The sequence below is a fragment of the Medicago sativa genome, chromosome 8 (genome assembly GCF_051527215.1).
Source record: "Medicago sativa cultivar Bolivia chromosome 8, Bolivia_mono, whole genome shotgun sequence".
NCBI classification, from domain to species: Eukaryota; Viridiplantae; Streptophyta; class Magnoliopsida; order Fabales; family Fabaceae; genus Medicago; species Medicago sativa.
In genome coordinates, this window is record NC_140756.1 from 63236745 (window position 1) to 63308286 (window position 71542).

General features: G+C 32.6%; 9 protein-coding genes across 9 annotated transcripts; 6 read left to right on the forward strand and 3 right to left on the reverse strand.

Annotated features, from left to right (window-relative positions):
* Positions 1-1289: 1289 nt before the first annotated feature.
* Positions 1290-1814, forward strand: LOC146900381 (uncharacterized). The gene has a single exon (XM_085736941.1). It carries the CDS (start codon positions 1290-1292, stop codon positions 1812-1814), a length of 525 nt encoding a protein of 174 aa, XP_085593067.1.
* Positions 1815-7204: 5390 nt separating this feature from the next.
* Positions 7205-8785, forward strand: LOC146900382 (uncharacterized). The gene has a single exon (XM_085736942.1). The coding sequence runs from the start codon at positions 7205-7207 to the stop codon at positions 8783-8785; it is 1581 nt and encodes a 526-aa protein (XP_085593068.1).
* A 37-nt stretch (positions 8786-8822) lies between these two features.
* On the forward strand, positions 8823-9605 carry LOC146900383 (uncharacterized). The gene has a single exon (XM_085736943.1). The coding sequence runs from the start codon at positions 8823-8825 to the stop codon at positions 9603-9605; it is 783 nt and encodes a 260-aa protein (XP_085593069.1).
* Positions 9606-14917: 5312 nt separating this feature from the next.
* LOC146900384 (galactan beta-1,4-galactosyltransferase GALS3-like) lies at positions 14918-18328 on the forward strand. Its single transcript, XM_085733502.1, has 2 exons — positions 14918-16289; positions 17690-18328. Exons 1-2 carry the CDS (start codon positions 15127-15129, stop codon positions 18033-18035), a joined length of 1509 nt encoding a protein of 502 aa, XP_085589628.1. The 5' UTR covers positions 14918-15126; the 3' UTR covers positions 18036-18328.
* A 3304-nt stretch (positions 18329-21632) lies between these two features.
* Positions 21633-22850, reverse strand: LOC146900385 (uncharacterized). Its single transcript, XM_085732604.1, has one exon. It carries the CDS (start codon positions 22716-22718, stop codon positions 21762-21764), a length of 957 nt encoding a protein of 318 aa, XP_085588730.1. The 5' UTR covers positions 22719-22850; the 3' UTR covers positions 21633-21761.
* A 1015-nt stretch (positions 22851-23865) lies between these two features.
* CEST (death domain associated protein) lies at positions 23866-30197 on the reverse strand. The gene is made up of 6 exons (XM_085732605.1): positions 29819-30197; positions 29700-29744; positions 27781-27894; positions 27112-27192; positions 25379-25546; positions 23866-24096 (listed from the first exon to the last, which is right to left on the reverse strand). Exons 1-6 carry the CDS (start codon positions 30131-30133, stop codon positions 24007-24009), a joined length of 813 nt encoding a protein of 270 aa, XP_085588731.1. The 5' UTR covers positions 30134-30197; the 3' UTR covers positions 23866-24006.
* Positions 30198-32934: 2737 nt separating this feature from the next.
* On the forward strand, positions 32935-41803 carry LOC146900387 (transcription factor GTE1-like). Its single transcript, XM_085739008.1, has 8 exons — positions 32935-33122; positions 34467-34682; positions 35673-35750; positions 36842-37066; positions 38942-39040; positions 39150-39208; positions 40897-41047; positions 41346-41803. The coding sequence occupies exons 1-8, from the start codon at positions 33030-33032 to the stop codon at positions 41511-41513; spliced, it is 1089 nt and encodes a 362-aa protein (XP_085595134.1). The 5' UTR covers positions 32935-33029; the 3' UTR covers positions 41514-41803.
* A 1636-nt stretch (positions 41804-43439) lies between these two features.
* LOC146900388 (Serine/Threonine-kinase, putative (DUF1639)) lies at positions 43440-45730 on the forward strand. The gene is made up of 4 exons (XM_085739009.1): positions 43440-43990; positions 44526-44880; positions 45031-45108; positions 45338-45730. The coding sequence occupies exons 1-4, from the start codon at positions 43722-43724 to the stop codon at positions 45392-45394; spliced, it is 759 nt and encodes a 252-aa protein (XP_085595135.1). The 5' UTR covers positions 43440-43721; the 3' UTR covers positions 45395-45730.
* A 2280-nt stretch (positions 45731-48010) lies between these two features.
* DIS2 (Arp2/3 complex, 34 kD subunit p34-Arc) lies at positions 48011-57013 on the reverse strand. The gene is made up of 10 exons (XM_085739010.1): positions 56812-57013; positions 56618-56684; positions 55758-55965; positions 54251-54420; positions 52607-52684; positions 52306-52438; positions 52127-52218; positions 50903-50959; positions 48638-48709; positions 48011-48525 (listed from the first exon to the last, which is right to left on the reverse strand). Exons 1-10 carry the CDS (start codon positions 56871-56873, stop codon positions 48490-48492), a joined length of 975 nt encoding a protein of 324 aa, XP_085595136.1. The 5' UTR covers positions 56874-57013; the 3' UTR covers positions 48011-48489.
* Positions 57014-71542: the final 14529 nt, after the last annotated feature.

Sequence of the window (71542 nt, forward strand, 5' to 3'; positions counted from 1 at the left end):
TTGCCTTTTGATCTTACTATAACTACTACGTGTTTTAGAAAAAAAAGAGAAATGTGTTTTATCATTTACAAGTAAGGGTGGCAAAACGGACCCAACCCGCCGGGCCGGCCTGTTTAGCTCATATTGTTTTTGGCGGACTGAGTCGAAGTTCTGAACTTGCTTCCTATAGTTGGCTCGCCCCGCTTAACACGTTGAAAAACAGGGCGGACACGGGGTCAGGGGCGGATCCAGTGTATACTGAGGGTGTGCACCTGCACACCCTGAACTTTTAAAATTTGCACCAGTACCCCTAGTATTTTTGCACTTTGCATACCCTGAAATATTTTACTTGCACCTTAGACCCAACAGAGCCCAAGTCTGAAAACTACTCTCATAATGGATTTTCACACTTCTCTCTCTAACTTCTCACTCTCTTAATTTCTCTCCTCTCCACTTTAACAAAGACAAGCTAAATCTCCACCACCACCACCGCTCCGCCGGCGGTTGAGATGCGCCACCACCACACATACTCCGACGGTCTCTCTCTCTCTTTCTCACACTCACTACAACTCGCGAACTCTTCTCTCACTGGATCTTCTTTGCAAATCGCGACCAATCTCTCTTCTCTGCAACTCACGAAATCCTTCTCTCACTGGATCTTCTTTGCGAAATTGCGACCTAAGGTAATGGATCTTGATGTTTTCAACAATTTTCAATTGGGATTTTAACTTTAAGTTAGGGTTCAATTAAATTCGAATTTGGGATTTTATTATTAGGGTTCAATAAAATTCGAATTTGTAGTATGATGGTAGTGAATTTGTGAATGTTTTTTTGTGTTTGAAATTGATATATGAAATTGATTCGTCAATGTTTTTTTTGTGTAGTTTCTGTTTGGTCCAGTTTGCTTGCTTCAAAGTTGTTTGGCTTAAATTTCTTAAATTTTGTGAGATGATATGCTATCAAATATCAATTATCTTAGTTGTTGAATAGAAAATTACTTAGATTGGATTGTGTATTAATATCTTGCAGTAACAAACCACTAAATGATCATAAAAATAAGTGTAATACGGTGGATTGTTTGGTTAAAGCTTTTAGACCACTTTGCCATAAATTGTTGGCTCCTTGTATCTCGTCATAGAAGAAGATTTTTGGTTTCTGATTATTGCTGTTTTTCGTAATTTGTTTATAACTTGGCACCTAGATCAATTAAAGTTATCACTCACCTAGATCAATCAAAACGTGGAAGTAGTGTTGAGTCTTTCACAATAGAGAACCATTATCGCATTGAATTATTTTATACTGTTTTAGACATGCAACTTCAGGAGTTAAACAACCGTTTTACTGTGACGAATACTCAGTTGCTCATTTGTATGACTTGTTTGAGTCCAAGAAACTTGTTCTCTTCTTTTGACAAGGAAAAATTGATTGAATTAGCAAAGTTTTATCCACTAGAATTTTCTCACACTAGTTTGCCGTGGCTTGATAATCAACTTGAGACTTATATCATTGATATGCGCAGCAATATTGAATTTGCATCTTTGAAAGGAATTAGTGATCTTTCAGAAAAGTTGGTTGAAACTGGAAGACATGTTGTTTTTCCACTAGTTTATCGGCTTTTGAAGTTAGCGATGATTTTGCCTGTTGCCACCGCAACCGTCGAGCGATCCTTTTCGGCTATGAAGATTGTGAAAAGTAGATTATGTAATCCAATGGGGGATGAATGGATGAATGATTGTTTAGTGACTTATATTGAAAGGGATATCATGAAGGACATTGATGATGAACTGATTATTCAAAGATTTCATAAGATGGCAAGGCGTAAAGGACACTTGTAGAGCCTATATATAAATCTTTTTTTTTGAAGGTTACATGTAAATCTTTTTGATATATTATACATTGAGTACAATGTAGTATATATTTTGAGTATGTTACTTTTATATGCATTATTATAATAATTATTATTATTATTATTAAAGTTCTATATTTTGCACCCCCTGGCCTAGGGTCCTGGATACGCCACTGCACGGGGTGGGGCAGGATGGCCTGCTTAACTCGTTGGAACGAGGTGGGCACGGGGCGGGGCGGCCCGCTTAACTCGTTTTTCAATTATTATTATTTTTGCTTAGTGGAACTAAAAGAAATGGAGAGGCCCAATATGACCCAACCCAATACAAAACAAATACACTGTTATTCTATAAGGGTTTTGTGCCTGAAAAAGAATATATTATACAACTTTGTGCGTGTTGCAGTGTTGTGCATCCTACTAAGGTTATTCTCTGTTATCGCTCCAACTCCAATCAAACTTGCTTCTTCCTGCGACGTGATGACATGTCATCTTACGTTATTCTTAGCATGATTTTCAGATAATTTCAGTAGCTAAAAGGAGGAGTATTAGAACGGTTGTCTATGATTTTGGGAATTTTGTAATGTTTTCTATATTTGAGTCTGTAATTCTAGTTTTCCCAAAACATAGCAATATTAGGGGGTTTTTGAAGTAATTCATGAAGAAATCATGCAAATCAGCAAATCAAGAACATTTGAAGAATTGTCAAGACTTTGGGAAGACTAAGAATGAAGATTCAAGAGGCCTCAGGAGACTTTACATAGGGAGGAATTATGTTCCCAAGTTCCGAGGCAAGTTATTTGAAGACGAAGACCTAAAAACGATGAAAATCAGAAAAACTGGACCAAAGCAGCACATGCAAGCGCCTTGGGCGCATGCCATGCGCCTTGGGAATGGAAAACCCTAGGCATGCGCCTTAGGCATGTTCAAAATTGCATTACCATGCGCCTTGGGCATTTTAAATGTCGAGGGCGCATGTGCGTTTTTGTGGGTTTAGCCCGCGTTTTTAGCCCAAACCTAGTTAGAAACTCTCACTATAAATACCAGCTTTCTTCATTCAGAATTTCTCATTCAGAACTGTGGCAATTCAAGAGGAAGACAACTTTGGAGCTTAATGAGAGTTTCTATCTTCTCCTTGATTTTCTAGGGTATGTTTTTATCTTTAGTAATTTGTTTTTAGTTACCATGTGTAACTAAATCTTTGTAGGTTAGAGTTCTAAGATGAACCTCTGTTTATTTTTGTTGGATATTTACTTAATTTAATGTCGTTTATATTTTATTTATTTTTTGTTCGCTATTAAGTTTTATTTGGAAATTCCTTAGTTTATTTCTGTGATAGATGCAACCCTAGATTAGGTACTTAGGTTGTGATAGGGCATAATATTGCTATCACTAACTGGATGCTTATATCTTGATATTTATATCATTTTACTGATAACTATCTGTCTAGGAAGTAAGTGATTGTTAACTAGCGAAAGATACCGAAAGAAAGTTGACCCTAGTAGTAAGTACTTAGGAGGTGACATTACTTAGACTGCGTAGTAACTCTGCTAAACCTAGGATGTAACTGGTTAGAAATTAGGGAAACAAGTGTCTAGCTAAAGAAAATAAGTCGTAACCTAATAGAACCATTCTCTTGAAATCCTTAGTAAGGTAGACGTAGATTATGGTTGCCTATTTGTATAACTACTAAGAGCGTAGAGAGGGTGTCCTGTGATTGTCCTAAGATTCATATATGGATAGACTTAAGGGAACTTTGACCTTCATTGCCTTGGGAAACACTGGAAAGCTAATTTAAGTTTATGTTTCAATTACCTTTGAATTAGCAAGACCCCGCACGTAAGGATCACCGTGCGATCAGCAGGTGCAGTTAGCCATCGAAGGGATAGACCAAATAAGGTTAGTAATGTCCCAACGGCCTTATCAATTGTATAGTCTACCTAAGATAAATAAACGCGACATTACTATTACTTATTATCCAACAATATAAACAAGGGGGATTCGAAGAATCCTAACTGCTGCTTACTTTTCTGCAATCAAAAACAGGTAAACTTGCTCTGTTGCAAACAGGTAAAAATTGCAACTTTTCTAACCTTTTTCTTTTATATTGTCAAACTTACAAAAATAAGTAACGCGAATTGTTTGGACGAAACGACAATCCATGTGGATACGATACTCTACTTATCAATTTATTACTTGGTAAACGATTTGGAACACTTGCCTAATTCGCACATCACGACGAACGAGGGTAAACTTCTAATTATTTTTTCATGTTTCTAATCTGATCGTATTTGTGTTATTTTTCTACTTATTCAAAGCTTGTCCATGTTATGGTTCTCTTTTGCATGTTATGCTTTCTATTTCCCACTTACTCGTCTTCTTTGCTTGACTTTTGTTGGTATTTTCCATGATCTTTGCACGATTTTTGTTCTTTTTTATTTGGTATTTGGTTTTGTTCATGTGATTTACGGTTCTGATTCATGTTTGGTCACAACTTTTACGGTTCTTAATCACTGATTAATGTGGCATCCAAATCCCTATTGTGTTTCGCTTTCTATTAGTATTTATATATGTTGAATTTTCAACATGCAAAATCCAAATCTCTACTTCTGTTATTTCTCAACCATCATTGATGAAAAACTAATTGTTCCATTGTGGAATTGTATTATTTCTAAATTTAACGTACGCTTAACAAGATCAGTTTGAATATATTTTCATTTGATGTGGAACCTATTTCATTTTTTGTTATATTTGTTATAGTTGCATTGATTCTTTTACTTTTTTTATGCATTGTTGAAAGACAAATGAATTCACAAACATTTGATAATGAAGTTGATGCTGAAGTTAATGCACACAATTTGGAGGCTGGGAATGAAATTGTTCAAGGTGGTGAACCACAACCACCTAAGGCAAAGAGGGCTAGAGTGACTAATGCTAATTGCTGGAAATATTTTACTAAATTAAAGACTGGTACTGATGGAATTGGAAGGGAAAAGTGTAACACATGTGTAAGGGTGTTTAAGGCGGATGGTAAGGCTTATGGGACCAAGACATTGAATCGTCATAGGATACAGTGCTCAAAAACTAAACAAACTGGTGTTGTTCAAGTAATGATGGACTTGCAAGGTAAACTTGAGACTCGTGCTATAGATAAAAAAAGTGTCTAGATAAATGTGTGTTGCTGCGATTATTGCACATGATTTGGCTTATAAGTTTGTTTAATTTCAAAATATTAGGGATTAGCTAAAGTATTTGAACCCTGATTTTGTTGTCGTTACTCGAAATACTGCTAAGGCAGATGTAATGGATATGTTTAAGAGAGAAAAGGAAAATCTTAAGCAAGAATTAACTAATATTTTTACTAGGGTTTCATTAACTTCTGGTTTGTGGACAGCTTGTACTGCTAAGGGTTATATTTTCTTAACAACTCATTATGTTGATTCTGACTCGAATTTAAAGAGCAGGATTCTCCACTTTTGTCGCATGCCTCCCCCTCATTTTGGATCAAAGTTATGAAAAAAGGATTCTGGAATTTGTAACTGATCTAGGAATAGAAAAGAATATTTTTTTCCCTCACATTGGATAATGCTTCTGCTAATGATACCTTGCAAGCTCAATTGAAAAGATAGCTTGTCTTACAAAATTGGTTGTTGTGTAATGGAGAGTTCTTTCACGTGTGTTGTTCGACGCACGTTTTAAATCTCACTGTTCAGGAGGGGCTAAAAGTTGTTGGTGATGCCTTGGAAAAGATTAGAGACAGTGTAAAATATGTGAGGGGTTTGGAGTGCAGAATGAAAAAAATCCAAGAAAAGCATTGAACTCATTGGTGGTGTTGAAACTTCAACTGGTTTGTGTTGGGATGTTTCTACAAGATGGAACTCAGCTTTAAAGATTTAAAGATTTATCTTTAAAATATGCTCTGAAGTATCGACGTGCAGGTTTAAAGATTTATCTTTAATGGCTCATGACCTGCTGGGGATTCCCATTACTACTGATGCATCTGAATCAGCTTTTAGCATTGGTTCGGTGATTCTTAACAAATATAGAAGTCGTTTATTGTAGAAAAATGTGGAGGCTTTGATTGCACTTGCAATTGGCTTCATGGTTTTACTAGTTCAGGTATGTAATCATCAATTGTTATTTGAGATACATAAGTGTGTAGGACAAAGACATAGTAACATTTTCTTTGATACTTATTTTAGTTGTTGGATTTATTTTGAGACTTATTTTATATTTTCGGATTTAACTTGGTTGTTAAGTTTATTTATTTTGAGACTTATTGGTTGTTGGATTTATTTTATGATTTGTTTTATGTTGTGCATTTACCTTATTTTGCTATTAATTATGATTTTGTATCCGACAATTTATTAATTATCTTGTTTTTCACAAATTTATTTGCTACTTATTCTTTTATGTTTTTTTTATGATAAAAACAACATAGTTTTTTTTTTGTAAAATTTAAGTTGTAAAAAAAATCAAAAAAAGATTTTTGTTTGGCGAGCCGGCCGCCAACTCGCAAGTCCGCCACTAAATGGGGCGGAGTGAGATTTTGGACTCGGTCACTAAATTTGATTCTGCTCGTCTTGTCTCGTTTTTAGCGGCCTTAGATAGGGCGGGCTTAAACGGCACGGGTCAGCCCGCTTTGCCATCCCTACTTACAAGAGTGGAATGACATGTTCTCAAATAGATTTATTTCTCGTTAGGAAATCACAAGCATAGATTTTTTGGGATTGTACATACTTGAGGAGATTTTGATTGCCCAACATATAGTTTTGGTTATGAGTATAAGGGTTAAGAGGAGAGAGAATAGAATAAATTGCAGTAAGGTGCCACAGTCAAGCGATGACATTTGAATGGAAAAAACAAAGGATCTTTCAACACATACAATCTACATTTTCCATTGCCATATTTATTGTTGTGGAATGTTCTAATATCTTAAAGATGTTGAGATTGCATGTATATATTTCAAGGTGTGAGTGAGTATAATAAGCTTTAGGTTCGATCGGTTTATTTATGCAAACTTTTTGCAATAGAGAAAACAACGAACCTCCTTCATCATATGTTGCAATCCTTGCAAGGAATTACATATTCACTTTACTTCAAGTGTGTTGATTAGTGATATTTTACAAAATTTATTTGTTTCAATTTCTTTACTTTCAATTACTAAAAAGAATAATTAACCAAACAATTGGATTCTGGGTTAATGAGTCCACTATGGACAAATAGTTCAAGAAAATTTTAATTTTCTAATGAAACAATTCTTGATCATATTTTATTATATACGATTGAAATTAGGTGTGGCGAACATCAACAATAAAAGATCTACAACTTTGAATGTATTCGAATCGGAGTGTTAATAAACAAATCGCTTACAAAAGAAACATGAGCACCAACTTCGTGTTCTCTGCCCATGGTGATACCAACATGAAACAACCAAACAAGCCACCCGATCCAAACACGCCCCCACCCCAAAAGCCATCCTTTAGAGACAAATTGCTAGAATCTACCCAAGAAACCCTGATCCGTGAAAAAGAAGATATGATTGAGAAGAAACTTGTTCGAATCGAATTGGAGGATGGAAACCGCCTTCTCCCAAAAATCCATCTTGACCCCAAAGTTTTCCAAGAATTGTTCACACCTTGGAAAGATGCTATAGTCGTGATACTGCTGGGGAAAACCCTAGGTTACAACACTATGAAGGAGCGTCTCCAAAAAATCTGGAAGCTACAAGGAGGTTTCGACATAATGGACAATGACAACGGTTTTTATATGGTGAAATTCGACCAAGCGGCGGACAAAGAGAAAGTCATCACCGGAGGACCATGGTTAATATTTGATCACTGTTTGGCTGTCACTCATTGGACACCGGAGTTCGCCTCACCAAATGCCAAGGTTGATCGCACGGTAGTCTGGGTACGTTTCCCTGGTCTGAATCTCGTTTATTATGACGAGAGTTTCTTGCTTGCAATGGCGTCAGCTCTAGGCAGGCCTATCAAGGTGGATACAAACACCCTGCGAGTTGAAAGAGGAAAATTTGCCAGGGTCTGTGTTGAAATCGATCTTACTGTTCCGGTGGTGGGAAAGATATGGGTAAATGGCCATTGGTACAAGGTTCAATACGAAAGGTTGCATATAATCTGCACATACTGTGGATGCTACGGCCACCTCGGGAGAAATTGCGGTGTTAAACCTCCTACTGTTGATCCGCCACAACCCAACCACCACACCACAGCCGCCAGCAGCCACTCAAACAATCCCAAGCCGACCCAGCCGCCCCCAAACCCGACCCAAGCTGACCTGAATGCTAATCATTCGCAATTAATTCCTGAGACCCATAACGGAAACTCATTGAATGCTGACTTTAATGGGAAAACTGCTGAAACAGGAAAAGTTGTACCCAACATAGAAGAGAATCAAACTTTGCACGGTGATTGGCTAGTAGTTACTAGGAGAAAGAAAGCTCCCAATCAACTTTCCTTAAATCCCTCAAAAACCGTTACTTCCAAAAATAACAGAGTCAACATCCCAAACACTTTGACCCAGCAAGTCAAACACGCCCCAACCAATAAAAAGTTCCCTACATGGCCGAAATCCCAAGAAACATCACGTGGAGTCAATAGAACCTCGGACTCCAAAAGGCGCAGGCAGGAGGACATTTATGTTCCAATCATATCTAACCCACCTTCCAAAGATACCATCCCCAAGCCTATTCTTGAACCTGTCCCCAACCATTCCTTGAAGGACATGTCAGCTTCTCTTGTCGCCAATACTAACACACAAAACCCTAATCACGTGGCCAATCTTTCTCATTCTTTCCCAGACCAAAATGTCCTTATCTCCAAAACCAATCCCAACTCTGTTAGCATTCAGTCCACTATGCAAGATGACTCAGAAGGCAGCTTAGCGTGCAGTGATAATGAGCATGATCTCTCTAACACAAGGGAAGTGGACATGGTTGCCTAGCCTCTCCCTTCTGTCCTCCCACCGCCCCATTTTCTTAATGGAAGCTCTCTTTGACACTACTATCCTCTCTTGGAATATAAGAGGGGCCCAAAATAGTAAAGCTAGAAGACAACTGAAAGAGATGATAAGAAAATACAGACCATCTTTTCTTGCCATTCTTGAAACCCATGTACCTTTTGCTAGACTTTCCACCTTCTGGAGCAACGATGGCTACATCCCTGAGCACATCATCGAAGCAAATGGCCACTCAGGAGGCCTATGGCTTCTTAAGCACGCATCAGACAACACTACTTCCCACATCACTGATTCCAACCAATATTCCATAACCTTCACTATCAGCCTTGGAAACGCAACAACTACTTGTACCTGTGTGTATGCTAGCCCAAATGCCACCATGAGAACTCCCTTTTGGAACTACCTCACTAATCTTAACCGCACTATAACCAGCCCCTGGATTTTGATTGGTGATTTTAATGAAACTATTCTCCCTAGTGATCAAAGAGGCGGGATTTTCAATCATACCAGAGCAGCCCTCTTCTCCAACTTCATGAACGAATGCAACCTTTTGGACCTTACAACAATTGGTGGTCATTTCACCTGGCACCGCAATCACAATGGCCTCCGCATTCTCTCAAAAAAGCTTGATAGAGGTACTGGAGGCTTTCTTTCCCGGAAGCTTTTGTGGAAGTTCTCTACAGACTTCACTCTGATCATCACCCCCTCCTCCTCCTTTTTGGTGGCCTTCCCCTTGCTAGGGGTCCAAGACCTTTCCGATTTGAGGCAGCCTGGATTGATCATGAAGATTATGCAGATTTGGTAACTAGAGCTTGGAATTCTTCTAATCACAACACTATTGTTGCCCTTAACAAGGTTAGAGAAAACTTCATATCTTTTAACCATGATGTTTTCGGCAATATTTTTCAAAAGAAGAAGCACATTGAAAACCGTCTTCGAGGCATTCATCGATACTTGGAAAGGGTTGACTCTCTCAGACACTCTATTCTTGAAAAACAACTCCAACAAGAATTGAACCATATTCTCTTTCAAGAAGAAATGCTATGGTATCAAAAATCAAGGGAGAAATGGGTTAAATTTGGCGACAAAAATAGCTCCTTTTTTCATGCTCAAACCATCATTAGGAGGAAAAGAAATAGAATTCACAGACTCAAGCTTCCAAATGGCATCTGGTCCTCCGACATTTCCATCCTCCAAGACGAAGCCCAAAGATTCTTCAAAAATCTCTTTTGCAACAATAATCATCACCAAAACCGCCACTTCACTCATGGCCCCCACCCCACCATTGACGATGACGCCAAGAATTCCCTCACTAGACCAATCACCAAAGATGAAGTAACAACAGCCCTCAATTCCATGAAACCATATAAATCTCCTGGCCCAGATGGTTTCCATTGCATTTTCTTCAAACAATATTGGCATATTGTTGGCGATGATATTTTCCAGCTTGTCTCCTCATCTTTTCGAACAAGTTTCTTTGACCCAAGCATATCTGATACTCTCATTGCTCTTATACCTAAAATAGACACTACCAAACCTACAAAGATTTCCGTCCCATAAGCCTTTGCTTTTGCAATATCACTTACAAAATTATCACCAAAGTCCTTGTCAACCGCCTTAGGCCGATCCTTGATAATATTATTGGTCCCTACCAAAGCAGTTTTCTGCAAGGTAGGGGCACTTCTGACAACTCTATTGTTTTGCAGGAAATCGTCCACTTCATGCAGAAATCCAAAAGGAAAAATGGATATGTTGCTTTCAAACTCGACCTTGAGAAAGCATTTCATAATGTCAACTGGGAGTTTCTTAGATCTTGTCTCATTGATTTTGGCTTCCCAGACGATACAATCAACCTCATTATGCATTGTGTCACCTCTTCAACTTTCTCCGTGCTTTGGAATGGAAATAAACTGCCCCCTTTCAAGCCCACTCATGGCCTCAGACAAGGTGATCCATTGTCTCCATACCTCTTCATCCTTTGTATGGAAAAACTCTCTCTTGCCATCAATAATGCCGTCCTCCAAGGGCATTGGGAGCCTATCCGACTGTCCGCCAACAGCCCCCACATTTCCCACCTTCTTTTCGCGGATGATGTGCTCATTTTCACTAAAGCGAGGAAATCTCAATTCAGATTTATCAAGGATCTTTTTGATAGATTCAGTCAAGCTTCGGGCCTCAAAATAAATCTCTCCAAGTCAAGAGCCTTCTACTATTCAGGAGTTCCACATCACAAGATCAACAACTTAACTTCCATATCAGGTATTCGTAACACTACTTCCCTTGATAAATATTTGGGCTTCCCAATCCTTAAGAGAAGACCGAAGAGGAGCGATTTCCATTTTATTATTGAGAAGATGCAAACTAGGCTCGCCTCTTGGAAGAATAAGCTGCTTAATAAACCCGGAAGGTTGGCTCTTGCATCATCGGTCCTTGCTTCAATTCTAACTTATTATATGCAAATAAATTGGCTTCCTCAAAGCATTTGTGCTGATATAGACCAAACAACTCGTAACTTCATTTGGAAATGCGCCAATGGTAAAGGAGTACATCTAGTGGGATGGAACAAAATTGCCAAGCCTAAACATCTTGGGGGCCTTGGTATAAGAAAAGCTAGAGAGGCTAATACTTGTCTATTGGGAAAGTTGGTTTGGGATTTATTACACAACAACAACAAACTTTGGGTGTCTATCGTTTCCGCCATTTATTTATCAGGGACAAACATCCTCAATGCCGCCTCCAAAAGCAGCAGCTCCCCCACTTGGTTTTCCATCATCCGAGCCAAAAATGTTCTTTCATCAGGCTATTCGTGGCGCCCTGGATCCGGTTCTTCTTCCATCTGGTTCAGCTCTTGGAGTGAATTTGGTCCACTTGGATCCCTTGTCCCCATCATTGACATCCATGACCTCCATCTTACGGTTAAGGATGTCACCACTAATGCTCATCGGTCTCAAATGTTGTATACTTCCCTCCCTCAAGTTGTGTTGGATTTTATCAACAGTACCAATTATAGGTTCAATGATGCCATCGATGATAACTTCATTTGGCCTCACAACAAAAACGGTGTATATTCTACCAAAAGTGGTTATAAATGGCTTCTCTCCCTCAATGAAACTAACACTGGTACTACTCTTTCTTGGTCTTGGATTTGGAGGCAAAAAATCCCGGAAAAATATAAATTCTTTATATGGCTGATGTGTCACAACTCAATTCCCACTTTGTCTCTCCTCCATCACAGAAAGATCACTCCTTCAGCAACTTGTCCTCGTTGTGGAATTTTTGATGAAACCATATTTCATTGTATCCGTGATTGTAGTCTCTCCAGGAATATATGGCAGCACATTGGGTTCACTGAACATTCCTTTTATTCCTCTATCAGTATTGAAGATTGGATAAAGAATGGGCTGAAAGGCAATCTCGCAAGCCTGTTCGCAGCAGGTTTATGGTGGATTTGGCGGAGCCGCAATGCTCTGTGCTTGAGCAATGAAACTATCACGCTTCCAAGGCTGGCCTTTCAAATCAACGCTTCAGTAGACGACATCAATCTTTGCTTCAATAGCACAGCGACTGGTCCGGCTTCAGACAGATATGTTAGATGGAATAGTAACAACTTCAGTTGCGCTATCATCAACATAGATGGAAGTTGCATTGGTTCTCCGGCTCGAGCAGGTTTTGGAGGCTTAATTCGTAACAGTGGGGGTTTATATCTGACAGGTTTTTCTGGTTTCATCCCGCATACCACTGATATTTTACTTGCTGAACTGACTGCCATTCTCCATGGAATCTCCATTGCTAAGGACATGGGCATCACAGATATGGCTCTATACTCGAATTCTCTTCTTTCTATCAGTCTTATATCAGGCAACTGCTCCAAGTTCCATGTTCATGCTGTTCTCATTCAAGATATCAAAGATTTGCTTTCAACGGTGAATTATTCGCTCAACCATACTCTCCGAGAGGCTAACCAGTGCGCTGACTATTTTGCTAAACAAGGAGCCAGCATAGACGACGGTCTTTTGATCTACACTCAGCCTCCTGATGATCTCCGCACTTGCTTGAAGAATGATGCTTCCGGGACTCTGTACCTGAGAGCCTAGCTCCTATTTTTTCTTTTCTCTATTTCGTTTCCTTTTCTTCTGCTGTTTCTTAACATTTGTAACCAAAAAAAAATATACAATTGAAATTATCAAATTTATTTATGTGAGAGTTTATTATATATGATTGAAATTATCAAAAGGTTATTTATGTGAGAGCCGAAGAAGTTAACACAAAAAAAAAAAAAAAAACTAAAAACCACATACTAATAGTTACTCTAAATTTTGACCATTAATTGTTACAACAAGTGAAAATCTGTTCGATCTCAAAGAACATCAAACACACCTACGAACCTGTATGTGTCTTCAACATCAAATATTTTCTTAGAATAATTCAGCACACCTAATTCCGTGATGCCTAATACACATTTCTTTTGCAAAATTACATGTTACCTAGTGATTGAATCAATGCCTCTTATTACATATTACCTAATGATTGATTCAATGCCTTTTTAGCATTTTAAAATTATTGTTGGATTTTCGTTGGATAGAAAAATTGAAGGATTGGAACTTTGGAATTACTACGAGCAAGCAAGTGCCCATCACCAATCAATTTAAAATGTATGAATGTATCAATACAAAACCTAACAAAGAAAAGAAGACAATGCTATTGAAAGAGATGAATGAACCGTAAATGCTTGTATTGGAGCAATAGATTGTCTACAAACCTGCAAATGCCTTCAAATAATTTGAAGGTTAACAAGGGCTGTCTTCAATTGCAATGGATTGTTTACCTAAAAAACTAGTACATGTTAATCTAATGTTAATTTTATGAGATTGAGGGCTTTGAAAGGTTTGTAGGTACCAATTGATAATTATTTTTTTATGAAAGATATGTGATTGATATTTTTAAAATTTAGTCTTGCTAACAAGTACCCTCGATACACCCTTTAAAGATCATAAATTTAAAAATTATTTTTTTCATAAACTATTATAATTTCCAATACATTGAATATACGAATTTTCGTACTCTCTCTGTTTTAAAATAAATATCGTTTAAAGTTTGTACAAACATATAAAAAAAATCCAATTATTAGAAGAAATAGAATAGTAATTTTACCAAATTATCCCTATTAACTGTTTTGGAGTAGTGTATATAAGGGTACAATACAATTGAAAAGGTGATTAATATTTAATTGGAAATCAAAAGTGACATTCATTTTAAAACGAAGTTAGCATGACCCTATAATATAAACTAAATTCTTACTACATTGATCAAGCTATGGCACAATTTTTTTTAATGTTATGTGATATTTCGAAACACAACATAACAACAAAATTTGATAACAGTTTGGATGATTAAAGAAGCTCAAATACATAGTTAATGTGTTTTTTTAGTTAATGTGTTATAACACAATGTCACAATTCACATTAATCAATCATGACCAAATAATTAAGTTCATATGGTTAAAGAACTTCATCAAACACGAATTCGATTCTTAACTATATTATATTTACCTCACAATCAAACTCTGAATTACCAGAGCCCCTTTTCTCTGATAGCCGATGGGTTAACGCAAAAAAAAAAAAAAATTAATGAGTAGCATTAACTACTCCCTCCGGTCTCAAATGTAAGAAACAAAAAAATAAAATTGGTGGTCTCAAATATAAGAAAAAATATAGTAAAATGAACCTATTACATGTCACAATTCCAAGTTTACCCTCATTAAACCAACCTCATTAATTGTTTTTACTACTCCAAGACAAGGGTAAAATTAGAAAAAATATCACTTTTTATAATGATTTAAATGTAGTCAATCCACTTTTTAATATATGTGATTTTTTTTTTTGTTTCTTACATTTGAGACCGGAGGGAGTACAATTTTTAGTTCTTTCAAAAAAAAACTACATTTTTTAGTGTCGCACGATGTTTTAACTTTGTTACCATTAAAAATGTTATTTGATATGTCAAGTTTTTTTTTTTTGAGTAATTGTGTGCTTTTATTACATGAGTAATTGTGTATTTGTCAAGTTATATTTTTGGTTTTTAGTAGCTATAAATACAGATTCTACTTATCCATTTACTATCTTTCCTTCATTGCTTTATTACCTCCCTCTTTTTTCTCTCTTTCACATCTCCCAATAATCAATGACATAATAATTATCCTAATTTATCCAAAAACGAATCTCATTTGTCCCTAAACCTTAACAATCTAAAAGTGTCCTAATATATCACAACACAACACAACACAACTCATCACACTCACTCCAAAGCATTTGCTTCCACACATTTCAATGGCCATCAAAGACAAAGAGAAGAAGCTCTTTCTTTGGTCATCAAGAAACTATGCTGCAGAACACAAACTTTTCTGCACAACTCTCCTACTTCTATGCACCATTGCCACTCTCTTTTGCTTCATACCTTCCTCTTTCACTATCTCAGCTTCTGATCTCAGACTTTGCATCTCAAGACTCTCTCAAACTCCGCCGACACCGACGGCGACACCACCATCACCATCACCACCACCACCACCAGCACTCTCTTCCATTGTCCATGAAAAACTCATTACCAATTCCAACACCACTATCATCAAGCGTTTGTTCAACCCTTATGGCTCAGCAGCATACAACTTCATCACAATGAGTGCTTATAGAGGAGGACTCAACACTTTTGCTATCAATGGTCTTTCTTCAAAGCCTCTTCATGTTTATGGAAATCCTAGTTATGAATGTGAGTGGATCCCTAACACAAAAACAAACTCTTCAGAAAACATCACCACCATTGGTTACAAGATGCTCCCTGATTGGGGCTATGGCCGTGTTTATACAGTTGTGATTGTTAACTGCACTTTCAATGAACCAATCAATGTTGATAACAATGGTGGAAAGTTGATGCTATATGCTTCTACATCAGGTGGTGGTGACACAAAGTTTAATGTTACTGATAGAATGGAAGTTCTTGTTGAACAACCTAAGGTTTTGGACATTACCCTCTTTGATTCAAAGCCAAAGTTGGACTATTTCTATTGTGGATCATCTTTGTTTGGTAATTTGAATCCTCAAAGAGTGAGGGAATGGATAGCTTATCATGTGAAGCTATTTGGACCAAACTCACATTTTGTGCTACATGATGCTGGTGGTGTTCATGAGGAAGTGTTTGAGGTTTTGAAGCCTTGGATTGAACTTGGTTATGTTACATTGAATGATATTAGGGATCAAGAGAGATTTGATGGATATTATCATAATCAAGTTATGGTTTTGAATGATTGTTTGCATAAATATAAGTTTATGGCTAAGTGGATGTTCTTTTTTGATGTTGATGAGTATATTTATGTGCCTCCAAAGAGTACTATTAAAACTGTGCTTGATTCTCTTTCTGAGTACTCTCAGTTTACAATTGAGCAGATGGCTATGAGTGTCAAGGTTTGTCTCTCTCATGATTATGGCAAAACTTACAGGTACATTTTTCAATTCCTTCATTTAGTATACTCTCCTTTTGTTTTGCTCATATTAGACTAGCCTAATAGCTTCAATCAGCATAATGTTACTCACTTATTACCTATGTAGCATCGACACTTTAGTGCATGTTTAAATGAATTGAGTTTGAAAAATTTACCGCGATGTTTCGGTCAACCACTGAAAATCTAAGCATGCACTAAATGTTTGTTCGGTGTTCGACACATGTTAGTGATCTGTGTGATTACATTATATTATTCTATATTTTGAAATAGGGAAATGTTAACCGGTGCCCCCGGGGCACTGGTTAAGGAATCAAATGTAGAAAGTATTACATTGGAACTTGTGCTGTCAACTCCTCAAAAACATAAAAAGTGTTATTTTTACTTTAAAATTTCCCTTTTTAGGTTCCTTAACCAGTGCCCCGGGGGCACTGGTTAACAAGACCCTTTGAAATATTAACGGTGTGAATTTGTTAGTGTTTGGGGTATGTGTCGGTGTGTTTCAGTGGTATATAGAGAGGGGACAAAACTATTAAAATGTTGTGGTGTACATTCATTTGGATTATTAGCCCATTCATATGATATTAATTTTGTCTTTCGTAGTATACAATGACAGGTGGAAATGGGACATGTTTGACCTTTGTTCTACTGTAATTTGTTTCTAAATTAAACCTTATAAGTAAATAACTATAGTATAAAATAGTAATTTGGTCCAACTTGTTCAAGATTCTTCCAACAATTCTTTATTCATCCATCAATGTCTCCAACAATAAGATAGCTGCACAATGTTCAAAATCATGTGAATTTCAGTAATTGAAAAATAATAATGAGCATGCTTAGAATTGATGATGATTCTTCTAATGTTTATTTTTAGTAATTTTTTCATGTTATCTTTTGAGTAAAACCCATAATGGTTTTGTCTGCAAGTGAACTTTGATTATGACAGCTTTGTATTTGTAAGTAGGTATGCACTGAATTTGAGTATTTTAATATTAATAGCAACAAACAATAACAACTAATTTGGTCACAGTCCCACACAACAGTTATTAGATCTAGCTGTCCAAGTGTTCGTTGCTTGAGTTTATTGCACAAATTTGTTTTATGATTTTGAAAAAGAAAGTATCAAGGTATAATGGTTTGATTGAACTGTTTAATATAGTTTTGAATATGTTTTTAATCTCAACAAATATATTCCTTTTTGTTTTTAGTCGTGTCATTTTTTGTTTTGTTTTTAATCCTTACAAAAAATAATTTATGTTAGTCCTCGTTGTTTTGTTTCGGTCTCTGTAAAATTTGCTCATGTGAGAATCAGTACGTGTAATATGTACAATATTTGATTTTAGTCTCTCCAACACGAAATAACCTAGCTATATGTGATTTGTGTCATTTGAATTATGCAGAAAATGGGGATTTGAAAAGCTTGTGTATAGAGATGCAATTACAGGCATAAGAAGAGATAGAAAATATGCAGTTCAACCTAGAAGCTTGTTTTCAAATGGGATCCACATGTCAGAGAATTTAGATGGAAAAACAACTCATAACACTGAAGGTAGGATCAAATATTTTCACTACCATGGAGCCATATCACAAAGAAGAGAAACATGCAAATTGCTAGTGAATTCAACAAAAATTACCTATGAAAAAACTCCTTATGTGATGGATACTACATTGAGGGACATTGCTGGATCAATCAAGAAATTTGAGCTTAAGATGATTGGAACAAGGTTACAGAATACAAGACAATGATATCTCTTTAATTAATTATTTAAGGGTCTTGAATTTAAAGTTATTTAATTTATCTTTCCATAGCATAGAAAATCAAATCATTTAAAGGTTCTTTTTTTATTTTATTTTTTGTATTATGTATTATAATATTTTTTTTTTTACTTTGAAATTTAGTACAGAAACAGATACATACATATCTTGTTTCATTTTTAATAATTCTTTTGGGTTTCTTTGTTATGTTATTTTATTTTATTTTTAACTTTTTATATGCTGTATTTTGTAAAAATAATGAATAAAGATGAATTGCTGAATAATCTGTCAGTTTTGTCCCCACCTTCTATGTCATCATATGGAGGGTTGCCAATGTGTTGCTTTGTTTGTGTGCATCTTTCCCTTTTTAAATAGCATTATTAAAAATATATTGGACCATATTGCTTTTAATTTTGGGATCCTTATTCCTCAATAAATTTTGATGAAAGCATCCTCTTTTCTTTTGTTTCTTTTCTTGTGGGCCCATGTTTTTTTATCTAAGTGAAAAAACAGAATGGGAAAATATTGTGTTGTTGGTATAAAAGAACAGGTAATTGATGAAAGGGATAGCTTTAGGAAAAGTCAAAAGAGGGAACATGTGGGTGAAGTGAGTGCTCTTTATGAAAGCATGAAAGAAAAATTAGGTTGCAGGACATATTGAATAGTAGTTTGGTAAATTTATTTTTGATTAACTTTTCAATTTAAGAATCCAGAATTTATGTATATTAATAGCAAGAGTGTTGGCTTTTATATGGATTGTCCAACAACCATAATTCGGAGTATGTATGGACACTTTCGATTGAAGATGTTTTTATGTTACATTACTGATTGATATAGTTTATGGTAGATCAATGTTTGAAAATTATTTGAAACTCTAAACGATTGATGTCGCTTTTGTAAGTAGCAGCTGATGTTACTCGTCCACACAATTCAGGGGCTAAGCCATTCGATGTCAGTTTATAGAAATAAGAAAAATGAATATTAGTGTCTCAAAACTCAATGTATACTCGTTTTCTTTTATTTTTGTCGAATCAACAACGATCATGTCACAATTTCAACTATAACGACGTAGATTACTATAAACTTATAATTTCACCTATAACAACTTAAATTACTATAAACTCACAATTTTGTAAAACAACTCACAATTTCTCTTTCTTATATAAAATTAATTATATTTCTTAATATGTGTTAAATGACCAAAACGTCATATAATCTAGGACAGAGGAAGTATATGGAGGATGACAAAGTAATATAGCTGGCAATATATTTTTTTTGGTTGATGAAGTATCTGGCAATATTGTTGAAGTGGAAAACCCAAACTACCAAATGATTATCGTATATCAATAACTTCCAAAGTTTCTGTCGGTGTTCTTGCGTTTCCTAATATGTAATGTGTTATTTCTCTTTTGTTCTTTTTCTCTGACTCTGTCAAGGCTTAACAAATTCCCTATATTCATCCCTTATGGAAAGGGACATGGAACAATTAATCATTGATGAGAAAATTCCATTATATATTAGATGCTGCTCATTTTTAACTCATGTACAGCGGAATAAAATGTAGTTAACCTGTCTCAAATTTTAACTCAATTGATAAAATGAAAGAAATTGTTATATACAGAACGTCGTGATCGAAATTCAGACCTGGACTCCTCAACTTATGTGCGTCAGTTTTCAATAGCTATTGTCATTTCATCTATCTAATGAAGAAAATGTAGCTTAATCCTATAAAGAACCACTACATACAAAGAAGAACACTTAAGTTTTACTTTATGGTTTAAAATTAATTTTAAATTAACTTATTTTGTAACATCCATGTTGGTTAAAAGTATGTTAAACATAAAATGATTTATGTTTTGATAGATCCATGAAATAAGTAATTGAAAAATGCATTTAGAGTTGGCTGTTTAAAATTGAAACTTCAATTTAGAAAAACTAATTCTATTTAAAAACATTCAAAAGTGATAAAATCAATTTTATGTATATAATAGGTTCTCTTTTTTAATAATATAAGTGGTTGTATGTCATAGAGAGAATGCAAACTCTCTTATATACTCCCTCCGTTTCAAAATATAAGCAAAATTTACTTTTTAGGTTCATTCATTTAATGATGTATGTGGTTCATATTATGGACCACATACATCATTAAATAAATGAACATAAAAAGTGAATTTTGCTTGTATTTTAAAACGGATGGAGTAATAAGACAGTCAACCTAATTTGTCACGGACAGACAATCAATTAATCTCCCTCATTATAAGGATCCATTTGTTCCATATTATAAGCAAATGATTTTGATAATCAAATTTAGGTTAACTTCCAAAATACGACACTGATAAGAAACATAACTGAACTCAATGTAAGGGCCTGTTTTTCTACCTCCTTTTACTTGTACTATACCCAACTTTGATTAGTGGGGTATGTTATTTCTGTATTTTGCATATATTTTTTATCTATCTACCTAACAGTTAGGAACCTTCTAAGCTCCAAGTTGTAATGAAAAAAATATTGTTGAGTCAAATAAAATAGTTTCATGATCATAGGGAAATTATCAATGTTACAGAGCCAGTAATAAAAAAATCCAGATACTCCCTCTGAATTAAAGTAGTATATAAGTAGAAACATGTGAACAAATTATCATTTAAAATGCTCGTGCACATTCCTCAAGCATTAAATATTGAGTAATGATATTTTGACATCCATTTGATGACAACTTTGTTAACAACCTTGTTTTTCTCACTTCTTATTGGTCAAAAACAATGGAGAGAGAAAAAGGAAGAGAGAGGATAACAACATCATGTGAGTATGAGAGAGAAAGTTGTCAAAAAGTGGTTGTCAAAATATCATTTCTCTTAAATATTACACGGTTCACCATGGATGATGTTGCCACATATCAGTGGTGTGTATTGTCCCGTTTATATATGTTTTTGTTTGTTGTATAGTTTATATATGCAATTTTGCTATGTCTCTCTTAGTGTATTTACGTGTATTGTTTTGATAAAAATGTTCTATTGACTTTGGCTTATGTATTTGCAGAATGATATTTAGAAATACTTTGGTTTTGTACCATGGTTTGTCTATACATATTTTGCATCATATGATTTTGGCTAATCCATTTTTTCCACTTTGAACTTAATTAAGCATAATATATCAGAATTTATTTGGACCATAATTGGTATCAATATTATTATACTTTTATTTAAAGCTTTACTTCCGAACTTAATATCACATCTTAAATGTCTATAATATTAATATTTTTTTTTTGGTGGAATAATATTAATTTTTATCATACTATATATCATATCCCAAACTCATAATAAATTCTCAAATATTTAGATAAAATGTATAAATTTAACAGTTTACAGTTACACAGGAAAAATTAATAAAAAAGGACTACATTTATTATTTGCAAATATACTTTTTGCATAATGAGAAGATTGTGTGCAATCATTTTAATCACTAGACAAAAATATATTTTGCCTTTCCCTAGTAAATTAATCAGTAATCATGCAGCTCATGCTTAACAATGATGTTAAAAAGTTGCAGAACAACATACAAATGAACACGAGTATTTTTTCTAACTCCACTTTTCATTGGAGGGATTCAATCGTGCTCAACCTCAAGTACCGAATGTGAATCTCCCGTAGTTGCTGCACCATGCAGTGCAGCAGCTGTGGGAATATTTCGATCTAATGAGAGAAAATTTCTCTTATTTTCTCAAGTACTCTGTGCTTCTAAGAAGGCATTAAAATCGGCTTTCGTGTTTCTCAAGCTAGGAGTATTGCATGATGCTGGAGAGGGAGGGTAATGAGAAGTAGAAGATGTAGAAAACCTAACATGGTAAGGTGATGTATCTGATTTTCTAGCATTTGTTCTAGAAGAACCATTCTTGAGAACCCCTTTAATAAGGTCCTTCTCAAAGACAAAAGCTGATGTAACAGGTGCATGTACATCATTATAACTACTTCCTTTGATCAATTCCAATGGTAGATCAAAATAGGAACTTGTGTTGTCTGTTTCAATGTCATTGAATAGTGCAGAAGAAGCCCAAGAACCACATTCAAACTTTTCTAAAGAAACTGTCCTAGATATTGTACCTTCCATTTCTGATCCTTCTTTTCTAGTTTTAGCTGACTTTGCTTTGCCGAATCCCGGTAAAAACATGCAAAGAACACTACATTTGAACCCTTCTTCTGCATTTGTTTCAAGGTCGTTATCACTCGCATGATGTTCTTTGATAGCCTCATTTTTAGAGAAGCTTTCATGTTTGATATTAGTGTAATCATGTTCCACCATACTTGGTTTGATTAACCAATGATCAAATTCATCAAAGGGTGATAAACTTGCTCTCCCTTCACCACATGACTTGCTTTTCCTTAACTTGATTTCTTGTAGCAGATACTGATGCTTGAGTGTCAAGTTACTAGCTTGACTTGGAGATTCTACAACAGAACCTTTTGTTTTTCTCTTTGAAGTGAACAAAGGTGATGAGTTGGTTGAATTTGGAAGACTAAGGCTCGTGAATTTTGGCTTTGAAAGTTGTACTGGTGGAGAAGTATCATAAAATGCATGATTAATAGAAGACTTTTTCAGTGATAATGCATCAATCACATTCTGTTTTTGTTTTTGTAAGTTATCCATAATTGTTATAGGGAAATCCCCTTCAGCTATCATTGCAATGCCTTTTATGTTTGTTGATTTTATCTAGTTTTTGGAAGCCATGATTAATGATATAGGGACTTTGTATGAGAAATTGTACTAGCTGGCTGCACTACTTCTACAAAAAAATACATATAACGTGAAGTGTGTGCGGCATGTTCCTCCATATCTTAGTTGTGATGATCATGTTCTCTCTCTAATCTAGATTAATTATATATATTTTTCCCTTAAGAAAATGTTGATTTTCTCATTAAGGAGAGTTATAAAAAAAAGGTTGATTACCCATTTTATTATATAATAGTAATAATTATTATTATATGCACGAGCACTTGATAAAACAAACGTCATATATCAGAGTTAATTACAAACTGAACTCCAAACGTGCTGGCATATACCCCTCTTCTATCTCTTTAAAGAAATAAAAAGCAAAAACAATTGGTGATGTCATGGTTGTAGACAGAGAATCTAAAGCCAAATATAATGAAAAATTATTGTTAACATTAATTTAAGGCAATAAAATATTAAGAACAACAAACAATGACTTTTCTTTCTTGAACAATTTTCCTTGAAAAGATGAAATTTGTAACAAATTTGGACAAAGACCCCCAAAGTACTGACATATATACCAACACCGGACACAACATTGAATGTAATCACATATGTCAGTGTCGTCTTGGTGTCACACCTTGACACACACATTTGATCTTAAGTGTTGGTGCTCCATAGGATAAATGAGAGATTTTATGAAATAATTGAGATACTGAAACTGATTCCAACTTAAGAGACGTTATTATTTTTAGAAAATTTATAGTTATTACAATTTTTTTTTTTTTTTTAAGAAGTCAAACTAGCCTACTGAAATGGGCACTGGCGAGAATCATACCTGAGACCTTAAGGGTGTGTTTGGATTGAGGGTTTAGGAGGGGAAGGGAGGGGAGGGTTCACTTTTAATTTTTAAATTACAAACAACGTAAAATGTTTTTTTAAAATAAATTAAGTGTTTTTGAAGTATTATATAATCATTTATCATGTTGTTATTTCAATTTTCTAAAAATTATTTTATAATAATTTAAAAAAGAAAAGTAAGCCCTCCCCTCCCTTCCCCCTCCTAAACCCTCCATCCAAACACATCCTAAGAGGAGCACACTACAAGGTCCTAGTATTTATTTTTCATAAGATCTTGGATAGAAATTTATTCGAACTAGCTCAAACAACCCTGGATGATGTCAGGTGAACATTATGATATACTAACTCATTTCAATATAGTAATATTATACACTGAATTTGAGTGCCATACCAGTTCCTACTGGAGGGAGTTGTAAAACAAAATCAAAACTACAGAAATACCTATAATAACAGGGAAAGCTGAAACCAAGTATAGTGCTCCATAGCCCTGCAAGAAAAAGAACTTCCTTAATGCAAAGCTTAAAGGGTGACCCACAAAAACTAAAAAAACTATACGTTAAGAAAAGGAGAATTTATCTAAAGAATAGCAATGAGAGCTTCTTATTTTGCAAAAAATAATTTTTAAGAACTCAGAAAATGGACTAGCTAATGTGGTCACAAAGTCAAACTATAGATGTTTAACAGTTGAGAGACAGAATTGAAAGTAAAAGAAGTATGTGCAGTGTATCTACATTCTGTTGTGATGAATAGTTGAATGACAGAATTGAATCTTTCAAATGAAGTATGAGGAGATGAATTTAGGCCAAAGAGGAATCAAAGTAAAAGAAGACACGTTCACGGTGGGAAAAGTACTAGAGACAGGCTAGAGATTGAGAATAATGGGAATTTATGGTATAGGATAGGATATCATGTCATGTATCTATCGTAGAATCAGTTAGGAACCAGTTTACATTTATAAATCTGAGGTCCAACCATTGAAATCGTTGAATTGATACATACAATCTTAGAGCTTGAACTTAGGACCTAGCTCAAACCCCAGAAAACCGACTTCTAAGGTGAGGACTGTCCAACACACTAGGTGATGTGGGACTAGACTCACCCCCTCAATAACATATTGCAAGAATGGCTGCAAATAAGGCAGACTTTCCAACACGTACATCCCCATACCTAGGCCCAATGAGCCTGGATCTTGGACGATGCAGGCAGCCCAACAATAGAACTGGGAGTGAAGTTGCTTAAAGATGTAAAATCTGTAACCCTTCTGAGACTGGTTTAAGATAAAAAGACACATTTGAATGACAGGGCTGAGAGTTCATCAGGACAGGAATAAGACATCAAAATCACTTATGAAGCACAATGGTGTGAAGGAGCATTAAACCACTAAAACTATATAGAATATGAGGAGGATTTGTCGCAGCTCAATATTTATACCAAGTACATTGTTAATAAAGAGGAGCTAATCAGAAAATTTATAATGAGTGATAGTTAATAGCCTGCTACTATTTGTTATAATGCTTTAAACCTAAGTTCTTATACAAGTCTTTTAACTAATTTAATTCTAACACAAACAATAGCTCATGATTATATTAAAAATGTACAGGTACGGACTAAAACATAATCTACAGATTCTATATAAGTTTACGGCCACATCAAATTCCTTGATTATAATATAAAATTACAGTATCATGGTCTGCACAACAATAATCATGGTGGCTAACCAAAAAAAGCTAAATCACAAAAATAATCTACAAGGCAGGTAAGGAACTGACCAATGCTGAAGGCACTTCTGTTTCATCGTCAGTATTCGCATCTTCAATTTCAGCAGCAGAATCCCAGTCAATGTTTAGTCTCTTTGCAGCCACTTGAGGATCGATTCCAGTGTCAGTGGTTTTTGCATATAGAGATTTTTTGGGCTTTTTCTTTGGTGATAATTCAGCCTATCCATTAGGAAAAATAAAATAGCAGCAAACTGATTGAGCTTTTCATTTTGAAAGAAAAATACATTGATAATGAGGAAATGCAAATATATGAGCGTACAAATACAATTCATTATATCACTGGTAATGAATGGAAGGTAATAAACAATTAGTTCTGAACAAAGTGGCAAAATTTGAAGTTTTAATTAGAAATTATATAGTGTAAAAGAACCCTGGCTGTATTTCCACCACGGCAATCAAATTGGTCAAACATATAATAGAGAAGCAGTACGTTAGAAGTAATAAATTGTTAGAAACTGGTACCAAAATACAATTTAATTGTTGAAATTGACCTTTACTGATGGCATGATACATTTACAATAGAAACATAATTACACTTACAATAGAGAATGGATGATTCACACATAATTTAAGGAAAGTGATAGTGTACTATTACAAGACAAGTCCCATCCAAGAAATTCGAGAGGTCTCTCCCTCCAAGAATTAGAGAGCTTGGTCTCTCCCTCTCAAAACCATTCAAAAACTATCCCATAATCACTTTCTCCTTTCACTTCTCTACTTATTCCTAAATTTAGACATAACTAACATAATAAATGCTCGTAACTGCCCATAAAATAAATATAAGAAGTCTAACATAAATCAAATTTTAAAACTGACAATGGATAAAAAATAAACAAAATTTTAAAAAGCACGTGATCAAAATCAGTAGTAAATCTTTGTGCAAGGATTTAGATGTCTACAAGATTTCATGTTTTCGGCCTGAAGAAATGAATTTAATTTGAGAGCGTGATTCATTCATTGGGAAGAAGATTAACGTTTAGTTGTTAAGAAGATAGCTGAATTTGAATAATAAAATTTATTGGCAGCAGAAAATTTAAGCGACTTAAATGGAGATACAAGAACAACGCAAGGCAGAAGTGAGAAAAAAAAAATAGGTTTTTACATGAGTGAGGTGTGGTGTTCGTACTACAGACAAGCAGCTTCAAGTATAAACCCTCACTAACTACATTTTCAATGGAAATTTATGAACTCTCCCTTTTCCCTGAGAATTTGTATGACTACCCAAACTTCAATATTTATGTAGTTTTCTCGTCACAAAAAGAAGAGTGTGACTAAAGTTTTCTTATTACAACTAATACTCTCAAGTAAGGTAGTTAATAAAAGAGAAATGATTTTTTGATACAAAAGTTTGACATCAAATTTCGATGTCAATTTAGAAGGTTAACATTATTCAAATATGTGGTTTGTTAAGTTCTGTCGACAGTTAAATGAATATAACAAGGTGCGCAACTCATTAACCATCTACTGAACACAATTAACCATGATTTTGAACATCTAAAAAAAATTGTTTGGTTAGAGTACAAGTTCAAACTTAAAATACTATTGCTGTTTTTACGCACTTCAAAGTATATTGAGAAAATAGTACCTCCTTAAAACAACACAAGAAACCTGATATAGTAAAGGCCAAATTGTGTGGACACGATGCAATTAACTACCTCACTCACATGTTCAAGACATCATGCACATCAAACTATAGATTGAAACAAGCCCAAATTCAACCATACCTCTAAATTAGGCCATGCGGTCATTTCCTCAGCAAGCATCTGGAGAACAGCTCTATCCTTTGGAATTTTCCCCTCATTCACCTAGTAAATGCCAAGTCATTTATTTTCAATCTGAAATCAGCTTTTGACATTATATTGAGTTTAAATGCCAACACATATATACAAGACAGATTTTCAGACAACAAATTGCTGATTACTCTATAATTGCTATTGTTTTCACTTTAGAAACGTGTAGAAGGGCAGCTAGAACTAGAAGTCAATAAAACTAACAGAAAGGTACTTTTGCAACCTGAAAGTGGACTGGAATATGCTGCCCTTGGTGAGATTTATTTAGAATGTTTTCTCAAACAAAAAAATAATCCAACTCATTGTGTTTGGTTCAAGCACACAAAAATGGATTGTGAGACAGAGCATTAGTTATATTATCACAAAAGATTTGAAAAGTTGAAGGTTTGGACAATAGTGCAACAATATTTACCCTAAAAAATGTACCCTGGAAAATAGATTTGGAGAATAAGCCAAAGGTCTGTACCCTAAAAAATGACCAAATGTTCATCCCAAACAAGATTTTAAATAAACTCTAAAGCTTCTGGTATAAGTCAAAGTGTCGATGCTTCTACAAATTAAAGCATAATTTAGATAATCAGGGATATGGAAGCAAAAACTTACTTCTTCCAAAGCAGTAACTAGGTCGTCTCTTGTTGGGGCATCAAGATCTTCAATACCAAGTAATCTTTTTCTCTCAACATCTCTGGGATCCTCAATCATTATGGTTAGTTTTACCTGGAAATAGGATAAAGAAAGAATCATTAGATCATCGTGGGCAAGAAGAGATGCACAGTAAAACCTGGAGCTTTTCAAATCTTGATGGAAATGTATAGTTACCATAATTACACCTTCAATAACATTCTGTAGAATACGAATTTAATCAATCCAATTACACCTTCGAATTATACTATTTTAAAAATTATACTTACAAAGTTCTAAACCAATTAAACTTTTGTATGTTTGTAATTTGCGGTAATAATAAATAACAATAGGATTTGCTTCCAGGTTCAATTTTAAGCCCGCTATCTTTTTACATCACTATTGGAAGAACTTACAAAGCACATTCAAGAACGAATACTGCTATACGTACTTTTTGTTGAGGATATATTATTATTGGTTGGTGAGCCAAGAGAGGAAATAAATGACGTTAGAGGCTTGGAAAAAAGTTTTAGAAGCACATGACCTCCATTGAGTAGAAGTAAGACGAATGATGTGGAATGTAAGTTTTGCAAAAGGAAAAGTACACCACAAGCCACATGATTTAAATATCTTAGGTGAATAGTTCAAAACAACAGAGATTTGCTGGGAGATGTAAACCATCATCTTCAAGCGGGGTGGCTGAAGTGGAGGAGGGTCCTGGGCGTTTTATGTGATAAAAAGGTATTGCTCAAGCTAAAGGGAAATTTGATATCGTACATCTATAAGACAGCCAATGTTGTATAGGATGGGGTGTTGGGAGGTAAGAACCCAACACAGAATAAAGACAATGCAGCAGAACCAAGATGAGTATGTTGTGCCGAATGAGTGGAAACACCAGACAAAATAGGATTAGGACCGCTCGCAGTGGAGAGAGTTGGGGTAACGTCTATTGTAGAAATGATGGTTAAATCTCAACTTAGTGGTTTGCACATGTGTGGAGGTGACTTATAGATTCCATGGCAACTAGAGTAGATTAAATGGAGCGAAATTCAATTGCTAAAGATAATGGCCAAGAAAAACCATAGACAAAACTATTAAAAAGATTTAGAGGTCAGTGGTTTGACTATAGACATGGTTTATGATAGAAAATTGTATCTTTGTATCGTCTGATCCATATAGTTGACCCCACCTAGTGGGATAAATCTCGATTGTTGTCGTAAATAGCAGTATATATTTGCTTATACTTTAAATAACATAATTATTGTTAAAATAAACTGATATGATGAAGTATAAAATGATTTTAATGTTGTATCAAATTAATTCTCTACACTTAAACTATTAAATGATAACTTCCAATTCAATGACTAGATTCATAAAATTCACATTCTACATAAGAATTATTAATGGTGTAACTATGTTAATTTTGACACCTTCGATCTTGAATCTCTCAAGAACAACAATTTTTTTTTCATAAAAGGACTGTTTGACAAGATATATTTCTGAGCTTATATAATATAAGCTCATATGACTAAAAAAAACCGTTTGGTAACCGTCATTTCCTCATGCTCGTATAGCTTATTTTTACTAGTTCATAGCGTTTTTTGATAAGCTAATTCAAGAAGCTTATAACGTATCATTTTTCTCTCAATTTTACCCTTGTAATCTTAATTGAAAAAAGTTATATTAATTAAATATATCTTTTATACGTCATTTCATATTTATAAGCTAGTTCAAATGTTAATTCTACCAAACAATACAAATTCAATCACCTAGCTTATCACAAGCTCATTCGCTATAAGCTAAATTACTTGCTATTCACTATATTTTACCAAACAGAGCTAATTTCGCATAAGAAAATTGGATAAATTATTAGGAGAAGAAAAAAAGTGAAAAGGGTATACCTCCCCAAACAACATGTCCCTGTTTTTCTTTAGAAGCTCCAAAACCTGCAAAAGGGCATCAAAATGCATTACAAAATGAAGGGAAAAAAAAAACATTTTTTATGAAAAAGTAAAGATACCCTTTTGATTTCAGCAACATTTTCAAGGTCTTGAGGGGTTGGTTCTTCTTCATCATCATCAACAACAACATCATCATCATCAACGTCATCATCAAGTTGCTGTGTAGAGGAAACACCCAAGTCAGCATCTTCATTTTCAGCAGAGGGAACGAATGAAAGAATTCGGCGATGAGTGGTGCTAAGCTTGGTGAATTGTGTTCCGTTGGTAAAGAGAGAGTGAGAACAGCGAAAGGTTGAAGGAAGAGAATGTGATTGTGAAGATGAAATTGAAGGAAGTGTTAATGGCAACGGTTGTGATGATGATGCCACTGCCATTGCTAAACGACTCGTAGCTGCTTCTTCTATCCTATCATCTTTCTTTCTTTAACTCTCTCTTCACAATTTCGTTTATTTTTGTTTTTAATTTGATTTATAAATTTAGATAGAATAAAAAACAAAAATAAAAATGTTTCAACTATTGAAGGAAGAAAATGTATTTTTAATGAAGATGATAATAAGGATTTTAATTAAATATGATATTTTTTTTAGAAAAAAAAAATAAGAATATGTTTGATTTACAAGGGAAGATTAGAGATCTAATATAAATTTACTATTTTAACCTTAAAATTAATTAAATATATGACGTGTTTCAATTTCTTTACTTGAAAGAAAAAAATCAATAATAATATGTTCCCTTGATAATAAGCAATTGTAAGAATGTTTTCGTGAACATAATTAAATTAGTAACGACAATGCAAAAAGAAAATAGGTCGTTTTGAACTAACTTTTCTCCTTTCAATTATATTCTTAAGCAAATGGAGAGGTATAACCAAATGCAACTTGTGAACTATAGGACATGTCAACAACAAAAATCAATAAGTCGATGGAGAGGCATAGTCATATGATGTGTCTTCAAGTCATAAAAAAAAATATATCCATGTTGATGCACCTTCAAACAATAGGCAAATAAACCAATCAAAAACACAGTAATCCAATGAAGTAGCAGAGCAAACTTCATCAACGATCCAAGAACAAAATATGAGGCAAAACACCAAAATTTGGTGTTTAAAAATAAGAGAGTTCTACCGTGCTAGAGCTCGACAAAGAAACCAACATGTTGAAAACCAACTGCTTCAACAAAAACAACATATTTGGCTTCAATAGAACATCAACCAAGTTTGTGCGCATAAGGCACAAAACCAAACAATCAAAGAACTTGAATCAATACAACCATCAATGAAACCCAATCCAAAATTGTCTTCAATCTTGTGGAGAAACCAAGTGTGTATATAAAAATTCAATCTATTTGATGAACTCAACAACGAAATCATGGAACTTGACAGTTGTAGACAGGCTAGGAGCAAGCACGAGTCAAGAGACTAAATGTGATTCATAATCATTTGAACATAAGCATTGAATAACCAATGTTAGTCATCCTGCGAGCTTGATGAATCACCTTATCCAAGAAAAACACAGAGAACCAATACTTCAAATACATTGCTTTTATGGTAAACCAAAAACATACAAAAAAAAAATGTAATTCCAACAACAATAGCAGTGGGGTCTGAAATAGTTCCAAACAGATGGTCTCAAGAAAATGAATCATCACTAACACTCAAGTAAACCATGAGAGTGTGAATCTTCCTTCAGGATAAACAATGCATGGACTCACAAGCATTATCGAGAAACAACACTAAAATTACATGTACAACATGCTCAATTGGAATCACCAAAAGATATCTCGAGAGAGTAATTCCATTAACTAGCAATTCCCACACAATTATTCCTTTTTGTATGAGTAACTACACTTCAAAGAAACACGTGGCAACAAGAGGTATGAAGAGAGAATACCAAACAAAAATTTCGTCAAATAACCATCGATCAATTATAGAAATTGTAGCATCAATCATCAATAACCATGGAAGAAAAACTAGAATCATACCAAAACCAACACAATAACTTGTGAGTATCCAAATTCACATGAAAAATGCACGCACTAATCATCAATGTCATGCTGCAGTCAACAAAAACATCTCAAAGCAAATCAGATGCAATGTTGGAGCATAATAAACCGCAATGTTACTAACAACCAAAACCGTCAAACCGAATACAATAACAACTAATTAAACACACATAACTTTTAGGCTAAATTGCATTTTTGGTTCCTTAACTATTTAGGTAGTATCACTTTGGTCTTTGGTCCCTTAATTAAAATTTGATTTATTTTGGTCCCTTAACTTCTCTCTGTTACACATTTTGGTCCTTTTCGTTAGTTTTAATTCAAAACCGTTAGGTTTTCTTCATCTTCTTCTCCTTTTTTTCATCTTCATATCATCTCCATCAACCTTCAACAACAAGAATCCCAGAAAAATTCCATAAAAAAATGAAGAAAACCTAACGTTTTTGAATTAAAACTAACAGAAATGACCAAAATGTGTAACGGAGAGAAGTTAAGGGACCAAAATAAATCGAATTTTAATTAAGGGACCAAAGCGACATTACCTAAATAGTTAAAGGACCAAAAATGCAATTTAACCTAACTTTTAAATTAATTTTAAATCGAACTTAACACACGTGGCAACCTACTTAAGTGAGGTGCCACATGTTTGTTGACAGAAAATAAAAGAAAGTGACCAAAAGGGTAAAAATGCACATGAAAAATGCTCGCACTAATCATCAATAATAGGGAAGAAAAACTAGAATCATACCAGAACCAACGCAATAAATTGTGAGTATCCAAATGCACATGAAAAATGCTCGCACTAATCATCAATGTCATGCTGCAGTCAACAAGATCTCAAAGCAAATCAGATGCAATGTTGGAGCAGAACAAACCACAATGTTACTAACAACCAAAACCGTCAAACTAAACACAGTAACAACTAATTAAACACACACATGACTTTTAAATTAATTTTAAGTCAAGCTTAACACACGTGGCAACCCACTTAAGTGAGATGCCACATGTTTGTCGACCGAAAATCAAAGAAAGTGACCAAAAGGATAAACATGGTTAAACATAAAGGACAAAATTGTTATTTTAATAGAGGGTTAAAATCGTAAGTTTAGAAAAGATAGGGTTCAAAAAGTGCATTTAATCAATATTTTAAAATGGATCATTACAAGACCCGAAACATAAGCCACGTTGTAAGAAACAACACAACACAACACAAGACAATAGCTGAAGAAGGTGTTTCGCGGCGCTGAAGAATATTCGAATTTGATAACAACAATGGAGCCTTACCCACAACGACCCTCTGCCAATGCTGATCAGTTGGAGGGTTTCAGGAATTCTGTTGACGAATTTCGTACCCAAGTTGACAATGTTAGTCACCACTCACCTTTCAGCTTTTTCTATCAATTCATTTTTATCATCATCATTTTGCAAAATTCAGTTTTTATTACTTCATTTTATGTTTTATCAATTAGGGTATTTATCAAAATCTATAAAAATTTATGCTTGGGTAGTTTTTTTTAAGCAAAATTGAGTTGATGGATTGCATAATTAATATATAATAGTATTCATAATCTTAGAAGAAATTGGGTTTATGGCATAGCATAATTGTCTTGTAAGGTGAGAATTGTAACAGTACCTAGATCATTTATCTGGTTGATTTGTTACTTTCAACATGTACTGTGGTTGATTTTCATTCATTAGCTTTGATTTTCTGCATTTATTTAGGTCTTTTGTTTTATCAATTAGGTTTTTGATTGTTTTTTTATGTTGATTTTGCCTCACAAACTTATCCCCAAATTTAATCAATTTAGCAAATTTGAGTTTTTATTACTTGATTTTCTGCATATAGCTGTTTTATCAATTATGGCATTTTTTGTCAAACAAAAACAATCAATTAAGGCATTTGATTTCACCGAAAATCTAAAAAAAAAATGGTCAAAACTTAGGTGTTTTTCGTACGGTTCTTCACATAAAATACTCATAACTACCAATTGATTTCTCAAATCCACAATTTTCTCAAAATTTGTTGTAACCATAAAAAGTGAATTTTAAGTGAAAAACCATACGAAATGCACCTAAGTTTTGTCCAAAAAAAATTTATGTTTGGGTGATTTCAAAGTCACTATAGTAAGCAAAATAGAGTTGATGGATTGCATAATAAGTATATAATAATATTCCTACTCTTCGAAGAATTTGTGTTTAGGTTTAGGGTATAACATAACTGTTCTGTAAGATGAGAATTGGTAACACCATCTAGACTATATATCTGGTCAATGTGTGATTTTTAACATATATTGTGGTTGATTTTCATTCATTAGCTTTGATTTGCTTGCTATAGTGGCTGCATCACTTTTTTTTTAGCGAGTATGGATTCGTGTTTGATGGAAAAGCAGTTATGGTTTAAGCTTATTTCATTTTCTATAGAGATTTTTAGGGTTTCAAAATTATTCTTGTTAGAGTGCTGGTCGAGATTTGTTTTCGAATGTTAAAATGTTAGTTTATTATAGTTGGTTAAGTGCAATCATTACTCGGTGCTTAGATATGCTACGATTGAATGCATGGTATAAATAAGATAGGCTGTGTGTGCAGGCACAACATGTGACGTAACTAACATATAAATTATCTTGTAAAACATCTGAAAGCATAAGCATAAGCTTGTATTGTAGTAAGTCTTGAACTGTGGAAATTTATCACCTGTGAAATCTTTTACAGCTTCAGAAGCAAGTGATTGAAGTTGAGCAGTACTACGAATCCTCTGGTATTTTTCAAGGCAACAGTTCTAGAGGCGGTTCAGTTGTAAAAGAGAAGGGTCGGGAGAAAACTCTTGCTGGCACTAAAACACCGCTGCAAGATGCATCGCGTACGGAAACCGCTGCTGGAAAGAGGATGCAGGAGCTGATGCGTCAGTTTTCCACAATATTACGTCAGGCAAGTTTGAATACTTTGCAACTTTGTTTTTATTTAATGATATACTTTTCGCAGAAAAAGGAGGCTAGGGTTTTAGGAGTAGTTGCTGGAATGATTCTTGTGTTTCAGAATGTTAAGGGTACAGTCATATATTGTCATTGTACAAGACTTAAAATGAAAGTACAATCACACCTACTCACATCTCAATCATATCATGCTGCTCCTAATCACTTCAACCCTCATTTCCCTCCCCCCATAAACTTTGTTGTAGCGGCCATACCACTGTCTGCTGTACTGGTTTAGCGTTTTCCTGGTCAGCCGATTTGCTCTACTACCCGTCATTGACTACATACATGTAAATCAATATACTCACTTTTGAATTGCAAGGATATTACTAGAAGCCTTGGTTGGTTTTTATTTAATCATAGATTATTTCTCTTTGAAAAGAACAAAAGCTAGCACTTTGAATGGTTATCTCTCTTTTTCCCTTTACCGTGGTTTTATCCCACAGGGTTTTCGTGGTAAGGTTTCTAACAAGGGAGTTGCTGTATAATCTCTTTGTTATCTTGGGTTTTGTAGTAGTCCCCCCCAAGTGTTTGTTTCATCATTTTCTTTTATTTTAATAAATTTTTTAGGGTGCTGCAAATGATATTTGGTAGCTTCGGGGTCCTAACATCGTTGAGATGTCAAAGCTGCCATGTGATGCTTTTGCACCCAAATTTTTGCTTTAAAACAAAATAATCACTTAGCTTTGTCTTTTACTTACCTTTTTGTAGGCATGTCATAATTTTCTTTTAATGCAATTTAATTTTTATATTCATCTACGGTGTCTATTTTTTATTCCATGATCCATGTAGCAGACCCTATCTAGTGAGAATTTTTCTTCCTTCAGGAGTCATCCTTAAATTCTTAAGATCGATCTTTTTCCCGTTGTTAAAATAAGTGGTCTTTTCATTGACCCTATCATGTATCCCGTGAAAAACCAATAGTAATGCATTTGAAGCTTTTCAGATCACTCAGCACAAGTGGGCCTGGCCCTTTCTGGAACCTGTAGATGTAGAAGGTCTCGGGCTTCACGACTATTACGAGGTAATGCCTTTTCTTCATTTTGAAACTTTTGTCTTGGCATACACTATAGTAGCCATTTATCATAATATAAACTTTAGGCAAAATTACATTAGTGGTCCTTTATCTTATTTATTTGTAACACTTTGGTCCTTTATCTTTTTTATTTTCCGTTTAGGTTCTTTATCTCTCATAAAAGCACATATAAATCCTTTTTCTCATTTTTTATTAAAAACATGCATAATTTTATTTTTTAAAGTATATTTTTATTAAAAATGAAAAAAATCCAGAAATAAGATGAACATGTTCATCATCTTCATCTTCTTCCTTTGAATCTTCATCTTCTTAATTTGGATCTTTACCATCTTCCTTGAATAAAAAAAAAATTCTACACAAATATATCTCTAAATATCATAAATTTTTGTTATGTTCACCTCTAGTCTTCTTTTAAACACAAAAATCAAATCCCCAAATTATCAATAATTAAATTAGGAACAACAACATCAATTAACAACATCAATAATTTAATTGATGTTGTTGTTCCTAATTTAATTATTGATAATTTGGGGTTTTGATTTTTGTGTTTAAAAGAAGATTTGAGGTGAAAATAACAAAAATTCATGATATTTGGAGATATATTTGTGTAGAAATTTTTTTGATTCAAGGAAGATGATAAAGATCCAAATGAAGAAGATGAAGATGATGAACATGTTCATCTTATTTCTGGAATTTTTTCATTTTTAATAAAAATATATTTTAAAAAATAAAATTATGCATTTTTATAATAAAAAATGAGAAAAAGGATTTATATGTGCTTTTATGAGAGATAAAGGACCTAAACGGGAAATAAAAAAGATAAAGGATCAAAGTGTTACAAATAAATAAGATAAAGGACTCCTAGTGTAATTTTGCCTAAACTTTAAATATTTTTTTCTACCTATGACCAAATATGCTCAAACACACTTATTTGTAAAAAGGTTTAAATGCCGGTTTGATATCTGTTTCTACAAACGATGGTATTTGGTTAACCATCTATCTTTTATAGCAGAGTTATTTGTATACTGTTTCGCTTTGATTGTATCTCAAAAGTAATTTGATTGATTTTCTATCCCTAGATTATTGATAGGCCCATGGACTTCGGTACGATAAAAAATAAAATGGAAGCTAAGGATGGCACTGGATACAAGAATGTCCGGGAGATTTATGCGGATGTGAGATTGATATTTAAGAATGCCATGAAGTACAACAACGAAAAACATGATGTCCATGTAATGGCAAAGACCTTGATGGAAAAATTTGAAGATAAATGGCTGCTACTGTTACCCAAAGTTGCTGAAGAGGTAAATTGTTTTTCAAAATAGTTTTCTTTATTTTGGAAAATGAAGCTTTATTAGATGAATCTTAAGGAGTAGGCGTAGAGCTAATTGTTGATTTGGAGGGGTTAGAATGGACATGGTTGTCAAAATTGTGATTGTATGAGTGCGGAGGTTTGGAGCAACCCCAATCCCAGGGAAAACTTATTTCGGCTTGGATCTTGCTGGCATGTAGGATCAGAAAGTTCTTAGGATCCAGCCATATCCATCTTAGCCTCAAAATGCTCTTGGATGGCTAAATTTCAGTAATTACCCATCCCAAAATCAGAAGAACCAACCGGAAACTATCCTAAAACAAACATCTTTCCACTCGCTGCTGCGACCTTTTTGTAACTGAAATATGCTATTAAAATCTGATATGTAACTGGCTGTGGATTGGTCAAATGCGACATGGTGATGCCTGATCTTGTTGTAAATGCTGTGATGTCCTTGTTTATTTGCTGCTGTGCTACTTGTTGATCTATTGGTGTGGGCGTACAAAACAGAAGACTTGAGATAAACCCCACTTACTAAAATGCACAGCTGTGAACTTTCATGTTTTTCAATTTTTATATTTTCATTTTCAACATAGTAGACAATGGACCACAAACCTTGCAACAGACATGCTCTTTTTCTCACTTGGTAGGATTGATTATTTGGTACTTCTTAGCACCATTTTATTTAAAAATATAATGTGCTATATTGAAAAAATAAATATCTAATAGTATTTAGATTTATATTACATACATTTCAAGGACCAAATTATCTATCTGATATATATATATGATCATTGAGATAATATCAAATAATGAAATAGTTGGATTGGTTAGTTTCACATTTTACAAAAAGTTCTGGGATAGGATCAATAGACATTAAGTGTCATACTTCTACACTTACATCACTTAATTGTTTCCTATAGAATGTGGCATTATCCAACAATTGAATGGTGTCATATTATTTTCATGAAGATATATATCAAATTTTAGATAATTTACACATTCATTGGCATGGTATTGGATAATTACCATTTATTTATATTTTAATAACATATTACTTTGCCTTTTATAGAGAGTTATTAGGTTGTCTCAGTGTCAATTTTACACATTGTGTCAATGTATTCTATCTATCCTTATGTATGTATCCCTTTAGCACACTTGCAATGTTTAATAACTTCTATAATATAACTTTATCTCATAATTCATCTTTGGATTAAAATTGACTACCGTATAAATTAATTTTATGCATAAAATATTACATCAATCCCACATTATTTGATGATACATCATCGATATGTGTCACGAGTCAAGAATAATGCTCCATATACTTTAAAAATTTATGAAAATAAAAACAATTTGATTATATTCTTCTGATCATTTTTCAATTTTTACTAAATTTAATACAAATAATCAAGGTAGTGAATAACTATAACTCAATGGTCGGATTGACCAAAAGCATATTAAAAGTCTCATTAGTACACACATCGAGACCAGGCAGCTTTACTTCATTGAGTTTGTTTGTACTTATGTCAAGGAGTATCTCTTATTCTCTTATCCATGCAATACAGATTCAATGTAGTTTTATGTGGGTTGTTGTTGACTGCCTAAGCCTAACACAGCCCTAATATTTTCTCCTAAGGACAGAACATTAAACATTGTTTGATCCATGTAGTTGATCGTACCTAATGAGAAAAGGCTTTGGTGGTTGGAGTTGTTTCATATTTCTTTCTATTTATCTGAATTAATTTATTCTTTTATACCACAAAAACAATCTATACAATTTTGGTGGCTGCACTTGTAGTGACAGCTGTGATATTGTCATCTGATATGTCGTTACTCATTACCTTTCTCTGTTTAATTTTGGTAGGAAAAGAGACAAATAGAGGAAGAAGCTCAAGTGCAGATGGACATTCATCTTGCTCAGGAGACGACCTATGCCGATATGGCTAAGGATTTAAGCAATGAGGTTGTTTGTTGTTTTTTGCTAGCATTGTGGTTTTCTGTGCAAATCATTTGTTTGATGTCATTTAAGAGCATACCAGATGGTTTATGATGTCAATTACCTGTTTTTTCAGCTTAATGAGGTTGGTATACGTTTGATGGAATTCAGAGAAAAGGTCATTCAGAATTGCAGGTTTGTTAAAAAACAATTAATCATTTTTCCTAGTCCTGGAGGTCAAATTGTAGTGTAAACTTGTTATTGCATTTGTATATTTCAAACCTTAAGTAAATAAATATTTGGATCTGATAATGTTCTTCATGAGCCTGAGGAAGCTCAAAAACATCGTCAAGTTCCACCACTGTGGTTTGAAGTTCAAATCGCATGCCAAAATATGGTGGCTGAATAGTGCTACCTTGATGTGTAATAGGAAGAGTTGTAATAAACTTACTACTTGATTTTTGAAGTTAATATCAGTCATATTGTCACGAGCGGATTCAATAAAAATTGAATCTTTTGGAGACTGAGATCTCTGGTGAGGACAAATTGCAGACCAAGATCTAGTTTAGTCAGAATCAGGGCGAAGCCATTGATGTTTGTGTCAAGTTGTGGTCGAAAGAGTTTTTCTTCACGGTGAGAGAGGGAACAAGTCGGAGTTCTGAAATATTACATGTGTGTGCTGGGGGTAATTTTTATTTTTAATTTGACATGCTGGGGGTAATGTTTTACCCCCTAAATGAGGGAGTATTTAACATCCAGAAGTTTTTAGCCTCAATGTTAGCAATTAGCTAGGTATGTGTTCTGAAATTTTATTCCCTCAAGTCTTCACTCTTATCATCCCTTTCCAAACATAGCCTTTTAGATTAAAATTTTACTTTTGTAAATTGCACGTTATAAAAGCACTTTCTGCATTTGGAGTTTCTTTTGAAGAAACATTTTTATGCGGGTCCCATGACTTATCTTTCACGTATGTTGATTTATTGATAGATGTAGTTCTTTGGGAGGGCGTGGATTGTGCAGTTATGTCCTTCCATATTGTCATTTAGCGTAGGGAATGGACATTTTCTTACAATCAATACAATCGGTCTATAAAGTTGGATGCTTCTTAGTTTTTATGCACTTTAAAAGATTAATTTGGACGAAGGGTGATAATGTAACAGACTAACAGTCTATATTATATTTTACAACTCATGGATGTCTTACATCCTGAAATTGGAAAATTGGGGACATATAGGATGAAAATGTTGATAGTTAATATTCTGGATATTTCAAGAGTGAAGAGGCTTAGAAATCTGGTACGCAATCAATAGAGGGCTAATCTTCTGGTCTACAAGTAGGGAAATTGAAATGGAGCTTTTGTTAATGAATTAGGAATTAATCAGGTTGCAATCTCAAATGATCTTCATGTAGGCTACAGACCACGACTTGAATGAAATCATATAGGCCGTAAAATATTTATAAACCTTGCTGCTGTTTTAAGTTGCTATGTGCAAAACAAACTAAAAGACAAAATGTAAACCAACAGAAGCATTGCTGCAATAAACTGCTGAATTTATGTCAATAGTAATTACTTTACTATGTTCAGTTGCCCAAATAGCAATCTGATGTTTAATTGTAATTGACCTTGTCCCCTGTATCAGTTAGTATGTTATATCCTAGGATCTCCTGATAGGAGGATTTAGTATGGTACTGCTTAAAACTAAAGTTGCAAAGAAATGTGAAAATGATAATATTTGGTCCAGAAATGCTTTACTTCACACTTTGGCGTTCTAAATGCAAGACTTGTTTTGTGATGGTATTCTGTTATTTTTGGGGTCATGGCCATGATATTGTGTTGATTGTGAATATTTTACAATTGCTTACTGTTGCTAATGATACTGTAGGAAACTATCTACTGGAGAGAAGAAAGCACTTGGGAAGGCTATCGCCAAACTGTCTCCTGAAAATCTCCAGAGGGCATTGGATTTAGTTGCTGAGATCAACCCAAGCTTTGAATCTACTGCAGATGAGGTGGTGCTTGACATTAATGCTCAGGTCTGTAATGTTAATAATGTTTACTATCAGTGTCATCCATTATCAAATTGTGTATCGTATACTATTTCCTATTCAGAGAGGGAGCCTTGGCGCAACACTTAAGTTGTTGTCCTAGAAACAGCCTCTTGTGTAAAAAACAGGGTAAGGCTGCGTACAATACACCAAATGGTGAGACCCCTTCCTGGACCCTGCGTATGCGGGAGCTTTAGTGCACCGGGCTGCCCTATACTATTTCCTATTCAAGTAGTTTATTTGTTTCGCATGTTTCTAGTACTCATGTTTTTATCATTATTGACAGAGTGACTACACAGTCTGGAGGTTGTACCGTTTTGTGAAAGGTGCTCTAGAAGGTCAACAAGGCACAGCTGTTAATAATGATACTGAGGAGAAGAGATACAGCTCTAGAAAAAGGCGAGAATTTTCTGATGATCATGCCAAAAACCAATCAAAGAGCAGAAAACTATAGACTTCCTGAATAGTTAGCTTAGCACAGCATAGAAGGCAGTATTGGTTTTGCCTGATTGCCCTAAAGTTGTAAACTTTCAGAGTAGGATGATGTTGTTGTAAGATACTCACAACTATGTTTATGAAGCCAATAACTTAAATGAGCAGAAGCATAGAAGTAACCTGGTGGAGGTGCACATCACACCAAGTGAAGGGGATTTCTATATTATACAATTTTTGGGTACATAGTGTTGTATGTACATGTGACGGTTGATTATATGAATGTATTGGGTGACATTATCCTTTTTATTATGTTCCATTTAAAGGTTTGTCATTGTGGTAATGTAGCACACTGCTGATCTAGGTATGGATAAATTATTATTTTTTTAAACAAATTAAATCCAAATGTTCAATCTAAACATTTGGATTTACAGAAAATGTGAATTTGTCCTTGTCATGAAGTTATCAAATCAGGATCTCGTGCTTATATGATAGCAACATATCTTATCTTATTGAAATGAAATCTTTAAAGTTCCATATTTCAAGTAACAAACAAGTAACTAAATATCCTATGTTGAAGTTGTTTAATAAGTTACTTTTTTTAATCGAAAGTTAGTCACTAAATAACCTAATGATGTTGGTTTAGTGACCCTCTCAAAAAAAACAAATTGTTGGTTTATTATATTTCTTAGTGCTAGGTTTCTATTTCGATTCCTCAAAAAAAAGGTTTCTATTTCGATCTTATGTACAGAAAATAAATTTCTTGATGTCTTGCTCGAAAAACGTTTTTTTTTTTTATATGATATAATATAACACATATTTCATCCAAAAATAAGTCATTTAATAAAAGAATTGATAACACATTATCAACAAAAATAAAAAACGATTGTAATAACAAATTGTTACAAAAATTAAAATGAATCCATTAGTATAAAAATTATAGATTACGAAGGATTGAAGTTTTTTTTTAGAGAAAAATATTTAAGCCTGTTATGTTTTTTTTTTTTTTTTGAATCGGCAAATATTATTAAACGTCATCCCCGCAAGACGCAGGGTATGAACATTAAAAAATATTATTTAAGCCTGTTATGTTAACATTAAAAACCAAATAACTAAAACGATTCTCACATTAACCACACAAGTCACACAACACTATACCCTTCTTTTGTACTCACGACGCGACCAATTTTCTGCATAGAAGAAAATTCCCAATTTCAATCATTACAACTACAACAATTGTTTGAACAAACATAATCATGAGGTTATTCCTTTTCACTTCCAATTTATTTGTTTACCTTAGGCATATGTTTCATTCTTTGCTTGTACATTGTTGCTACACATTTTTGTTAAATCAATTGTATGGAAAACAAAATATTACTATTATGTTATCTATTTAGACATTTATTTATGTAATCATTATTTGAAATTGACTTCTGAGTAGTGGTGTGACTGTTTGTTAGCATGTTACTGATCATACATAGATTGAATTGATCTTTGTTCTTTATTTATTTGATTTTTTCATGGTATTAGTTTAAGGAATCAAAAAAATGGAATAATAGGGCATATGATGGGGTTGCACATGGAAGCATAGTGGGAATATTTTTTTGTAAATCTGATATCTTCTACGTAATTGCAAAAACTAATCCAACGAGTCACTAGGACCATTATATAATAGGCGACAATAATTCCCTCAAGAGTTTTAACATGGATGCATTCTAAGGGTTGAATTCGAATCCAGTCTTGATTTAATTTTTTGTGTGTAAACCAAGTATCTTCCACGTGCAACTATGAAAATTGATCTCTCGAGACTTGTGAGACTTAAATAGGCGACAAACTCTATCTTAGAGTTTTAACTCTGCTGCATATCCAAGCTCGGGGATCAAATCCAGAACATTGGTTTAGCCACAAGAAATCTATGACATCTCATCTAAACATTTTTGTGTCGGATACCAAGTCTTTGATTAAGCTCAAAGAGATATGAATGATCTCATCCTAGCATTTTTGGATAGTACAGAGATATATAATATAAAAGTACTATAACTCAATATTAATAATAACAATAACAATAGTGGTAACTGTACAGATGCTGCAAAGATTAGTAGCATTTGCATCTCTCTTTTTATCTATGTTGTGTTGGATTTGAAAGCAAAGTTTTGAGATATATTCAAATCACATATCACATAGTTCTCTCTCTAGAGAAGCATAACAACATTTTTTCCAAAACAAAAACATGTCCCCTTTTGATTCCTCTCCTCAGACAAGTCATAGCAACAGCAACAACAGCACAAGTCCAAGTGGTGGTGGTGGTGATGTGCTGTTGAAATGGGGTCAAAGAAAGAGATCAAGAGTCTCTAGAACTCTCATTGAAGATTCATCATCTTCTGTTCATACCAATCAAAGGAAAAAATTTCCTACTAAGTTTTCATCTGCATCTATGCCCCCTCCACCTCCACTTGTTTCTGCCTCTAATGGTAGAGGCAGAAAGCATAGCATCCCTAGGTATTATTAATCAAAATTTTCATTCTAATTTTACTTTCTTATAGAGCCTTAGTTTATATATAAAAAAAAGTTTGCGGTAAATAGTATAGAATATAGATTTACTTTTGCTTATATTGTTTCAAAATATTCTTATATGGTTTGTTATCAATGAAAATGTTTTGAATCAATCATATTTGAATTTGCATCTAGCTTTAGTTTAAAGTGTCAATAGTAGAGTGATAAGTTAACCATTTTTTGTCATTCCTAAAATAACCAAAAATTCTTTCTAACTTTTATCTGGATCTCTTTGATATCCTTTAGGTCTTTACTGATTTTTCCCTTTATCTTGTCCTAGGTATTGCATTTTCATGGTTATGGCAAATTCTTTCTATTTATAACTACTTGTTTTTGTTATATAGAATGTGATTGACTTAACTTGCTATAGTTATTTTATGCTAAAAGCATTTATAGAAATAATCTATGTCCTTTCATTTATCTTGTAAAATTTTAGATTAAGTTACTTTGCATTGTTCTCATCTTCTTTTCACATGAATAGGAATTTGGAAGATCCTTCAGAACCTTCAAGAATGAATCAAAATGTTTCTAGATCTACAGCACAAAAAAATTCTACTTCTTGTATGGAAAAAAGTAACAAAAGAATGCCTTGTTCTTCTGGATCAGCAAAGTGCAAGAAACCAAATGGATCTTCAACAACACAAGCCAAGGAGAAATTGAATAATAATCATGTTGATACTAATGGAGAAAAAGTTAGTGTAGAAGTAATTGAATGGCCAAAGATATACATTGCTCTTTCAAGAAAAGAGAAAGAAGATGATTTTCTTGCAATGAAAGGGACTAAAATTCCACAAAGACCAAAGAAGAGAGCAAAAAACATTGATAAAACTCTTCAGGTAATATATATATTATCACTAGAAAAAGCTCTTTCAATCTTTTGCATCAAATTTCTATTCTATGGTTTTTTAATTTATAAAGTAGAACATGTTATTATATAAATTGGTTTCTTATGATATAATATGATTATTTTTGGTTTTTTATGACAGTATTGCTTTCCTGGGATGTGGCTATCAGATCTAACAAAGAGTAGATATGAGGTTAGGGAGAAGAAATCTGTCAAGAAGGTAACATTTGGTCCCTCCCACTCCCACATAAAAAGAAAAATTAATAATAATAATTATTATTATAGTATAGTATGGGCTAAAGTGGACATTTGCTTAATTTTAGTGTTAAAAGACTTTTTAATCTCTTTACTTAATTATTATATTTTTTTACTATATAGTAAAACCATCCCATTATTTATTATGCATTATGGAAGACTGAAATGTTGTTGGGTTTGTCTTGGATATGCAGCAAAAGCGTTGTAGAGGCTTGAAAGGAATGGAAAGCTTGGAAAGTGATTCAGAGTAACAAACAAGCACATAACTTAATTTTCCAATCAAAGCTTAGGGGTTGGTGAGAAATTAAAACTCATGAAAGAAAAATAGCCTCTTTTTTTCTTTTCTTTTTTCCTTTTTTTATAAAGTCTTAAGAGCCGTTGGTATGACATTACCTAAAAGTAGTGTTAATTGGACCCCCTTCCCTTCATTACAAATGGTATTATCTATCATATTGTATAGGGGTTACATTATATTATTTTATTTTGATTATCTTTATTATCTTTGGAGTTAAGTTGTATTATGTAGTATGAGAGGGAGTGTTTGACAACTTATTTTTGAATGGTACATGGTTGCTCTTTTAAGACCACCATTCATACGTATACGTATGTGCATGTGGGACCATGTTGTTTGAGAGTGTCTAAAAAGTACACATGAAGAGTAACTTTAGTTCTTAGATTTGAAAATGGATAGATTTCTTTTGTTTAAACTAGCAAACTATCACGGGTTGCAACTTGTTTCATTTATTGTATGTATTCAAACTTCAAACTCTTAGTGAGTTGCACTTACAAAACACAAAATGTAAAATGTTGATTCATTGGTTATTTTCATGCTCTAAATTAGTGATCTTGCACTGCTGGTTTTGTTACATCGAAATATACGAATTTGTTGTGTTAATCACTCTTAATGAACTTGGAACATAAAACTAAGATAATTAGAGTTAAAACTATTCCACTCCCTTCAATTTTATTAAAGTCTACATTTTTTTTATTCATTTTAGTTTGTAGAAGTAAATGCAAAAACTCACGCTCATTATTTTTGTTAAATTTAGAGGATAAAAAATTGATATCTTTTTTAAAAAGATTAAAATCAATTTTCACCAATTTCATAAGAACCAAAAATTTATTTAATCCAAATAATTATGTAAGTTTAATGCTAAAAGTAATAATATATTAAAGAATTCAACAACTGTGTTTTTGACAATATACAAAAATTTACACATTATGTGCCCTACGGACTACAAATTTTTCAATAAAAATTAATCTTTATCAAATAGTTGTGGAAACGTTGTACCAATCAGCAGGAATATATATATATACACACACACACATACATATACATATTATATTTTTCACAATCCACCGTGCCAAAGAAATATGAATTGCTGGCATGTGTGGGATACGCTGATTAGTGCCCCCTGCCTAAAACCAAAATCCACTAAAATGGATCTAACACGTGGTTCCATTATTTAGTGTTGTTTAATGATGATGATGATGACGACCTGTGGCTTTAAAATGTTCAAACTAACAAAACCTTACCCGTTTAACAAAGGGAAAAAGATGTTCAAGCAAACCAAGTTGGTTGGACTTTTGAGAATTGAAAAAAAAAAAAAAATGTTTAAAGATGTTCATGCTGCATATGGGAAATCCAAAAAATTGTTTATGTTATTGTCTTATGAGTTGTGTCTTGAATAGAAAAATAAACCCTCAATTTATTCCCAAAAAAGTCACTCTCATTTCACGTATTATTAGTGAAATATAAAAATAATAATAAATTAGTGAAATATATAGAAATGCAAATTATTAGTTACTCTCATAGAAACCAATCGTAACAAATAAAAAATAGAAACAAAATAAGAGAAAAATATATTTTCATATGCTTTTTTTTTTATATATTTCAAGAACTAACTAGACAGATTTTCATATATTCTAAATGTTATTATTTTCATATGCTTTAGGAAGTAAATAAGAGAAAAAATTATGCTCCAAAGACTAAAATGAGAGTTCATTCTAAAAGAAAGCTAAAAAAAAAAAAATGAGTTCACTTTAAAAGTCTCTGGTACGATTCTTCTTAATGCCAATTTCGATGAACTAATATTTGTTTCAAGTTTACCAAATTTATTTCTAGGAATAACATTCCTTGGAATATAAAGACTTGGAATATAAAGATGAGAATTTTATTCTAAGGTATTTAGAAAAAATATGTTTTATTTTTATATTTTTTTTGTGATGTCCGGGGTTCGAACCCCGGACCTTTAATGTATTATGCATTGTCCTTACCAACTGAACTAAGCTCACGGGAACAGAAAAAATATGTTTGGTTAACTTTATAATATCCCAATATGTTTGGTTAAAATTATAATATTCCTAGGATAAAAATAGGGTAATTACGTATAAATTTATTCCCATCTCCATAGAAACTTTATTCCCGCCATTTTCTTTGGGAAATTTTTTCTGTTCCTAGGAACATTTTATACCCGGAATAAAATTTAGTAAACTTGTAACAAATATAGACACATATATATTTCCATCATTTTATTCTCATGAATCAACAAAATATAACTTGAAACAAACACACCCTTAAGCTTCCAAGCATTTTTTTTTTTTTAAAGAAGCTTCCAAGCATATTTGAATTTAGTTTTGCGTCATTTAGCTTGCTTCATTTATTGTCCATTTGAGAGAGAGAGAGAGAGAGAGAGAGAGACACAAGTGATACTCATTATATTTAACCGATCCCACTAAACTATCATATGTGGCATATTGCAAGTTCTACCAACAACATTACCACGCACCTATGGTATATCTTCTCAGGACTGATCAGCACAAATGCTGTAGTTCTGATAACACATACATACAGAGAGGAAGATTCATTTGAAATTGAAAAATCATGGTAATTTACTAGTAAACAATGAATTTGAACTGCAACCCGCAAGAGCCTACATGCTTTTGCATTTGTTTAAAATTTAAATTGAATAACCCTCAAAATGCTAAAGCAGACTATCCATACCACCTCATTCACAAGTTGAAACTTGAATAAACAAATTTACACTAAAAGGGGATTCCTCGGATGATAAACAATTGTACACTTAAATAACTAATGTGATCGGACGCTTATCTTGTATTAGTATCCTTTTTTTCCTACGAATAAATTACAGGGCACCTGGGGCTGTCTGCCAGAGTAGGTCAGCAATTCATTGGATGCTGAGCTTGTAGAGATCAAAAGAACAATCACATCTTCAGGTTAAAAGCACATGGAACATTCTGCAAACATGCACCAGTAATTCCTTGGTCGGTGACTGTATAGTCCAAAGAAGCTGAACATCTTTACTTTCTCATCAAGCTTCACCTTTTATGAAAACGAGTTGGTTCTTGACTCCTTGAGGCTCTATAATCCAGTATAAGTTTTTCAGACTTGGTATATTATCATAAAACAGAAATAAAAAGAGATTACTATTTAAAAACCATCATAAAACTCATTAAACATGCACATAACGAACCAGTCGTTGGAAGGATCTGCTGTGTGAAGTTTTCTTTGAACTCTCAGGATCTGGTTTAGCACGACCCAAAGCCTACAAAATAAGTGCATGTTTCATTACAACTTATACTGCGTGAGTCAACAAATCATTGCAGGGAAAATGAGTAATGACCCCTTATGTCAAGACAAAAAGCAATTGATCAGAAACATGGAGATTGTCATTGGCACATGCAACACGATAAACTCACTTCTATCATACCAATTCTTCAATGAATGAAATATAATTTGTGTGGCATTGTAGTTGGGCTCTTGGTTGCCAGTAAAATCAAATCAGACGCATTCCTTTGTAAACAACTAAAAGCCAATAATAGGACCATATATAAAAAAAGTAAAGAAATTTTCCTGACTAAGTGCTCCTTTAAAGTTACGTAGATGTTGTTCTTAGTGCTGAATACTAAATAAATTGGATGTTATATTTAGTTATAGGCAACATCATGATTCCTCACTCACATTTGCATCAAAAGGATATGTTGTTCCTCCACGTATTTTTGGCTTTCCTTGCTTTGTTCATGATCTCTCTACTGATTGTGAAAAGTTGTTTGCTTGCACTATTGAACATGTTTTCCTAGGTTATTAAAGAGTTCATAATGGATACCTTCGGTATTCCTCTTCTATACATGGTTTTTACATGTCTGTGAAGGTCGTGTTCTTTGAGGGTTCACCATAAGTCTCCCTAGTAGAACCAATGTCCACCTCCACGGCTCACAGTTCTTGCTACCCCACAATCTTCAGATAACTCTCTTGAACCAAAAAAATATTCATCCACTGTGTTGTTTGGTATTACTTAGTATGAATGTCAGCATCAAGTGATCCCACAAATAATTATTAATGCCGTAAACATTATCCCTTGTACCAACTAGATATGGTGCAACCACTACGGTTTGTTGCTTAGGGAGAGTGAGGTTTTGTTTGTAAACTTGCAAAATCCTTATACGGGTTTGAAATAGTCATCTTATGCTTGCTTTGGAAAGTTTAGTATGGTCTTTCACCTGTCTGGATGATTCATGAAGCATATTAGAATTCTTTACACGCACCATTGTAGAAATGTAGTTATTTGGTAACGTACTACAGGAGAATATCAACAAGGTATCAATGACCTAAAGACTTAGCGCTGATAGGTATTGTCATTTCTCAGAGAAAGTATGCACCTCATATATTAGAAGAGATAAGGGTGCTAGATTACAACTGGTTAAGACTCCTGCATACAGACCCCCAATGTCGAGCTTCTTCTAACCATGAAGAGACACATTCAAACTCAAGCAGATACTAAAGATTGGTGGGAATATTAAGTCATCTCTCACAATAACCATACCAGATATACATTCACCTATAAATGTAACAACTCATTTCCTCAATTCTTCTTGTGATAGTCATTGGAATGTAGTTAAAATCCTGAGCTATATCTAGGGATCACCTGGAAATAGGGATGGTTTATGCAGAAAAAGGTCACACTGATATTGTTGGATATTCAAATACAAATTGAGATTGAGAAGCTAGTGATAGAAGGCTCACTTCTGGCTACTATATTCTAATTGGAGGGACTTTAATCTCGTGGAGAAGTAAGACTCAATCGGTTGTGGTAAAGTTAAGTATAGATATTGACTATCATGTTATGACTCATGGAATATGTGAACTTGAGGTTTGTTGTCATTTTATTTGAGAAATGATTCTTGGAGGCATCATAAATAATAAATAGTTGTGTGTTCCAATGATCACCCAGTAGACATATTCACCAAATTCTTGCAGCATTTTAGGATAGCATGTATATGTAACAGGCTGGAAGCTGATGACATACGTGCTCCACCTGATGGGGCGCTCATGAGCTGGCCGGGTTGCATGCATATGACATTATATGCTCCAACTAGTTAGAGAGGGAATGTTAGTTGTGTTTTATTATCTCTGTTTTTTCTTTTATTCTTTCATTATTTCCTATTATTTCTTGATGTTGTTATTTTCCTTGGTAGACTCACAGTTATGATCTCTTTCACCCCTAAGTTTACGGAAATGCCTTTTTATGTACAACTTGTATTGTCAAATAACAATAAGATCAGTTTTAATCAATTTCAAGTAAGTGTCTAACCATTCATGTAATATCAAGTATAAACTGTTTTTTTTATAATCAAGCATATTCAGTAACGTCGAATTAGGGTGAGGTACTGCAAAAAATACCGCTATGAGCTACCACAAAAGTTTGCTTGAACAAGTATAAAATAACATGCAAGATTACCTGAATCAAAGACTCCACACGACGACGCATCCTAGTATGCATAAATCCTTCGGAGCACTGTTACAAATAAGCAAAATGGTATAACTGAGAAACATCTCTTAGGCAGGTTTATTGTAAAAATAAATTCATCATTGGACAGACAAACATATAAAGCTATACTGAGAAACATCCAATTCCTTTCCACTATATAATCCCTCCCTTTAGCCTTACTCTTCCTTCCATCTGTTTTACAGACAACTTTTGGCATCCAAATATATATCAGCAAGATCCATATTAACATACCCTCTTTCCCCCGCGTGCTTCATTGGTTTATCAATAAAAATGATACTTCAAATGATTTAAATTATCCATAAAATGTTTTGTAAAAAGACAAAATATTAGCTTCAGATTTGAACAAGTTCTTTATATCTGAACATTTTATAGATAAAAAAAAAAAAAAAAAAAACTTTTGGTTTCCAAATTTACCATACCACCATAATTTATATATATCTTCCCTATATATTCATAAAACTATCATATAATTCATAATTATTTCTTATATGTATATTTGAATGAAGACATTTTGTAAATATTTCGATTTAAGAGTGTATTTAAATGCCAAGATATCCATAGTATTCATTTGAGTTGTATCATGACTAAAATTATGAAATTGAATGATTCTCATTTTCTAGTATAGATTTGAAGAGTTTTACTTGCATTAGTTATTTTATAACTTATGGATAAGATATTTAATGCTTTGAATTATTTTTTCATTAAATTTAGAATATTTTAAGATTTACTTATTAATTTATATATATATATATATATATATATATATATATATATATATATATATATATATATATATATATATATATATATATATATATATAAAATTAGTTACTATGCACTGACAATGTAAAAGAATTATACACAGACTTCCAACCATATCTTTTTATGTAAAAAATTGTAAACATGTTTAAGAAAATAACATATTATGTGCCGTCATTGTGAGTTATGATTCATTATGATTCAACATGTGTATAAAACTTTCTTATGTTGTCAATGCTATAATAATAATCATAAGCATAAATAACATGGAAGAGTCTAAAAGATGGTAATATATGTCATTGAAACCAAATCAACCTTTGTAAGAGCATTGTCATGACTCAATACTTTAACACATGAAGTGATATCATTTTTATGCATGCAACTGAAGAATATTAGGACAAAGAAAACCCCAACCTTAACATGATAACTAACATAGGCATGAAAAGTTGATAGACTCCATACTGTCCGATCCAGTTTTGGGCCTTCAACATGACGAGGGAAGATAACTGCGAAGTTGAATATATTACATTTCAGTGATACATAACATTACTATGAACGAAACAAACATTGTGACAACTTATCCGGACACTAACCAAATGATACAAATCCTGCATTTGCAGATAATGCATCAGTAGATACTCCTTTCAGTTCCGGTGGTGGAGTATGAGACCATGAACAAGGAGGGGTATTATTAAGTCCAGCTGTACGCCTGGCTTCGACAAATTCCTAAATCATAATAAAGCTTGAAAGTTAAAACCATCAAAACACCCAAACAAGGACCAAAGCACGACAAACGAATGGTATGAAAGATGTAACAAAAATGTACAACTCTCTCTCCCTGCTCTTTTTAAATCCTGTGACGCTCACAGAAACAAATTACTTAAGAAACCGTACCTGCAAGAATGAAGTTGCAAGAACAATGTCTATCGAATCATTGAATCTCATAGGATACATCACAGTCACCTTATCAGCCTGTCAAAAACAAAACTATTTCATCAACTAACCCTAAGGGATGCTTCCCTACCAAATAACTTAAATGGGCCAACTAACGTCTCAAACATCAATCTTCTCAAGGCAGTGTGACAAAACATAAACTTTGAAACACAATAGAATCAAAACAAGCAAACAAAATTTGTACAATTTCAATTAAAAAAATTCTTTATTTTGTTATTTTCCACTTCTCTTTATTTCCCAACGAAAAGCATCTATTGTCGTATGTTTAGAGACTACATAAATAGACCTGTCTTAATTTATATACTACATGCTTAGTTGATTGAGGTTTCTTGGCATAACAGCCCATGTGGGGTAAGATTAGGCATTTTATTCTATTGATGTAAAGCACATGCTCATTGCAAAATCTTTTGTTACTTATTATAAGGTTATAGGCTGAAATGTTTCATTAATTTAAGTTCTATAAGTTGGTTATGTCCTGCAAACTCAAAGTTTGCTAAGTCGCTTGCCAGGATTTGAGAAGCACAATAAGAGCATGACTAGGACAAAAAAACAGAGGCTAGCTTTTTTGAAGTTGAGTTAGACCTAGCCCAAATCCTAGATAGTGAACAATCTATATCGTGGGGGTGTTTGTTACATGGTTGCGAAATTTATTCCTGGAAATGTGGAAGTTAGAAATATAAATTCCACTGTTTGTTACAAAGTTATAATACTTATTCCCAGCTATAAAACATTCTGAGGAATAAAATGACTACCACACTTTCCTATGCTTCTATTCCCAAAGTTCCCATGAAGATGGGAATAAACTTGATGTAACTACTCTACATATCCAACTCTTACAAAAATTCCTAGTAATGTAAGATTTAAACCAAACACATTTTTTATAAAATACCCAGAAATAAGATTCCACTGTATTATTCCTAATTTTCCAAACTGTGAACAATTGCACCCCCAAATCTATTATTGGTCACCTGCAAATGATAATCCTACAAGCTTCACTCCAAATGTCCAATGTTGGGCATAAGGTGGGTGTGTTGAGATCTCACATCAAGAGATATGGCTAAAGTAATCCTTATATGCAACTTCCAGGAGAACAAAGAATAATACAATTGATGAAGGATATCTAGCTAACAAACTACCTAACTGTTCTCAGCCATTTTTCCTGCTCTCCTATCCTTACACCCATAACCGGTTCTCCCACAGCTTGAGCTTTTGGCATTAAAGGTCTGGGAACATTTTTTGTTATAAAAATGTGTTTTTCCCATTCAGTTACGATGTTAATGTTCATAACCGGTCTGTTCAGCGGGGTTTTCTGTTAACTCCCTTAACTTCTCTCTACGGTATCTCTTTCTTTCTTAGATTCTGTTTTTTCTTTAATACCTCCTCTCTGTTATTAATGTTCCCTTATATTTTGTATAAATAAAAGTTGACAAGGAACAATATTAAAGCTAAAAGGAAGTCAGTCATGCATCTAGGATTGCTATGGATTACTGAACTACTGCTTTGAGTACAAAAAACAATGAATAAAATATCCCAAGCAACGATGAAGGTTTCAGTAACAGAAAGTTGCATGTTCAACTATCATACCTGAGGAAAAACAAAAAAAGACTCCTTTGGTCGATGGACAAGAGCAACAAGTGGATCCATATCCGGAGCAACATTTCTGGAAGCAAGGTGTTTTAAAATTACCCTTAGTGGTGCACCAAGGACGACCTCCCTTACTGATGCTACTTTTACCAAAAGTGCTTGTCTTTGCTCTGCACAAGATCAACATCGCCAATTGTCAAAGAACAGCATCAACAACCAAATAATCTAACTTATAAATTCCTCTTTCTTAAATAAAACCAAAGATGGAGTGACGAACCAGAATGAAAAACACAGTTTCCAGAAGAAAAGAACAATTTGGGCATTTAGATTTATTAGCAAAACATGTCAAGTCTTCTTGAAAAAAAGTATGATAAGTATTAAAAGTTTTGAAATTTGCCAAAATATTTGGTTCAAGAGATCATCACACAAAGCACAGAGTTCATAAACAAGTTTATCCCACAAACTATGATTCTCAACAAAAGTCTCATTAAGATTTTTCTCTTCAAGTAATCATAGAAACCTTGGCCAAGAAACCAGAGTTACAGGGAAGAAGAGCAAGCTAAATAGTTATTTCCATTTAGTTTTTCTACAGTAGTTAGGGTTCCACAAATAGAGAAAGAAAAACTGTATGTAGGTTTCTGACTTCTCAAAGAATTTTGGGAAGTAGGTTAAGAATCCATCTTAATAAACCAGGGCATTCATTGAGAGAACAAATGCCTTAAAAGGAATGGGAGATGGAGACAGCTGACTGCTGGAACGAAAGCAGGACAATCCATCATGTAGAATGATACTGGTTTCACGGTGAATGGGTTCAAGGCAAGCGACGCAAGAACACCAAATGCCAACAGAGGAATTGGCGCATTATAGGGCATGAGAAATTTGCCGACTTTCAATTTCTCGACTGACCAATGACTCCTTTAATGGTGGTTGGTTCAAATAGAAGTTCTACTGGACCAGATGCAGAACCTTGGGACTAAGAGGCAAACCAAGTGGAAAATGGTCTACTTACTGAGAAACGTTAAGAAAACTCTGGAGAGATAAAAAGTTTAATTGATTGAGAATAAAAATGCTATCTTTTATTTCATGTAAAAGAAACTACAGAAACTTGAACCTAGTTATTAATCTCTACTGCAATTTCAATTAAGAACCATTATCCATCTCTGGGTTACCCATCAAATAACATTACTATGAACTAAAACAGAAAAAAGCTCAGATATTGACAATCCAAAGCACATGTAAATCATATATGCAAAATTGAGAATATCAACTTGGTGCTTCAATTATCAGTTCACATTGAAATACTGTCTAATATCTATAACAAATGTAAATCCCTGAAACCAAAACAGTGGAAGGAATATACTGTAGCAATGAAAATGCATTACTAATCAATAGTTTTAATGCATTAGAAAATACAGAAGCTACAAGTTCAGCTAGAACGAAAAAAACTTTTCATAGCAAGGGAAATTCAAAGTTACGGTAACATCCTATACTAAAAACCCTTTTGTACCTTGATTTGCAGGAACCTTTGAGAGATTTATCTTCAATGTGAGGTTAAAGCCATCCCTAGGTGGATCCAGAATTTGCACAAGACTGCCATATGCAGCTTTGATTGCTTCAATGGCTCCAAAAGGAAGTCCACATACAAAAATAGTTTCCGAAGATGGAGTAGGCAACGATACAGATAGCAAGAAAATATTAGGATTCTTCATTGACACCTACAATTATTTTTTAGCTTGATCAAATATGCAACCCAAAAGTGTCAAACTCAAACTATCTACATTACTCGGTGTTTGTCAATCGCGGATCACATAAAATAACGGTTTATTCAAATTCCTCTATAGCGCCTCTATTTGACAACATTTGGGGCATGTTTCAATTGACTTGTGAGACTGTTTGGTAGAGTTTGTGGAAACAATTTTTGACAAGTCCATAAGCTGTTTTCATTTAAAAAAGGGATAGCCTATTGTACACAATAATCTATAGCTTAATGGGATTTGAACAAATCGCTAATTAATGAGATAGACTATTTATGATATGTTTGAATCGACTTGTTTGAGTTTATCTACTAGTATATGCATTTAGGAGAACTAAGGGAAACAAACTCATGATATGTCCATAAGTCGTTTTCAACTTATTTCCATATAGCTTATGAAAACAATTTGAGTTTTCTTGTTTGAGCTTATCGACTGACATAAGCACTTGTGAGACATGTTCATAAGCTGTTGTCTCCATCCAAGATAGCTTATGAAAACAACTTACAGTTTACACTAAAACAATTTAACTAACATAAATAAGCACTTATCATAGTAAGTGTAGCAGGTATTGAACAACATTGAGTTAAATTTGAAAAGAAAGATTGTTAAGTACCTGAATGTGATATCTGACATCGTCAAATTCAACCCAGTGGTGATCGAGTTCAACGCCTTTTTCAATACTGAAACAGAAACAGAAACAGAAACACAAGACATTATATAAACGCACGCAGTTGAAATGGAAATGAAGTAGTAGCGAAATGAAAGAGACGACGTATCAAAACGCATGCGTTTTAGTAACTAACTAACTTTTGAAGGCGATTCAAAAGAGTCTGAAGCAAGAATCTAGAATGGGACTGGAGGAGTATCATCGAATCGATGATCCCGACTCTTTCCACTTTCTTCGATGATAATGATAATGATAATGATTATGATTATTACGCTCACTCAGATCCAGACCGATTCTTTTCTTCCACTTACAGATTTTCATTCATTCATTTTGAGCAATCATAATCACATCACCTTATTTTCTTTCTTTTCATTCCTATTTTTTATTATTATTATTAAGGTTAATTTTTTTTTTGAGAGAAGGTTAATTATTGAAATTGACCATGTAATACATGCGAAATCTGACCCTGAAAAATAAAAATAAAAAACACGTATTTTTTTCATGATTTACGACGTTGAAATATGACATTACACAGAAAATTTGAATTTTTCAACTAAGGACGAATTAATTATGAATTTTTAAAGCGTCGGAAACTCAAAGAACAAAATGATGAAAACTCCAACTTAAAAATCCAATTTTGAGTTGATTGTTTGCATAGACATCTATAGAAATACATAAAAAGAATTTGCAAAATTTTGTAGCATTTCAAAGATGTTTCAATTTTTTTTATTTTACAAAACGTGTGAAATTGCAATTTTGTTCTGAGTAAGCGTATACTCACGGGTCAAATTTCGTTCTCTAATTTTGTAGACATGTTTAAAACATCATAAGAACCTTCATCGTGAATTTTTAGAGTTTTTAAACGAGATACGAATTAATTATGAATTGTTTAAGAAATTCATAATTAAGGGGAATAAAAATTCATAAGAAATTTGTCCCTCGTTGGAAAAATCTAATTTTTTGTGTAAAGTCATGTTTTAACATCCTAAAGATGTCTCGAAAATAAAAAGAATCTCAAATTATATGGTTAGAATATCTATTTTTTTATTTTACAGAATCATTTTTCAAACATCGCGTATTTTACAGGGTCAATTTAAACAATTAACCCTTGTTATCATTATTACTAACGAAAACTCGACTTTCTACTCTTTGTATTGCGCTAATGTGTTTGAAAATTATGAAAGGTGTTTTTTATGAAATTTTGATGTTGATTAAAACTACAAATATAAATGTTTTTTGTTTTCAAATTATAACAAATCAAACTAAATGTGATTATCTATTTCAATGACACCAACAATATAAGAAAAAATATAATCTAAATTCTTTTTTTATGACACCAACAACAATTTTTATTATATAAAAAGTTGTTTAAAGGTGTAATTGGAAGAATGAAAAAGTAAATATAGATATATTTGTCTAGTTTATTACATTTTTTAAAAGATAAAGGGAGAAACTGGACATATATACTTATATCGTGTTTGTTACACTTTTATTTTAATATTTGAATTTATTCGTATTTATATGTTATATGTGATATTTGTATTGAAAGTTGAGGGTAATTTTAGAAAGAGAAAAAGTCAATTCAAAAGAGTCAAAACGTGTTATTTTCTTTATATATAATATAGTTTTACAAAATTACATCCAAACAATTTTGATTTTGTGTAATTTTCAATTTTTTTAGATTGGTTTGCGATTTTATTTGAAATCAGCTTGAAAGCGAACACATATAATTTTGGATATGTATCTTAAAAGTAATCAATTTTCATTATTTTTTTAAAAAAATACATTTGAGATATTTTGTTGGAAATCCTAGTAGTTTTATACATATCTTAGAAGTATCCATTTTTATTGCTTTTTAATTACCAAATCTGTTTGAGACATTTCGTGTAATATCTCGCTTAAATTCTAGGGTTAATTATGTTTCTAGTCCCTATAAAATAGCGGCCTTATAAGTTTAGTCCTTACTTAATTTTAATAGCATTTCTAGTCCCTATAAAAAAAATTTACTTATAATTTTAGTCCCTGCTAAAACAAAATTTGATTAATTATCCTTAAACTCTTAAATTTTTGAACGATTTTTTTGAGACAAGATTAGAACACTATGAAAGGTTCGTTTACTAAAATTTAGAATTTTCTGACATGAAATGAATTAAATATGAATTTTTTAAAACGACAAAAGTTAAAGATAAAAAGTAATAAAATCTGGATGTAGAAATCAAATTTTGCGATAATTTTTTGCAGAGGAACTTTTAGTAATGTTCTAAACATGTCTGAAAAAAATTGTTCAAAAATTTAAGAGTTTAAGCATAAATTAAACAAATTTGAATTGAGTAGGGACTAATACTCAGTGCAGAAAAACAAAATTAGGGACTAAAAATGCTATTAAAATTAAGTAAGGACTAAACTTATAAGGTCGCTATTTTATTGGGACTAGAAACATAATTAACCCTAAATTCTATCGGTATATGTGCCTGTTTAATGTGCCTAGACTAACTGTTAAAGGAAAGGGCATTTTAGTAATTTGAACTCGAGACTATTTAAAGGTCCAATGTCTCTTTTCTTTCATTTTTCTCTTGCCTTTCTCTCACTTTAACTCATATTTTTCTCTCCTCCATCTCTCTAAGCTCATCCCACTCACTCTATTCATCTCTAATCTCCATCAATTCAATCAGACTCCAATCCTTTGAAACATGCAATTGTTCCATCATGAAGTTTGGATAATTTGAATGGGAAATCATGCATTAAACTTCTCTTTCCCTTCTTTTTCCATGTTGGCCGATCCATTTCTTCCACGCGGGTATTAGATTGTTAATTTTTCAAGTTTGGAGTGAATGCATGCTTGTGTAGCTGATTTGGATGTTGATTGTTTTGGTTTTTAGGAGCTATTAGTGAAGGTAGGGGAAGTAGTTGAAGCTAGGGTTTAGTTGGCTTGGTTTTGAAGATGTAGAAAGATTTCAGAAGTTATCATGCGAGTTCCTAATAGTTTAGAACCCACCTTGTGGTTTGATTTTGTGTGAACAACAAGACAAATCTAACTTATGATAATTGCATAATAGCTTTATGATTTTCCCCATGAAATATGTGTTTGATCGTGTTTATGTTAGTTTACAAGCTTAATAATGTGAAATTTCGAATTGATTTGTGTTGGGATAAGTTATGGTATGAGTTTGGTTGAAAAAAAAAAAAGGGTTAATATGTGTTTACCCCCCTGTAATTTGGGCGAGTTTCGGTTTTCCCCCCTGTAAAAAATTTTGTTTGAATTACACCCTTGTAAAATTTTTTTTTTCCGGAAAACACCCCTCCCCCCTCCAACTCAGCAGATTCGCTGACGTGGCGCTGACTTGGCTTTTTTTTTTTCATTTTTTATTTTTTTTAAAATGCCACGTCATATTTTTTTAAAAAATATTTAAAAATAAATTTTAAAAAACAAAAAAATCCAAAAAATAATAAAAAAATTTAAGTTTTTTTTCCAAAAATTTAAAAAATCGAAAAATAATTTTAGAAAAATAAAAAAAAACATAAAAATATTCAGTTTTTTTTTTCCAAAAATTTAAAAAATCGAAAAATAATTTTAGAAAAATAAAAAAAACATAAAAATATTCAGTTTTTTTTTCCAAAAATGTAAAAAATCGAAAAATAATTTTCAAAAATAAAAAAAATAATAAAAAATTTAAAAATTGAAAAATAATTTTAAAAAATTTTCCACGTCAAATCGAAATTTTTTTTTCAATAATTTAAAAATTATAAAAAAAACTATTAAGATTTTTTTGGAAATTTAAAAAATTAGAAAAAAATCAGAAAATATAATCAGATTTTTTTAAAATTAAAAAGATTTTTAAAAATTCTGGAATTTAATTTTCAAAATACAAAAAAAGTAAATTTTCAAAATTAGAAAAAAAGGTCAGATTTTTTAAAAAATATTCTGGAAAAAAATTAATTTTTAAAAATCTGAATACAAATTTAGAGGTTTTTATAAAAGTCGTGGAAATTCCATTTTTCCTATAATTAAGCTCTTCATTAAAGGAGGTAGAATTCATAAATCATAAATCTTATAAAATCTTTCCACGACGATGACAAAACCCTCTGATATTATTTGAGAATAAAAATTCTTATTATAGCCCCAAAACGGATTTTTGTTAGAATCATTAGGCAAAAAAAATTTGTGGAATGAAATGATTTTTTTCCCAATATTTTATTAAAATTGTGGTATAAAATTTTCGAATAAAAAATCTGACTATTTTTCTAATTTTAAAAATTTTTGAAAAAAAATCTAATTTTTTTCGATTTTTAAATTTTTTGGAAAAAAAAAATATGACTATTTTTCTGCTTTTTTATATTTCGGAAAAAATCTTAATATTTTTTCTGAATTTTTTGGATTTTTAAAATTTTGTAAAAAAAACTGAATATTTTTATGATTTTTTGGAATTTTTTATTTTTTCAAAAAATTATTTTTCGATTTTTAAAATTTTTTGGAAAAAAAACTGAATATTTTTATGTTTTTTTGGATTTTTCTAAAATTATTTTTCAATTTTTTAAATTTTTGGAAAAAAAACTTAAATTTTTTTATTATTTTTTGGATTTTTTTGTTTTTTAAAATTTATTTTTAAATATTTTTTAAAAAAAAAATATGACGTGGCATTTTAAAAAAAATGAAAAATGAAAAAAAAAAGCCAAGTCAGCGCCCTGTCAGCGCCACGTCAGCGAATCTGCTGAGTTGGAGGGGGGAGGGGTGTTTTCCGGAAAAAAAAATTTTTACAAGGGTGTAATTCAAACAAAATTTTTTACAGGGGGGAAAACCGAAACTCGCCCAAATTACAGGGGGGTAAACACATATTAACCCAAAAAAAAAAGAGTTCTCATGCTACAACGGGATTTTGGGTTCATCTGATTTGAAAAATGTCGAAACATATGGTAATTGATGACCACCTTATGGCAATCGATTACCACCCATTTAAAAATTCAAAATCACTCCAAATCTTCATTCCAAATCACTCCAAATTATTTTTAACTAGTTTTTAACCCCCTCCAAACTCATCTCCAACACTAATTGAATCTCTTAAGTGTAAATTAACCTAGAGCATAATCAATACTCTACACATTTAAAGAGAGTTAATTATGTATGAATATGTTATGACTCGGGTAGACTATAACCTCTAGAAAATGGGGTTTACGACTTTATTAATAGACTAATCAAGAGAGTTAATTTATATGCAAAATACTGTTAATACTTGCATCGTATTCGTTGTGGATTTTAATGTGCTTATATTTGCGGAAGGAAATTTTAATGTACTCATATGAGAAAGTCAATACGATAATATTTTAAAAACTAATCAATGTTTTCAAAATATCAACATTAAGATTTTGTTTGATCAAATTGTCAAAAAAAATAACTTTTGTATATATTTTTTGTTTGTTGAAATTGACATATATATTTTTTAATTATTATTATTTAAATTAAATTACGAAAACTAAATTATCTTAATCAACAAAACTAATTGTGTATACTTGTTTTTCGAGGGAACTGTGTGTACTTGTTAAATTGCTCTCACTTTAAAACTCAATCTTTATTTCATAAATTTAGAAAACCATAACAACAATATGTGAGTTTGAAAACCTCCTAAAAAATTTGAGTTTGTTAATAATTTGTCTAAAATTGCTCCAACTATCCATCTCTAATATAAGGATAGATATGTGAAAATTTACAAAATAACCGTATATTCTTCTAAATTAGTGAGATTAAGAGATTAACATGGAACATATTAAAAAAATTGGTGAACATTATTTTTATTATATTATAGTAATAGATATTTAATTTTGTTTTAGGCCCCGTTTGTTTTGGATTTTTTCCAAAAAAAACAACTATTTTTTTCATTAAAAAAATCACTTTTTTCATTTTTAAGTGTTTGTTTTAGATTTTTAGAAAAAACATTTTATCAAAAAAAATCTATTTTGACCCTAAAATGAAAAGCTATTAGGATTAGTTTTCTCAAAATCTATTTTTTTCAAAAACAATGAGGTAACAAATGTACATGTTAAAACTCATTTTCTTTAAAAAAAATAGATTTTTATGGGTAGTAGGCAAACAAAAATAACTTATATTTTTTTAAAAATCTCTAAAAATAAATTTTTTGAAGAAAAATCTCTAAAAATTAATCTCTAGATTCTTTTAACACAAAATCTATTTTTTTTAAGGAAAATGTTAACCAGTGCCCCCGGGGCACTGGTTAAGGAAGCCAAATGTAGTAATGTTACATTGGAACTTGTGCATTCAAGGTCATAAAAGTATAAAAAGTGACATTTTTAATTTAAAACTTTCCCTTTTTAACTTCCTTAACCAGTGCCCCGATGGCACTGGTTAACATGACCCTTTTTTTAAAGCTAAAACAAACACGCCCTTAGTCCTTTTAGATAATCTCTTTTAATATCTTAATTACTGTAAATTTTATTATTAGATTGATACATAAGTTCATGTTTTTGAGTTGTGATAGTGCTTTAGTTTAAAAATATCGATATAAATTTTGATTGGGGATAGCTTGAAAATTGTTTTTTTTAAGGGGGTAGCATGAGAATGTATTGTACTTGAATCTAAATGGCCTTTTTTTCATCAGTTAAGTGTCTTTCATGTACTAAAGATATTAACTTTTATATGATTCATCACCTCCTTAATAACGTGTATCTCTTGAGTTGCAGGACCAAGTTTTTTGTTATTTATTTTCCAATTGACATATTTACATGTAGAATCGATTAGAAACCCAACAAAAAAATTTATACTCCTTTATTTTTTTAGTAGTGATAAATCATTTTAACAATTTAACTCAATAAAGTACACAATTTAATTTTTCTATAAGTCAGTGTATTGGGCAACAAATCTTGAGATTTGAGAAAAGTGTATTATAATTATGATTACACTTGAACGTAATTATTAAAAACACTGGGCAATTAATCTGACCCAATTAATGGCACTGGCCAATTAACTTGAGAAATGACATATTAGCCCACTCTAATAGTGATTTTATGGAATTAGTGGAGGATAATGAAGGAAATTTGGTAGTAATTGATTTTCTTAGTGTAGTAGTAGATAGTAGAAGAGTATAGATAGTGGAAAGAAATGAAAGATGTATATTTGTTGAATGACATAAATACCCTAAATGAAAAAAAAAACATGTTTTTCTCCAATGTGATTCACGTCTCCCAATGCCACAATGAATGTAGTAAAAGCAGGGGTAGCAATGTGTTTTTCGTTAGCTCACTTGGCTTGGTTCCCTTTCTCTCCAAAATTGGACAGAAGGAATATTTGTATAGGGCCCATGGTAAACTTTCTTTCCCGCTTTTTAGAATGCAGCCAAAGAGAAAATGGAATATTTTTCAACCAGTTAAGTGACTTGGATCAATATCATATCCGTCAAAATGTTTTTATCCAAATCAGAACATGTAAGTTATTAATATGACAGTCAATGTATGTTATAGAATAATAAATTAGTTAATATGTGTCCCTCAAAGGCTCCAGATTAGGTTGGATGGGTTTTACCCTAGATGGTAAACCACACGTAGTTAGAGGAGTCTGGTTCTAGCCCTTTGATAGGAAATTTATCCGGTTAGCAGTGGAATGTGGCTGGAGTTACTCCACCTGATGTATTCCGTAAAATGAACTCAGATAACTTGTTTGTTACACACTAACTTAATGTGTGAATTTATGAATTCTGATATGTTATAACACATTAGAAATGAACATGTTAGAAATGCAGATTGTGGTCCTAGTTTCCCTTGACCACTAATAACCTAGGTTAGGTGAAGCTCAGTGAGACATTATGTCTCATCCCAATCCATTTTTACTTTTCTTCAGATACTCAGGTAGTTCACAACAAGGGTAAGGAGAAAAATATTGATTGATCATGCAACTTATGTTTATGTTGATATTACGTGTCTCATGTCATGTACTCTATTAGTGTCTTTATGTCGTTATGGATGATACGCCCGTCATCGTATTAATAAGATAAAATGCGGTTGGAAACCACAATCACTTCCTTGCATAATTACATATGAGTCATTAAAATCATCGTTTTGGACAAAAACAACAAGTTTATTTCATAAAAAAAACATTGACTAACATAATACACACACACACACACACACACACACACACATATATAGGATTTTGTTAGAAGCCACCCATGAAGGTGTCTTTTGTAACGCCCTCCTTTTTATTTAATTATTTTTATTAAGTTAGGGTTTATTTATGTGATTTATTTTAAATATGCGATGTGTTGGTATTATATTAGGTGGCTTTATTCTATTATTTATTAGAATATGAGAATTATTAGTGTAAGTAGAATTGGTGGTTAGAATAGAAAGAAGAATAAGTTATTGGGCCTAAATAGATTTAGGAAGAGTATTTAGTATTATAAATAAGAAAGTTTAGGTTAGAAAGAGTTTTTACGTTAAACCGTTTTTTTTGGAAAAGAGGAGAACAAGAGAGAAGAGAAGAAAGAGGAGAACTCAGAGAGAGAGAACCCTAGGAACGAAGAACGCTGCTTTTGATTCCAGAAAAACAATCTAAGGTAAGGGTGAGACTATCTTTCACTAATATTAAGTCTGTAGATCATTAGATTGCATCCAACGTGTTTTAGGATGAGTTTTGTAAGATTATGAGAATTAGGGTTTGAGTGAGAATTGATGATGAGGTGATGAAAAACCGTTGAATTGATGTAAGGGGGGAGTCTCTATTCACCATAAGGGTTGTATGATCATATGGGTAGTGAAAGATTTTGTTTTTCATTATTTTCGACTATCTTTGAATAAATCCATGTTAAATCCGTGTTCTAATTTGCTCCAATGATTATATGTTTGATTTATTGAGATTTAAGTTCATATTATATATCAGTGGCTTTATTTTATCTATCAATCGATTAATATAATTTATGCTCGGTTGATATTTTCATCTATAGTTTTGCTTGATATACATATATGTTTATCGAATGCCTACATATATTTCTATTTTTTTTAATCGATGCCTACTTGTAAATTGATGAATCCAATTGTTTAGGACAGTGTTTTCATATTTTCTCATAGAAACTATACCTGGTGGTAAACAAATTAGAGTTCTTAATATAGTATGCTATGATTTTTGTGTCGTAACTGTTTTTGTTGAACTTGATGACTCATGGTGTATTGCTAATACTATTATTCTAATGATAATTATAACTATCATAGCTTTGTATTGTAAAGGGTATGAGTTTGTTCCAATTGATTCTAAAACTAAGGAAATCAATATAGAAGGTTACAAATACACACACGCACATTGACACCAATTCTGGTCCCAAATATAGCTTTTATTTTTCCTATTTTTAAATTGGAATCAGACCGAATATATATAATTCTAAATGAATAAACTTTATGCATCATTGCTTATTCTAATTGATTGATTTGTTATCCGTTTATGCTAGCATAGTGGCCGTGATTTAGTTTGTATTAGAAAATGACTTAAATCGTTATGTGGGTCTCTGAATCAATGACCTTATTGGAAAAAGGATTGTTACTAGTTTGGCTCAAATTAATATATTCTACCTTTTTTTAAAGTGAGTTTTTTTATAGAAATAATTGTTATAACAAAAATGATTCATACTAGTTTTAGATGTGCATTGAAGAATTATTTGATGACGTGAGATTGATGTGTGATTTAGAGATGTGTTATATAAAGATGTGTTATTTGAAGATGTGTGATTTAAAAATGGGTTATATAAGGATGTGATCTTGTTATTTATGCACTATATGTGTTAATTATGATGCTTATGTTGATGCGATGTTTAAGATGTTGATTATCATTTGATGCTGTTGTATTATGATACTGATATGAGATGAATTATTTATATGCTGCATATACTGCTGAGTCCTATTTAAGATGAAAATGTCGGTCTAAGTCAAGAAGTTATAGGATGTTCATGAAGTTTCTAAGACGCGAGATGTTGAGTCCATGCATACTCATTCATAGATGAGGGCTCATGCCCTGGAGCTTTTGCTCAACCACGACGATGGAGCTTTTGCTCAACCACGACGATGAGGGCTTATGCCCTATGAGTATATTTATGCTCAACCACGACGATGAGGGCTTATGCCCTAAAATGGTACCACATGCATTTGCATTTTCATGATGATCAAAGATGGTTTAAGACGTTAAGAGTTGCATAGTCGAGTCAAGATGGTTTAAGACGTTAAGAGTTGCATAGTCGAGTTTAGATGCATTGTCAAGTCAAGTTGTTAAGTTGTGATGTTTTAACGAATTACTTGTGATGTCTTTCAGTATGATGATATGTGACGATGACTGTGACTGTTATATGATGATATTTTGCTAAGATAAATGATGATGTTTATGTATTTAATTATAGTTGTTAAATTATAAGATGTTTATGTTGTTAAATGTAATTTATGATTTATATACTTAATATTATTGTTTGAGAAATCTCACCCCTTCTGCGTATATGTTGCCTCGACCGTGGGTAATGTGCAGGTATTAAAGATTAGAAGTGTTCGTGAGAGGACTCCTCACTTGTGTCTAGGTGCTCTGATACGTAACGGGATGGGGCTTGCTTTCTTATCTATTCCTTACGTGTCTTTATGAACTTTTTACGAATAAGTATTGAATCAAATTATGAGATTTTCTGATAAGGCCTGCGTGCCAAGGCTTTGTTCGTGTTGAACTATTTCCGCTGCGTATTTCCATACTTTTATGATGTTGAACCTGAAAGTTTTATTAATATCTATTTTATGACTTAAAAGTAGTATGTGACATTCCGTTTATGAATTAAATACTCTGATTTTAAATGAAATTTTCAAGTTGGGAAAACGGGGTGTTACATCTTTTAGCAATCCACACCTCAAGGTGTGATTTCCACTTTTAAGTTATAATTTTGCTAAAAGACATCTTCATAAAATGTGTCTTCTAGCAAAACTCATATATATATATATATATAGACACACACACACACACAATTGATCTTTTCTTTTACTATATTTCTTAATAACCTTAAGATTGAAACCAATAATCTTTTGAGTGGAATCCACAAACTCACATGCAATCAATTTTGATTTCGTGCACATTATTCTAGTTATAAACATCAAATCGCTTAAGCAATATTATTTTAAAAACACGTAAAACTCCTACTGTCTTAAAGCAACCAAATAATTGTAGATAATATAAAACTAAATAATATAACATATAGATAAAAAGATTTAATAAAAAAAGAATCATAAACATACATGTTATAATATTGTTTAAGTTAATAGGGTTAATACGTTTTTATCCCCCTGTAATATAGGCGAGTTCCGGTTTTCCCCCCTGTAAAAAAGATTCTTTCGATTCCAACCCTGTAATATAAAGATTTCGTCGAAAACCCCCCTGAGCACATTTGAGACCCCCCAGCTGATGACGTGGCGTGACGTGGCGCGCTGAGTCACCCTTGTCTGCTGACGTGGCTTGCTGACTGTATAATTAATTTTATTTTTTATTTTTTTATAGGGTACACGTGGCATTTGTAATTTTTTTTTATGTCTTTACCCCCCTGTAATTTAGCCGAGTTCCAGTTTTACCCCCTGTAAAAATTTTAAAAATAAAAAATAATATCTGGAAATTTTAAAAAAATAATAAAATGAAAAAATAGATTTTTTTTGAAATTTTAAAAATTATAAAAAAGTTCGGATTTTTTTTGAAATTTAGAAGATATTTAAAAATACTGGAATTTAATTTTCAAAATAAAAAAGTTTAGATTTTTTTGCGAGGCTCAAAAGACATTGGAAGAGCAACTTGAGGTACTCACTTTTTAAATTTTAATGTCTCTTAAATAAGACACTTTTTAAATTTTTTTAAGTAAAAAGAAAAATACATTAAAAAAAAAGAGAGAGATACAGAGACTGGGGGGACATAAAACCTAACCCAAGTAAAACCCAAAACGGGCATACATCATTATAAATCAGACCAAGCGAAATAGTCCTAAAATATCCTAACAAAAATTCACTAATCATGAGCATAACATAGCGAACCCGCGTACGGGAACGAAACCAGATTACAAAAAAAATATATGAATAGTGAACATTTGTCAAAAACAATTAGGATTTAATTTTAGCGAATGGATTGACCGCCAACACAATAACAAACCCAAGTGCCAACAACTCCCTGCTCAAGCAGCAAGCATAAAGCTCTTTCGAGCTCGATGAACCTGAGTGTAAGCGGACACTTTTTAAAATTTTACACGCATTAATAATTCTTTTTACAAAAATATTCCTATGTAATTCAAGCTTCTCAGATTTTTTTTCTAAATTTTTAATTAAACTAAAATCAATTTTTTTCTTCAGATTATATGATTTTTTAAATTTAATTTTCATATTGTAATTGGATTTTAAAAAAATATATATCCAGATTTTTAAAATTTAAAATATTTTCCAGTTTTTTTATTTCGCAAAAAAATCTAAACTTTTTTATTTTGAAAATTAAATTTCAGTATTTTTAAATATCTTCTAAATTTCAAAAAAAATCCGAACTTTTTTACAATTTTTTAAATTTCAAAAAAAATCTAGATGTCTTTTCTGCTTTTTTATTTTATTTTTCGAAAAAAATAATCTGATTTTTTGTTATTTTTAAAATTTAAAATAAAATCAATCTTTTATTTTTTTTAAAAAAATAATCTGATTTTTTGTTATTTTTAAAAGATTTTCAGTTTTTAATTTTTATTATTAAAATGATTTAATGATGTGGTATGTATATACACACATGTCATGCGAAATTTTTTTCCAGATTTTTAATTTTTTTGTATTTTTTCATTATTTTCAATTTTTATTAATTTTCCAGCATTTTTTTAAAAAAATAATTATTTTTTTAAATTTTCCATATTTTATTTTTTATTTTTAAAATTTACAGGGGGTAAAACTGGAACTCTCCTAAATTACAGGGGGGTAAAGACATAAAAAAATTACAAATGCCACGTGTACCCTATAAAAAAATAAAAAATAAAATTAATTATACAGTCAGCAAGCCACGTCAGCAGACAAGGGTGACTCAGCGCGCCACGTCACGCCACGTCATCAGCTGGGGGGTCTCAAATGTGCTCAGGGGGGTTTTCGACGGAATCTTTATATTACAGGGTTGGAATCGAAAGAATCTTTTTTACAGGGGGGAAAACCGGAACTCGCCTATATTACAGGGGGGTAAAAACGTATTAACCCAAGTTAATATTGCAGGATAGTGTTATGTCGTATAGCAGAGTCAAATTTTTTTCTAAATTGTTTGTTCAAAATTATTGACATAAACAACATTATACATGTTATTACACATCTATAACAAATATCTATGTTTTTAAAGTTATAGTTTTTAACATCCATAACAAATATCCATGTTAATTCATAAAATATTGTTCATGCTTTAAATTTATAGTTTTTAACATAACCAAGATCTACGTTAATTCATATAATATTGTCCATGTTTTTAAAGTTATGAACAATTTACTTAACATACATTAAAATGTTTCTATCTAATTGTTTCATATAATAGTTTATGAAACATGAACAATATTATATGGATTAAAGTGGATATTGATTATGTTAAAAACTCCAACTTTAAACTATAACTATATAAACACAGATCTTTGTTATTGAAGTTGAACGACATGTATAACATTGTTTGTTACAACAATACAACAATTTTGACCAAAAACTTACAACAAAAAAAATAACTAACTTCCCCTCTACGACATACATAATCATACAAAATCATCTTAAACAATCTAATAAGTAGTAACATGCATGTTTATGATTTTTTTAATAACCTTTTATTTTACTATATATATCAGATTATTTAGTTTTATATTATCTACAAATATTTTGATGTTTCAAAACTGCGAAAGTTAGTGAAACAAATCGACCATACATTTGTGGATCTTGGTTAGAGGATTACTGATTTCAATCTTGAGGTTATTAAGAGTTATAGTAAGATAAAAGATCACATGTATATATATTTCATGTTAGTCGATATTTTTTTAATGAAATAAATGCATTGCCTAAAATAAGACGATTCTTGTGGAAAACTCGGGAGATTTCCCAAGAACGATGCAAACTTTTTCCGTGAATGTCTCATTGAAAATTGTAAATTTGAACATGCCAATATTGAGATTCAAGAATGTTTGGTTGAACCTAAGGAGGGTGCAACAGATCTGAAAATAAGTTTTTGAGACAATATATTGGATGGTTTGACTGAGATGGCAAGGAAGTTGAAACCTGAAGATTGCATGATCGCTTACTTCTCTTCTCATGCTCTATACTTCAATCGTTCTATGGAGTTTGAACTTCTCGTCGGTTTTCATGACAACGGCCTTGAAGCTTACTTAACGGATTCCGCATTGAACAACCTTGCCAATGTTGGTTCACGTGAAGCTTCAATGTATATGTTTTTATAACTGTTGTACTTCAGAAAGGATTATCCCTCAAGTACCAAAACAATTTCCTGTGTCCCAAACAGTTATTCGGTACGCTAAGAACCACAGCGTGGTCCACATTCTTGTTGTGTTTTCGGCTTGTGACAGCCATCGTGGGACTGCATATGGGGGCATTAAATTATCTGGTTCGATCTTATCGGTTTTCACTTGGGCATTGGTCCAAGTTATGAAGAATTATGGAACTGAGATCAACAACTTGGACTTCATACAAGAAGTTTGTAAGATTGTCAAGGGACGAACAAAAGAGGTGGCGAAGCAAATGCATATGAAAGTATAAAAAGTTGATTTCACGTCGGGTCTTTAGTGTTGTGATTTGATTCAGAAAATTTATCACGGGCAAGTGTTTAGTTGAGTGTTTAGTCGCATTTAGAAGCAAACCCATGTTTAGCCACAT

Excerpts from the sequence above, each read along its gene's own strand:
- LOC146900381 (XM_085736941.1), top strand. The coding sequence starts at position 1,290 with ATGCAACTTCAGGAGTTAAACAACCGTTTTACTGTGACGAATACTCAG.
- LOC146900382 (XM_085736942.1), top strand. The coding sequence starts at position 7,205 with ATGAGCACCAACTTCGTGTTCTCTGCCCATGGTGATACCAACATGAAA.
- LOC146900383 (XM_085736943.1), top strand. The coding sequence starts at position 8,823 with ATGGAAGCTCTCTTTGACACTACTATCCTCTCTTGGAATATAAGAGGG.
- LOC146900384 (XM_085733502.1), top strand. The coding sequence starts at position 15,127 with ATGGCCATCAAAGACAAAGAGAAGAAGCTCTTTCTTTGGTCATCAAGA. Across the intron at positions 16,290-17,689 it reads GATTATGGCAAAACTTACAG|AAAATGGGGATTTGAAAAGC; the intron begins GTACATTTTTCA and ends TGAATTATGCAG.
- LOC146900385 (XM_085732604.1), bottom strand. The coding sequence starts at position 22,718 with ATGATAGCTGAAGGGGATTTCCCTATAACAATTATGGATAACTTACAA.
- CEST (XM_085732605.1), bottom strand. The coding sequence starts at position 30,133 with ATGGCAGTGGCATCATCATCACAACCGTTGCCATTAACACTTCCTTCA. Across the intron at positions 27,895-29,699 it reads GGGACATGTTGTTTGGGGAG|GTAAAACTAACCATAATGAT; the intron begins GTATACCCTTTT and ends TCCTATTTCCAG. Across the intron at positions 25,547-27,111 it reads CCGCATGGCCTAATTTAGAG|GCTGAATTATCACCAAAGAA; the intron begins GTATGGTTGAAT and ends CCTAATGGATAG.
- LOC146900387 (XM_085739008.1), top strand. The coding sequence starts at position 33,030 with ATGGAGCCTTACCCACAACGACCCTCTGCCAATGCTGATCAGTTGGAG. Across the intron at positions 33,123-34,466 it reads TTCGTACCCAAGTTGACAAT|CTTCAGAAGCAAGTGATTGA; the intron begins GTTAGTCACCAC and ends AATCTTTTACAG. Across the intron at positions 39,209-40,896 it reads AAGGTCATTCAGAATTGCAG|GAAACTATCTACTGGAGAGA; the intron begins GTTTGTTAAAAA and ends ATGATACTGTAG.
- LOC146900388 (XM_085739009.1), top strand. The coding sequence starts at position 43,722 with ATGTCCCCTTTTGATTCCTCTCCTCAGACAAGTCATAGCAACAGCAAC. Across the intron at positions 43,991-44,525 it reads AGAAAGCATAGCATCCCTAG|GAATTTGGAAGATCCTTCAG; the intron begins GTATTATTAATC and ends TCACATGAATAG. Across the intron at positions 45,109-45,337 it reads AGAAGAAATCTGTCAAGAAG|CAAAAGCGTTGTAGAGGCTT; the intron begins GTAACATTTGGT and ends TTGGATATGCAG.
- DIS2 (XM_085739010.1), bottom strand. The coding sequence starts at position 56,873 with ATGATACTCCTCCAGTCCCATTCTAGATTCTTGCTTCAGACTCTTTTG. Across the intron at positions 56,685-56,811 it reads CTTTTGAATCGCCTTCAAAA|TATTGAAAAAGGCGTTGAAC; the intron begins GTTAGTTAGTTA and ends TTTCTGTTTCAG. Across the intron at positions 55,966-56,617 it reads ATGTCAGATATCACATTCAG|GTGTCAATGAAGAATCCTAA; the intron begins GTACTTAACAAT and ends AAATAATTGTAG.